This window comes from Nymphaea colorata, chromosome 14 (genome assembly GCF_008831285.2).
Source record: "Nymphaea colorata isolate Beijing-Zhang1983 chromosome 14, ASM883128v2, whole genome shotgun sequence".
NCBI lineage: Eukaryota > Viridiplantae > Streptophyta > Magnoliopsida > Nymphaeales > Nymphaeaceae > Nymphaea > Nymphaea colorata.
Window position 1 is genome coordinate 9,393,408 of NC_045151.1, and position 72,089 is coordinate 9,465,496.

Genomic DNA, 72,089 nt, shown 5'->3' on the forward strand with positions numbered 1-72,089 from the left:
CAGCCGTCAATAATAGTGCAGGAAAAAGGCAAGCGAGAAAATCAGATTTTGATAAAGTTGAAGGCTTTAAAGATGACGTTAGAATTTCCAATCAAAATGAGAAATCGACGCCAACTATTAAAGCACCAGATCACGCACAAGAAGAGAAACTGACGCCAGCTGGGAAGACGGTTTCTCCAGCCCATACAATCCCAAGCGTATTAGGAGCACGTGATAAAGAGCTGATAAAGGAAGAAAAATCCAGACGACGGTTTTTCATATTCAACAAAGGAGAAAGTTAAGGAATGAACCCATAGAATTTGCAAAACTGGCATGCGATTTGAATTCAAATTTGGTTCCAAAAACTTGTATAAATTCCATGTGAGAAAGGAAACCAGTCCATCAAGAATTTGATTACTGAGTCGTGGAGTAGGAAACTTTCCGAACCAAGTTAAAATTTTGTTCATCTTCTTCCTTAGCTTTTTTCATGATATCAGAGCTACCATTCCTTCACCGGCACGAGTGATGCCTTCAGGTTGAGCTACTGCATGCAAAGATTCGAGCTAGGATTCGAAATCTGGAGGCCTATGAAGACAGCCCTCTTTCTCGGTAGGCCTGACTGTATGCCTGTCACGACTGCGAGAGCAGTTCTCGTTTTGCGGCTGAAATCTTAGTACTCCGTCGTCGAAAGTCTGCAAGTTAGGTACCTTTAGATTTCTCTGTTCCTTACGGTTCTAACAAGGTACTACTTGCCTTGTTTGGAAATGTACCCAGAAAGCGCCTCGATGAAGACCTGCCTGTCTCTCGGCCGAGACAGGGTGTTGTACCTACGATACAGAGAAACCAGTCTCTGTTTAGTCGCTCCTACCAGACATACCAGCTGATCCTGGACATGGACATCTTGGTCATCATGGCAGCATCGACAACATCTTCAATAGCTAAGTACCCATACCCTTCTTTGGTTAACGTGATCAACTTTGTTTCCATCAAATTGTCGCACAAGAATTTCTTGCTATAGAAAACTCAAATTCTTGGACCCATAGAGAGTCAAGATTTGTTTGGGTTCATTGATAGGTTGATTCCCACTCCAGCTTCTACCATTGAATGTATTGAAAATGGTGAAGTCATGAGACGACCAAATCCTGATTTTTCAGCCTAGAAAAAATCAGATTGTCTTTTAAGAGGTTGGCTAACTGGGTTTCTCATAGAAGAAGTCCTAGGACTAGTCGTGGGACATGAGACCTTTGCACAAGTTTGGAAAACCTTGACAGGTGCTTTTGCTTGTGAATCTAAGGATAGAGAGATTATGTTGACAAGAAAGTTACAGCTTTATCGCAAAGAAGACAAATCTGTTATTGAATATGTCACCGGGTTCAAAACTATATGTGATGAACTTGCAGTGATAGGAAAGCCAATTGAAGATGACGACAAGGTTTTCTAGCCAGTTAATGGTCTTGGACCAGGCTATGAGTCATTCATGACCTCAATTCTCAAGCCGTCGGTACCATCTTATCTTGATGTTGTATCATTACTTCAAGGACATGAAACGATCAAGGACTTGCATGCTGAAGAGTCGCGGTTGAACAGCCAAATGGCTTTTCTCGCGCAACAATCCAGCAAAAGAAAGCGCTACAACAACAATTGGTGCAACACTAATAACAACAATCGATTCAATTCCAAAGTTCGTGGATTCAATCCAGCAACTCAGACACGAAATCAGCAATGACCGAATAATGGGGAGACAAACAAATCCAAGGTACCGTGTCAAATTTGTGGTCTAAATAATCACAGTGCTTTTAAGTGTTATCATAGGTTCGATCATGCTTATCAGCCTCGTGATATGCCACGAGCATTTGCTGCCATGAATGTTGTTGATCCTACTAATCAAGGCTGGTTTCCTAACATTGGCACAAGCTTTCATGTGACCGACGACCCAGGTAAACTCAAAAATTACATACCATATAAAGGTACAGAAAAAATTATGGTAGGAAATGGCCAATAACTTGATATTACTCACATTGGAGCTGTTGATATTCATGTGGGAAATCGTACTATTCCTCTTGACAATGTTCTTGTAGTTCCCGATATTAAAAAGAATCTTATTTCTGTCAGCCAACTTACCTCTACTATGCCTTATGTGTTCGAATTTTCTTTCAACTTCTTTGCTATTAAGGACGAGGAGACCAAGGAAGTGATAGCAACGGGATATAGAGAAGGCGACTTATATGCTGTCAAACCAAAATCAAGGAATGTGTTCTTCTCAACAAGATTTCAATCAGCTCCCTTTGAAGTTTGGCATGGACGACTTGGACATTCACCTCACAAAATATTAGAATTTATGACTGCAAATAAGTTGATTAATATGATAGTTAGTTTGCCAAAATCGTTCATATGTGGTAGTTGTCAGTTGGGAAAGGCGTGCAGACTTCCATTTATTTCTATTGATGATGATTGTGATTCTGCTTTTGCTAAAGTACATTGTGATTTATGGGGACTGGCCCCTGTTGCTTCATGTCAAAATATCAAATATTATGCTTTATTTGTGGATCAATATTCTAGATATTTGTAGATCTATCCTCTAAAACGGAAATCTATTTTCTTTGCCAAATTTCTTGAATCCATAAAATGATTCAAACTCAGTTTGATGCTAAGCTAAAAGTGTTTCAATGTGATGAAGGAGGAGAGTTTAATAATAGCTCAATTCTTGCGGATTATATAAAGAAGCATGACGTCAAACATAAAAAATCATGCACAAAATGGAGTAGTGGAACGCAAACATAGATCTGTCACAGAATTGGGCCTTACTATGTTGTTTCATAGCAATCTTCCAGCCCAATATTGTTGGATTGAGGCCTTCTCTATGACTCATCAATTGGCTTCATTCATAGGTTTTACACATGCAAAGTCCATGTGAGCTGCTATTCAAAAGATGCTCTGATTATTCATGCCTTTATGCATTCGGATCTAGATGTTATCCTTATATTAGAGGATACACCAATCATAAATTTCAACCTAAGTCACTACCATGTATGTTCCTTGGATATAACAGCCAGCATAAAGGATATAGATGTTTGTATCCATCCTCCTACTGGGCGAGTATACATCTCACATCATGTAGTCTTTGATGAAACCATCTTTCCCTACCAGACTTCCATGCCAAACCCTAGAACTATAACCTCTAATGTTGATTTTGTATCCTTTTCAGACTCATCCCATGACCATCATCTTGAATCTCAACATCTAGCCCAAATGCATACCTTCGACACTTCCATTCCCAAACCACCCACAAACTTCGACACTTCTCTTCCCGAACCACCCACAGAAATACCAAATCCTATCATACCTCTCCTATTTTCTCAACCTAATATGATTTTATCCCCAACGATTCGCCTCCACTCATCCTATGACCACCCGATCCAAATCTAGTATTGTCAAACCTAATCCCAAATATGTCTTTACCACTTCCTCTATTCCAATTGAACCATCGCATTACACTTTGACCCTTAAACATTCGGGTTGGTTTCAAGCTATGAAAGATGAAATGGCTGCTTAGCACAAGGTTATAGCCAAATACATGGTTTGGATTTCTTGGTGAGCTTCTCACCAATGATAAAATTTGCTACAATTAGAATCGTACTAAGTCTAGCCCTTGCATTTGATTGGCCTCTAAAGCAACTCGATGTCAAAAATGCATTCCTTAATGGTCATCTCCGTGAGCTAGTTTACATTTAGTAATCCCTAGGATTTAAAGATCTGTCCAAACAAGATCGATCATGTTTGCAAATTAAATTGGGCTCTCTATGGACTAAAACAATCACCTCGAGCGTGGTATGATAGATTTGCTCAATTCTTATTTTCTATGGACTTCATTGCTAGCATCACTGATCCATCTCTCTTTGTTTGACGGCAAGGAAAAACAGTTACTCTTTTATTACTCTGTTGACGATATAATCCTTACAGGGAACTCTTCTCAGTTCATCACGTCTTTTCTTGTCACCGTCAGACAACAATTTGCTATGAACGATTTGGGCGATCTAAACTATTTCTTGGGAATTCAAGTGGTCCAAACTTCACTGGGTTATTTATTCGTTAGTCCAAATACGCTCAAGACATTATTTCTAGAGCACAAATGCAACACTATAAATCTGTAACAACACCGATTACCGCCAATGTTAAATCTCCTGAAGGGATTGATGCTCCCTATTCTGATCCAACAGCATATCAGAGTCTTCAGGTGCACTTTAGTATCTGACTCTTACACGACCAGATCTGTCTTATGTTGTAAATTTTGCATGCCAATTCATGCATACCCCAATGATGACACATTTTCAACTCCTTAAACAGAGGAATATGTCAGTGGTACCTCTCACTATGGTCTTCAATTTTTTAAATCTCATGATTTCACTCTTTGGGCGTACTGATGCATATTGAGCTGGCTGTCCCGATGCATGCCACTCAACTTCCGGCTACTGCACCTTTCTTGGCCCTAATTGTATACTTGGAGCTCTAAAAAGCAACCGACTATCATTACATCGTCCTGTGAGACTGAATATCGGGCTCTTGCTGGAGCTGCAGCAAAAGTTAAATGCTTACATCATTCTTCAAGATGTCGGTATTTATCTCTCTAAGGCTCCTATTTTATTGAGTGATAATATTTCGGCCCTTGATTATCATTTTGTTCGAGAACAAGTCGCACTGGGCAATATGGTCACTCAATTTGTAACAACCGAAGGTTAGCTTGCTGATATGTTTACTAAACTGTTGTCTCAGCACCGGCTCACTTTTCTCCTTCGACTTCTTAGATTACGGCTGCTATTCTCCCTTCGGTTGACGGGGGATGATAACACATCAAATGATAATGCCTCCCTCCTAGCAATCAGCAATAAAGAAGTACAAATCAGGCAAAAGGAGCATGCACTGGAGGATAACGCACCAACAGCTAATGTCTCAGCTCATCCTTCCATACAATCAGCCGTCAACAATAGTGCAGGAAAACGGCAAGCGAGAAAATCGATTCTTGATAAAGTTGAAGGCTTTAAAGATGACGTTAGAATTTCTAATCAAAATGAGAAATCGACGCCAACTATTAAAGCACCAGATCACGCACTAGAAGAAAAACCGACGCCAGCTGCGAAGACGGTTTGTCCAGCCCACACAATCTCAAGCCTATTAGGAGCAAGTGATAAAGAAGCTAATAAAGGAAGAAAAATCCCAACGACGGTTTTTCCTATTCAACAAAGGAGAAAGCTAAGGAATCAACCGATAGAATTTGCAAAATTGGCGTGTGATTTGAATTCAAATTTGATTCCAAAAACTTGTGTAAATTCCATGTGAGAAAGGAAACTAGTTCATCAAGAATTTGATGACTGAGTCATGGAGAAGGAAACTTTATGAACCACGTTAAAATTCTGTTCATCTTCTTCCTTAGCTTTTTTCACCAATTACTCTATCGTAGATATTAAAACATGATTGGAAACATAAAGGACCTAATTTTGGTACGAAACGTGTGCATAAAGTTAAACCAGTACTAATACTTAATAGTCCATTCAAAGATACTTCAAATAGACTTGATAATGTTTAAAACCGCATCAAAAAAGTTAAAAACATAAAAAATATTTTAAAAATGCATTGAATCTGTTAGAAAACCCAATAAACTGGTCTGTCATATATCTCAATCGATCAGAAAATTGTAGGACTCGGTTCTGGATGCACTCTATCAATTCTAAAAGCATTAGAACATAACGGTTCCACTTTAGATGTTCAGAACACCCTAAACACACAGAACATGTGATTCGAAAGAGGAACCATTCTTCCTGGGTCAATACTGCAGATTCGGATCTGAAATTTAGTTCCAAAACTTTATGGATCACATTAATATCTCAAAACTAAAATCTAGCTCAACTAATTTCATGGTTTGGTTATTGGGTTTGGATTTGAACTCAGTAATCCAAACCCGGTCTTCTCTATACAATCCTTTTCTCGAATGATCTAAGAAAGCAAAACATGAGGAGGAAACCGATGTTTTCCCAGCAACCGAGCGACCCATCTGCTGTCGGAGGCAGACGTCAGACGTTGGCAGATTTGGCCAGAGCGCTCGCTACCTCCACTGTTGTGAGAGGGCCATCGCCGATGATGGCGATGAAGGCGTAGACGTAGACGGAGAGGGAAAAAGGAGCGGGCGGCAGGCCTGCCCTTTCTCCTTCCTTTCCCGTCGGCCCCGATTAGAGGGGCTTCCGCCCTTCTCACCGACGAGGGACCCAACAGGTCCCTCTTCCTGCAGTCTACCGGGAGGGAGCCCTCTCTTAGACGGAAACAGGAAGCCGAGGGACCGATAGGTCCTTCGTCCCTTCCACCGCCCACAGGGAGGGCTGGCTGTCCCTCTCGTTTTTGACCTGGCAAGCGACACAGGCACCAGATGGCGCCTTCCGCCCCTTCTGCAGGCAGGGAGGCGTCTCCTCCCTTCCTGCAGCTTCCGGGCCTCCCTGCCTGCAGCATGGAGGGTTCGTTGGCCCTCCCTTGTTCCCTTTGTGAAGCAGATAGGGGTGGGCAAAAACCCGCTGCCGGAAGAACTGACAGGGAGGGCTCGATGACACTCCCCTTTTGTCTCTAAGACACCTAGCGAAGGCGGAGGACGGGCATCTCTTGCCTCCTTGACAGTGTCAGAAGGGAGGGCGGTCCTACCCTCCCCTTTGCTTCTCTCCCTTGTGCAGCCGACGCAAGCGTCAAACGGTGCCCGCGTCGTCTCCGAGATTGGCGGGAAACCCATACCCCTATTGAGACGGACGACCCTCCCTCTCTTTTCGCTGTCACGTCTAAGGGTAGACAAAAAAGGGTGGAGCCATACGGCCCCTCTGTTTGTTTTGCCTCCGTCCATGGGTAGGGAGGGCCCTCCTCTCTTCCTCCGATTTTCTCCGATTGTCTGACGGCAAAATCTATGTGTTAGAGAGAAAAGAAACAGATGGAGGGAGAGAGAGAGAGAGAGTGAGAGTGAGAGTGCAGGATAAGGATGAGACTGCCGGTTTCCGGCGGCACTCCCTTGACTGTGTGGCTGGCAGTAACCTGCCGTCCTCTCCCTCTTGCAAGTTCTAACAATGAGAACCCTCTTGCAAATTCAAACATAGCGCTCCATACCAATTGTTTCAAAATACTGATGGATGATCATGTACAATGGAAAGAAGAAGCCGGATTATCTGCTCAGCCAATCGCTACCATCAAGCACTGAAAGCCGAAGTGAACATGGACAGAACCGCAGAAAATTTTTCCATCATGCAGGATAAGAAAGAAATGTAAGGTCACCTTGAATAGGTGTGAAGTGAAAAGTGGCATGGTAAAAGGGTGCTAGAACAAAGGGTCACAACGGTCAAACCATTCATAGCATGTGTTTCACAACAACTTGCTTCTTACAGTCAGAACATGTTTTTTTTACATGCATGGACAACAGAAATAATATTTTGGTAAGTGCACTTATGGACTAGTTGAGTCAATTTTAAGGGAAAACATCAAATTAATTTGTTTTACATAAAAAGTTTGGAAAATAATATTTTGACTCATGTCCAAATTTAAAAACCTTAATTCGACCCCCACGAAAAATTTCTTTGAACACCTTTGTGTGGCTAAGAGTGAACAATCATGCAACATATGAAAAACAAAAAGGCTCACCCGTCGTAATTCCGAGTTGTTTTAAACACCTTGAACGAGAATTCTTAGATCATCTAGCATCCTATTCCTGGCATCATGATCGCGGCCCAGGCCTCCTTGAGCATGTTCTCTACTGACATTCACTGCCGTCGACGGCAGCCATCACTGTCCACGGATGTTCTCGGCCATCCCATCAGCGAGACTCCTATCTGTTGTAGTGACACTAGAACAAGGAAGCACTTCCGCGCAGTTAGGAGCACGGATAATCTTATAACCAGACTCGGAATTTCAGTAACTGCAGGCACGTAAATTGTACCTGCTCTATAAGAAGCACCAATTTTTTTCCTTTCTAATTTTTCAGACCAAGAGAGGCTTAGTGGTGAATAGTCATCGCTAAAGAGTCAATGGTGTAAGCTTCGCGGTTGTACCTCTACGGTCGAAAATTTTCTCTGATACATGTTTCTTAGCACTGCCGGACCGATGATGATTGGTTACACGTACAGCCGTGGCCATGAATGCAAGCTCTTATCAATTGTCATGAAAAGAAAAAAAAAATGTATCACGAAAGTGGAAACCTGAGGTTTATGTCTGGTTTTATTTCCAAATTTGATCACTTAGGAATCTCTCGAATGCAGAACAATTCAGAGAAGAATTTGATAAGTACTTACGGGTTTCTTTTTTATGAATGAAAAGTTGATGGTGAAAGAAATTTCAATAATGAACACAATATTCGAGATAATAATATGACACGTCTTAAGGTTCATTCAGGAACTTCGACTTCTGAGTTCATGTGGTTGAGTTTATGGTAACAGTGGGGTAACAAAAGAGGTGGCCATTTTTAGTAGTATTAAAAGTGACACTAGAAGGCTTTAATGTTGTGCAGTGCGTTAACTTGAATACTTTACGCCCAACTCCTGCATGTGTTATTTATCATAGTCGGAGCCCTAGGTGTGGTGTTTTTGAGATGAATTTGGTTTTGTTATAAAGGATTGTTGTTGGGAAGGGAACAAAAATGTAGGATGCGTTAAACACTTTATATGAGCAGATTAGTGAGTTTATGTTCACTTCACAACTCTATGTGGCTTTTCGAGATGATGTCGTTATGGATCCGGAAAAGGACCAAGAAAACAGAATGCATTAAATGCTTTATATAAGAGCAGCCCAGTCAGATTTCGATTCTCTTACAACCTGTTGAAAAGGAAGAGCGCAAAATAATTTCCGTGCTGGGATTTGAACCCAAGTCGCCTGGGTGATAGCCAGATATCCTAACCGGACTAGACGACAACGGATAGGTTGACATTTCTAATCCTCGCTTGTATATATTGTAACAGGTCAACGCATTCGAAGGCCTCATTACCATCGGCTCTTGGAAAATGGACATCTAAGACTAACCTAACTTGAAATCTTCTGACAGAATACGTATGCAAGAGGGAAAGCGTTTGCAAATGTGCTGGATTCGCATTTTTGGCAATTCAAAGAGAGAGAGGGAGAAAGAAATTTGTGTCAAAGAGAGACGCTTGTTGCAGTCCTTCGTCAGCTGGCTGCGGTTCGTGATCCGATGCTCGTTTTTTATCAACTTGCCAAGAAAAAGGAGTGGAACATGTCATCGCACACATTCATAAGCAGAGCAAGTATGTAGACATATACTTGTTTGGCAATCAAAGAGATTTGTTGTTTGGAGGGATTAAAATTATTCTATTGTAGTTTGATGTTAGCATAAAATGTGAACTTAATTTTCCAAATAATTAGTTATAAATTACAATTAATGTGTAGAGTGAGTGGACTTACTGGATAAGGGTTATGAAAAAACAATATTATTATTATTAATGAATAACAATAGACATAATTGCTCAGCGTCATATCCACTATTCTCTTCATATATAATATATGTGAAATTTATGTTACATTGTCTGTTTAGATATATTTGAGAGAGAATTAAATAAGTACTTAATATTGTGTTAGACCTTTGAAAATTAGATGTCTTTTTACTTTTTATAGAAACTCTTATCTTATCTCTAATGCGGTCTTGGAGACTTAGCTTAGGCTCTTGCATGAGTCCAAGCTCCCTTCCGGCCTATATCAAAATTTGAAGTCGGTTAGTTTCAAATTATTCTTTGATTTTCATATTCATGAAAACGTATGTGTATATACATGTTATATACGTATGCATGCACATGAATATATTTCTTTGTTGTTTCTCTTTCTATGATTTAACATACTTTTATAAACTCTTGTATACGTACATATAAATATATATATGTACGTGTATTCTGTTTTAAAATCTCTCTTTCTCTTTCTAAAATGATCTTCTCTTCTCTACTTGATATAAACATCATTTTCATAAGCTTTCATATATGTATATAAATACATATCTTTCTTTTTCAAAACATGTGATTTTATGATTTTCAAGATCTTTTTCTTTCTCTATGTCCATCTTTGGATGTAGTCCTTCATCTTTTTCATTCTTTCAATATCTTACCATTTAAGATTTTAATTTTTCATTTACCGACTTCATTAAGACTACAACTCAAGTAATGACCAAATATTAGATTCATACTTGATGGTCTACAATCTCAATCCATTTTCAAAAATTTTTCTTTCTTATATATGATAACTATGAAAACAAAAATCTTAGATGTATGTTATGGTAGGAATGCTTTAGATGAATGTTGTGGTAGGAATGAGTCATTTTTCTTTCATTCATCTTAGGATTGATGCGTCCATGCATTCACTTCGACTCAATATCACCAATGAGCACAAACACATCTCTAAAAGAATTTAAGCAAGATGAGATGGAGCTCTAACTAGGTGGTAACCGAATTAGAGCAAAATCTCAAATCTACTTAAAGTCTTAAGAGAACACTAAAATGACTTCAAAGTAATTCTCCAAGCTTTTCAAATGATATTTAAAATATTTCCCAACTCTAGTTTTCATCAAAATATTTCACATTCTCAAGCAATTGTTCAAGAACCTTTTCAAAAGTTTGAAACATCAAACTTCAAATATTCTTCTACACCGTATATAGAAAAGATGTTTAAGCTAAAATGAAATGCATCAATAATAAACATAGCCCTTGGATTGATTACCCCCGGTAAAGGCGCCGGGAACGGTTGATCCTCGTACCGACGGGCGAGACCCTTTCTCTTTTATTTTCAAATAAAAATCTCATTTTTCTGAGGCACTCCAAAACCAACCAAAAATTTTGGAATGCAAACAGTGAAGCATCTTATATCCTATGAATAAAGATCACTTGAGATAGAAACTTAGGATTCTGAAGTTATGAATGCAAGATTGCAAACCTATTTAGACTCTCATAGCCAAAGTAGAAAATCTAAGCAGAAGCAACTTTCCCATTGAATGACAACATAAACTAAATGTTTCATATACACAAGCCGTTGGTAGTTTAATGTATCTAATGCTATGCACAAGAACTAACATAAGTTTTCGTATTGGTCTTGTGAGCTACCAAAGTAATCTTGGTTGGTCTCACTAGCAAACAGTGAAAAGAATTTTTCGCTATATTAAAGGAGTGAAAGGACTCAAGTTGTCCTACCAATCTGATGAGTTAACTTTTGGCTACTCCAATGCAGATTTTGCTGGTTATAAAGACGATAGTAAGTTCACATCTGGATATGTATTTTTCTTTGGATGTGGAGCGATGACTTGGTCCTACAAAAATTATGGATGTGTTGCTCAATATACACAAGAAGTAGTATATAATATTGCAACTACCTTTGCTGTTTGGATAAATCAGTTCTTAAAATATTTGAAGTTAGATCTTGATCATGAACCAGTTCAACTATATTGTGATAATCAAGCAATGATATCTCTTATGAAAAATGGAGTTGTTAGTTCAAAGAATAAGAATATAATGGTGAAATACCATTACGTTCATGAAATGATTGAGAAAAATGAAATCTTAGTTGATTACATACTTACCAATGATATGGTAGCCGACCTCTTAACTAAGGAAATCTCTAAAATTCTGTTTACTATGCATGCAACCCATATGGGGCTAAGGTATATTTGAAAGGTCGCAAAGAAAAATCATTGAAAGGAAAACCTTACTACAAACCTTGAACAAATTTAAGTTACGATGGATAAACCAACTTTGAAAAACCACGAAGCTAAATATTAAAGAAACCTACAAATAGTGGAAGCAAACTAACGGTCTAATGAACAAGTGGGAGATGTTGAATAAGCCATGAGCCCTATTCTTTTTCTCTCTTAACTGTGAGTGGGCCACTCACAGTTACGAGATTAACATTCAATCAGTTTACCAAATGAAAGATTTTCATCAATAAAATCTAAGATTTACATTACTTGCTCTTCTCCAATTATTCTCACTGGCTGTAACTGTGCGCTGGGAAAACAAAAAAACCTATGATGTTGGTATATAAGTCCAGCACTACTCAATCTAGTCTCTATCTGAACATATTACTTTGATCGAGCCTCATAATGGCAAACTCATTTATCTTTTTCTCCTTCTTCTCTTTCTCTTCTTTTCAATTGTTGCTACTGCTTCCTCCAGTTCTTTCACAGACTTGAAGCCTCCACAGATGCCTCCTTCCTATCAGCGGACACTCTGCATCTAGCCGGTAGGGTGGTGGGTCGCAGTCACCCCACTAGTTAATGGAGTGATGTGGCCGGCAATAGGGGAGGCGTCCACCTATTCCTCTCCAAAATGGAAGTCAGGGAAGGGGAGGCATTGTCCTTCTCCTCCGCCATCTTTTTCTGCCACTGCCTAACATTCCACCAGTGGCCTTCCGTGACTGTCCACCAGTGAGGCAAGGCAGGTCAGCCGTCCATTGAAAACTATGGGGCAGGCGATGACCTCCCCTTTTTTTCAGTTGTTTTAGATAAAAAAATGGAAGGGGAAGTCGTGCCTCTCATCTTCATCGGCACGCTGCCGACCACAAAGATGATTGGTTTTCTTAAACAAAAAAACGAAAGAGAGGTGATGGCCTCTCCCATCATCGTCGACAAACTGAACAAGGCCGTAAGATTGTCTGCGGGCAAGAAGGATGCTGGACAAGGGAGGCAGCAGTCCTCTGACCTCCATGAGGCAACTTGAATGCTCGACATTATGAGTGTTGAGTTTGTCATCTTTTTTTTTTCTTTTTTAAATCAAACGAGTTGTACCATCCACATGGGCATCCCAAACTAGCCAACAAAATGGTATATATATATATATATATAATCATAACTTAAATGTCAACTGAAAAAATAAATAGATTGGATGGAATGAGAAAATAAATGTTAGGCACAACAAATATCACAAAACACAAATATTGGATGGATAGCACAGATAGAAAAACATGCCATAAAACAAATGCTATATAGAATGGATAGGACAGGCAAAATAAGCACATACGAAACACACACTTTATAAAAGAGACGTGGTGTTGGGTTCTTATAACCATCAATAACAATTAAACTGGCAGGATGACAGCTGTGTGGCAGATAGGAGAACCTGTCCAATGGCATAGTCATGAAACAACCCTAAATGAACATCGATCACAATTACCATTTGCCTTCTTGGACAAGAACTTATTGTTCCAACACTTGTTCATCTTATGAAATACTACTATCTTAGCATCTATTTCTTTTAGGGTTATTTAGTTGTTATGCGCAAATCCAACACACTTTCAAAACATGATTTGTTTTTATAGTAATAAGACTATGGCTTTGGTTTCATTAAATTATCAGCGATCTTAACGAGTTTGCTTGTGTCTGTAGTTGCTTGCACTATGATCTAGCAATATCTTGGTCTGTGTAGATTGTACTTGTAGTGGATTGAAACCATTGCAGATAAAAACAGTTTGCATTTATAAATAATTTTTTTTCAGATGTTTTTGTTAGCAGTTTCAACAAACAACAGGATACTTTAATTAGAATTATAATTCTATGCCATCAAACATACCCCGTAGATTTAGATTTAGAAACTGGGATAAATTTTTTTGAAATATGTTTTCAGCAAAAGTTGTGCCAGCCCATCAAATGGCCGTTTTCTAATGGATGGATATATTATTCGTGGAGAAAATGAACGGGGTGCTTGAATGCCATCTCAAGGTTGGTCTACATCATCAATGACATCTTGTATGAAGGGATTACATATTTGTGAATTCAAGCACCCCTCAAGGAGGGTCAACACCAAGGATTTTTTTATATCACCAACCCAAATTAGAAGGCAACTTATTAACTCAAATGTAATATCACCTCATTTGATCTGATATTGGTGTGGACTAATCCAAAAAAATAATGTAGAATGATCTTAAATATTCTAGAATCATCAAATATCTCACTAGCGTGAAGTTGAAGTTGATCCTACAAAATTGATTATTTGTCATTCTCTGTTAACAAATTGTAATCATTATGTAATAGCACATATTTGTTGTATCATTCACACGTGTATTCCCTTGCTCAGTGCATAATAGACACATGAGCAAATTGCAATAAAATAAGAAAAGAGAAATTATCTCAGCCCATCTCTATTTTCCTTTATGGTATTAGAGCCCTCGTAAAGAAAGGTCTCATCCATGGCTTCCCCCAATGATCACATCGCATCAAATCAGAAATTTCCGTACCTATCCACATTGAATGTGGCCAATTTCATTTCCATAAAGCTTTCTCAAACAAATTTCCTCCTATGAAAAATGCAATGCCTTATTAAGAGCTAGGACTTGCAGGGGTTCATCAATGGAGAAAATGGAGAAGTTGCTGCACCATATCAACTTATCATCAATGGTAGCAAGCAATAAGTCAATCTAGACTACCTTCAATGGAAGAAGTTGGATTGACTCCTACATGGATGGATCACAAGTACACTCTCAGAGGATGTTCTAGGCTTGGTTGTTGGATTGAAGACAATACAAGTATGAAAACAATTGAAGAAGCTTGCACATTGGATTCCCAATAGAGGGAATGTTGCTTGCTGCAAAAGTTGCAGACACACAAGAAGAAAAACTTAAATATGGCATATTACATTCGCATCTTCAAAAGTACATGTGATGAACTTCAAGCGATTGAGAAAACAGTGAATGATCACACCAAGGTTTTCCTCCTCTTGAGTGGATTGAGACCAGAATATGAATCTTTCATCACGTCTATGCCAAAGCCCCTAATTCCATCTTGCAAGGAGGTTGTCATGTTGTTCCAAAGCCATGAAACAGTGAAGCTGATCAATGGATATGAAGAAAACATTAAGCACCAATCTGTTTTCTAAACTCAAAGACATGGATTCAATAGCAATCATGGAGGAGGAGGAAAACCAACATTCTCTTCTCATGGCAGAGGGTTTTACCCATACAACTGAGGTCAACAAGAGAAACTAGGAAACTTAAACAAGGGACCACTGAACCAAATGGATGCACAATAGAAATCATTAGACAACAAAGGCAAAGTTGAAGTTGAAGTCTAGCATGAAGTTGAAGTTGATCCTGCAATAGTGTAGATTGATCTAGAATATTTTAGATTCAGAAAATATATCAATAACGTGAAGTCTAGCATGAAGTTGAAGTTGATCCTGCAATATTTGCTATTTGTCATTCTCCTTTAACAAATTGTAATAATTATGTAACAACAAATATTTGCTGTACCATTCACACGTGTATTCCTTTGCTCAGTGTATACAGACACCTGAGCACATTGCAATAAAATAAGGAAAGATAAATTATCTCAGCTCATCTCTATTTTCCTTTACAACTAATATATTGTTTGCCAACCGAAATAAGATTCGGTTAATAATCCAATACTGGCTTCACATAAAATTCTGCTTCCCCATATGTCCTACTAAGGATGTCATACCGATTAAATTTGACTATGGTGCAGCTGTTAGCGTATCCAATTACGAAGACATTAACTAATTTGAGTTTGAATGGATTCAAATTAGAGTATAGAAAGTTCAACAACATATTCATATTTTATAAGCAGAAGATTTGAATAGATAGGTAAAAAAAAAGTCAGATTTAATAATAAAAATCCATAATCATAAAAATCCTATGTCGACATTTCTAGTCGGCTGTAAATTTCCTTATGGAACCGAACGACTACAATTTATATTTTGAACTTAAATCCTGTAAATGAATTCCTGAGCAACCGGCAGGCAAGGTGGCTCACAAGAGATTTGAGATTTGAGATTTGAGATCAAATGATCACTGTCACTTTTAGAGTGTGCTATTCTTTGAACTATGATGATGACAGGTACAACACTTAAGCCCCCAACAAGACAAACCTAAAAGTAAGTATGTGATGTTTAAGGGTTCTATACTGAAGACGGCTTTTCTTCTCAAGTAAACATTAAAGCAATGTAGCGTCACAGGTCGGATCCACCTGCTAATCGGGCTAGATTACACTGAAGACGGCTTTTCTTCTCAAGTAAACATTAAAGCAATGTAGCGTCACAGGCCGGATCCTGCTAATCGCGCTAGATTTGATTCAAATGGACTTCCAAAGCGAGGACGAATTTGATTCTATCAGGTCAGATTGATTCGAATTTGATAAAATGCCCGGATCTCATCTATTATATATATCTCCAGTCCAACCCGTTTCCTCTTTCCTGTCTGGACAGTCTTTAGGGGCGGGTTTGCGTTTAATGGTTGGCCGGCGAGTGGAAAGCTGCGGGACTCCCTATCAGGGTCGACCGGAGAGGTAAATGGTGGAGTAGAAGGGGGTAAGGAGGATAGTCGCCCATGGCGTTCGACGAGAGGGCGTCGCCCCATAACGGCGGCTATGACTCGGTCGTCCACTATGGCGAAGATTTGGGCGCGGACTTGGATGCCAAGGAGAGGGACGACAGGAGCGGCAGCAGGCACGGGGAGAAGCACAGGAGCGGCAAGGACAAGAAGCGGGAGACGAAAGACAAGAAGGAACACGGCCACAAGGAGCGGGACAAAACTAGGGCTCACGACTTGGCCAAGGAGGGTAGAGAGACCGACAGAAGTGGCGGTGGGACGAAGGATAAACTGAGGGAGAGAGACGATGATAGGAATCGCAGGGAGAAAGATCGACAGAGGGAGCGAGGCGACGAGGAGAGGGACAGGGACAAGAGCAAGCACAGGGAGAAGGAGAAGGAGAAAGAGAGGGAGCATCGGGCGAGAGAGAAGGAGGACGATCGCCGGAGGGATAGGGACGAGCGGGAGAGGGAGAGCAAAGACGATCGCAGAAGGGACCGCGAAGACCGGGAGAGGGACAGAGGAGAAGTACGCAGGAGAGATCGCGATGAACGGGAAAGGGAGAAGGAAGACGATCGCAGAAAGGACCGAGAAGAGAGGGAGAGGGAAAAGGAAGATGCCCCCCGCAGGAGGGATCGAGACGAGAGGGAGAAGGCGCAGGAGGATGGTCGCAGAAAGGACCGTGATGAGCGAGAGAGGGATTACGCAAAGGAGAAGAATAGAGAGAGGGATAGAGGTCGGGAGAAGGAAAGAGAGGGAGATAGGGCTAAGGAGAAGGAGAGGGACAGGGGGAAGGGTAAAAATAGGGATTCTGAGAGGGAGATTGATGGAGTGAAGGAAGGTGACAGGAAGGTGGAAAAGGGAAGAGCAGAGGCTACGGATTACGAGGAAGGTGAAGTTAATGGTGTTCGGCAGGAAGATGGTGCTAATGATAAGATGGAACGTGACAGTTTGACGTTGGAACGGTCTCAACCTTCTACTTCGGAGATTGCTCAGAGGATTGCTAAGTAAGTACTTCCAAAATCTTCTCCATTTTCATCCTATATTTCGATGCGTTGCTTTTAATGACCTTCCTTCTGCCTGCACTTCGTAGTTTATCTTGTCTAGGTTGACGCAAAATATTCAGCATATTAACGATAGATTGTAATGATTTTTTTTTTCAAAATTGCTGGCTTGTTGGAAGTATTATATATATAAATTGAGTATTTTATACATGAATCTGTACGTTAGTTAAGCAATTTATGTGTAGCTATGCACGTGGATTTAGGTCATTGTTAATAAATTGGTCTGGTATTTATCAGCTTGTCTAGTGATATAGCCCCTGAAAGTTAGTTAAGCTGTTTTCTTTTTTTGTTTTGCTGCCTTCCTTGCTTACATCTAGGAACAACTATGAAGTTAATTTATACCTGATGTCAGGAATACCGCAGCTCCTGCTTCCTGTCACACTGCACTTACATCGAGTTTGGCTCACATGTCATATTACATGTCAAAAATAAAAATTTTGGGATGACGTTCAACCAAGCTATTTAGAAATGATATCATTGTACGATCTACATACTCAGTCTGCCTTTACGATCAATCTTTTAGATATGAAATGAGTGTTGTCAGTTATGGAATCAAGGTGAATCATGCTTCAAAAAAGGATGCCTAAATCAGCGTGGTTTGGTATCTTCATAACAGTTTCACTTAAAAATGCACATGGTAAGTAACTATTTGTATTTTGTTATCTTACCAATAAGGCACTGATATGAGATGAACCATCAGGAATATGCTGACATAAACTGTGCCACCTTAAGTTTAGGGCGCTTATGTTAGCCTCTCTGTAATTTCAGTGAAGGGCCGGTAAAACATATCAGCTGATAATACCTAGTTGCACCAGTAATAGCCTTGTAGTAAAAAATGCTAGGAGGGCCTTGACTATGGCCCTCTGTAAAGGTCCAGGTGGGCCAAAAGCAGTATATGAATGGGAAAAAATGATGGAAGAAGAGGAGAGATGGAGAAGGAGACAATTGGAAGAAAAAGAAAAAATCATGAAGAAAAAGGGTAAAAGCAGAACCGAAAGTATGTGAAAGGTAAAACTTGTAGAAGAAGATGAAAATAGGAAAAGGAAATTAAACTTTTTTTTTTTTCCTCAGGAGCCTAGGTGGCGCAGCAAGGTAAAAAAGGTAGGTGCCTAGGGCCTAAGCGTGTTTCAGCAGGCGCCTAGGTGCGCTTTTGAGTTCTGGGCCTTCTGGCTACCAAGTTGACTACTAAGGTGCTAACAACATTGATCAAAATAGCATAAAAATAATCAAAATATCTTTAATTCATGACCCATTCATGGTTTTCATTTATAAATAGTTTTCAGATAATTGTCAAATGTCAAATTATATCAGAGCCACATCTAGGTCCTTCTTGGGCTTGGATTGAAGCTTTTGGTTTCCCTGGTCTCAGACCTGTTTCCAGCTCCAAGGATAATCTGGCCTGCTGGTCCTGTGCTAGGGTTCATCTGCTTCATGGTTCTACTAATATGAAAAATGTTGAATCGATATAGGAGTTCAAATTTAGCTCAAATATCCATGCCTTTGACATGCAAGATGAGCTAGGTGTGGCTGCATACGTTGTCCCTTAAATCTGATGGGCTCCTCTAGTTCATCTGCACCCAAGGGCGGCTCTTGCTGTTACATGCCCCTAAAGTTTAGTGCTAATGTCTTTTATTCCATTTTGTTTTTTTTTTTTTGGTTTCATAAGATTTCTCGGCTTCATTCCTTCTTCTGATGCTATCTTCACTAAAATATTGCCTTTATCTTGTAATTGCCTATAGAGCAAGGGAAGAAAGAATGAAGAAAACAGAGGAGAGTTCAGAAATACTTGCATGGGTGAATAGGAGCAGGAAAATTGAAGAAAAGATAAATGCTGAAAAGGAGAAAGCTTTACAACTAGCCAAGGTCTTTGAGGAGCAGGTCTGTCTTGGATATTTTCTTTTTAATTCTGATATATATATAATTTGAAACTTGCTTGATCAGTGACTTGCATTTTGGTTTTCTAGGATAACATAGACGAGGAAAGCAGTGAAGATGTGGTTGAGACTGAGCAAACTGCAAGTAATCATCCTTTACTCTTTTCAGTTTTGATGTTCATACTTCATGCTAGGTTAAGTTTTGGAGTACAAGTAATTTGATGGTAGACACTTGCTTCATTATCTCATGGTCATTACTCGTTAGTCATGCCCTTGAATCAACATTTTATTCACAGATGCCAATATTTGCAAACAGGTCTTGCTGGAGTTAAAATCCTTCATGGGTTTGAAAAAGTGGTGGAAGGTGGAGCTGTGGTGCTGACTCTCAAGGATCAAAACATACTTGCTGATGGGGACATTAACAATGGTATTGATGATAGTCAATGCCTTTTTCTTTTGATATTCTGTGTAATTATACACACATAACACACACACATGTACATACATTATTGGAAATGTTGTTCTTGGTTTTATAATGAAGTTTTTCTGGGTTGTTAAATGTGAACCTTTTTTCTTGGTAAAATTTGAGAATTCAAATATAAAAATATAATAGAAAGTTTATGAAAATCTGAGTTTTCTACTTTTTTTTTACAAAAAACTTTGATCGAAATCGAAAATGTTTATTAAAATATTAAAGCAAACATCAACACATTGAAAATATATTAGCAAACAATTTTGTTCTGGAAAGCCAAAAAAAGAAAAGAAAATAAAAAGAGCATGATATTTTCATTCTGGCATTTTCTCAAAATATCCTGGCAATTGCCCTTTTCTGTTGTCTTCATTTTCCTATTTTTGAAGAAAATTGATGATATTTGTGATGTTCATATCTCAACTAGTCCCATTTCAATGCTATTTTTTTCATCCCCTTTTTTTCTCTCGTCTATTTTTTCTCTCTTTTTTTCCCCTTTTCCTGTCCACAGCCATCCTCCCTAGCACTGGTTATATATATATATGTATGTATGTATGTATGTATGTATATATATGTGTGTGTGTGTGTACATATATGTATATATATATATTTATCTGCATGTGTATGACTGTATGTTCTACGTAGTAATGTATGTGTCTAATATCCATAAAAGATCAAGGACTGTACGACAATCAATCGAGCTCTTCTGAATGAAAGAACAAAGGAGGCCCCTTCTCACCCTCTCGTCCCCCCTCTCTGAAAAGATGAATGGAGGAGGCACCTCCTTTCTCTTTTGAGTAGGCAAAATCATGCTGTTTTGGTTGTTCTCTACACTAAAGTTGGCAAGAATTTCCTATTACTTTTAGAAACTAATAGTTTCATATGGAAAATATCTCCTAATATGGTTATATGTGTATGCTTGTTACTTTGTTTCACACACACACACATATATATTGGATGTGTGTGTGTGTGTGGGGGGGGGGGGGGCACTTGGAAAATGAGCATCGCTAAGATCAGTATGATCAGATAATTCCAGACCGGTTGAAATAACTTCTTCAAAACTTAACTGACAATCACACTATTTGAGTTGACAACTTCTTTTGATGTTGACAATCTTTATAACCACACAATATTGCATGACCCAACAGTTGAAATTAGTGCATATATATATATATATATATATATAGTAAGGCTCATTTTTTGTATATGTAGAGAGAGAGAGAGAGAGAGGTAGGTGCCAGACCCTTAGGTGATAGACCATCAAGAATCATCTTCACCATTGAGCTGTTTTTGTGCATGAATGGTTGAGAGAAAGAAAGGCGAAAGAGTTGTGAATTAATACTAGGTGACGAAAATGCTTTTTCTTTTTTCCCTCAACTGTCTGTGCAAAAACTCAATATCCAAAATGATTACTGATGTGATTACTGATGTGTCTAGCACTTGCCTCTCTCTCTCTCTTTCCCTTTCTTTTCCTATATATATATATATATATATATATATATATATATATATGGCTTATTTAAATAACGGGTACTCTTCAATCTCACCAAAGATTTCTTTATTTCAGAGATTGATATGCTTGAAAATGTTGAAATTGGTGAGCAAAAACAGAGGGACGAGGCTTACAAGGCTGCAAAGAAGAAAAGTGGGATTTATGAGGACAAGTATACATATCACGATCTCTAATATGGTGTCTTTCTTCAGTTTTTGTTGTTGCACGGTTATGTTCTCATTTCTCTTTTTCTCTGTTGTATACTAGGTTTAGTGTTGATGCTTCTTCTCAGAAAACAATCCTTCCTCAATATGATGATCCTACTAAAGATGAGGTGTGTTTATCGGTTTCAGTTTTTGATATATTACCTGCTTAAATCATAAGCTTTAGTCTTTGACACATTTGATTTTTCAGGGGGTTACTTTGGATGAAAGTGGCCGTCTCTCTAGTGAAGCAGAGAAAAAGCTTGAAGAGGTACTGTCTGATAGATCTCTTTTGCTATAGTTCCTTCCTCCTATTGGAGGTATCTGTATAGGGAAAAGTGCATATATCAGGCAGGCAAGCTGTGAGGACTTCACGCTAAACAGCACTCACGCACACCAACTCTCAGTGAAAGCCCAGCCTCCACTTCGTAACAGCGAAAATTTCATTATTATTAGGGTAGTAATCCCCTTCTCAGCTATATACAAGCATTAAGTGGGTTGGGTTGGGCCCTCTAATTCCTTCTCCGACCCAAGTACTAGGTCCATTAACCGACCCATTAACTATACACTAAAACAGACGAAAGCACAGACTAAAGCAAATTACTAAGCTTAATTACATCAACTGTGGGAGTTACGTAGCATTCTTTGAGCTTGGGCACATGAAAAACAGGGTGGATCTTGCTGCCTGCTGGTAGCGTAGTTCATACGCCAAAGTTCTCACTTTCTTTGTAATGAGGTAAGGGCCTACAAAACGAGATGCTAGCTTGACATTACCTCTCGTTGACTTGGATCCCAATCCATGGGGTGGCCTTGTAAGATACACCCATTGTCCTACCTTGAACTGCTGATCTCGGTGGCGTCAGTTATATTGCAGAGCCATACGATTGCAGGCAGCAGCCAAATGCTGCTTGAGGTCCTTCAAGATGGCATCCCTGCATCTTAGTTGTGCGTCAACATCTTCCCCCTTAGCTGTCCCAGGCTGATACCTTCTTAGATTGGGAGGGGTTCTGCTATAAACAGCTTTGAATGGGGTGGTCCCTGTAGAAGAATGCCACCTTGTGTTATAGGCATACTGTGCCCATGACAGGTAGTCAGCCCATAGTCTTGGTTGCTGCCCTGCAAAGCAACGCAGGGAAGTTTCTAGGCTTTTATTGACAATTTCTGTTTGGCCATCAGACTGGGTGGTAGGCTGTACTCATCTTGCAGCTTGCTGCCCTGTAGTTGGAAATATTCTTTCCAAAAATTGCTCAAAAAGAGAGAATCTCGGTCACTTACTATGGAATGGGGAATTCCATGTCGCTTCCCTACCTTCTCCTAAAATGCCTTTGCTATTGATTTAGCAGAAAATGGGTGGGACAATGCAATAAAGTGTGCATATTTCGTCAACCGATCCACGACCACGAAGACCATTGATTTTCCTCTAGATACTGGGAATCCTTCTATGAAGTCAATGGAAATATCTTCCCATATAAGCTTTGGTATAGGCAGAGGGTGTAACAGCCCGACTGGCTTCCCTGTCTCATATTTATTTTGTTGGCAAGTGTTGCAGTTTTTGATATGCTCGATGATGGCCTTTTTCATCCCTGGCCAATAGAATGTGCCCTTGATGCGTCTATACGTTTTCTCTATCCCTGCATGGGCTGCTGTCTTGCAATCATGATAATGCACCAATAAGTACTGTCGAATTTCTGTTTCTGGTGGAATGTAAATTTTGTCTTGATAATACAAATAAGGATCTCTCCATGTGTACCCATATGTTTGGATTGGGTTGTTGTCTAGTCGTTCTCTTATCTTGCACACAGATTCAGCCTGTTGATGGGCTTGTTTTATCCTTGTCCATAGATCAGCATGCACCTGCGAGAAGGCCAGCAATAAATCTTTTGGTTGAGTGCCTATGCGGGACAGACTATCCCGCTGCTACATTCTCCTTCCCTCTTCTGTATTGGACTTCAAAATCGAAGTCCATGAGCTTGAGTAGCTGTCGCTATAGGGTGGGGGTCAAAGTTGCTTGCTGCAAGCAGTATTTTAGACTATTATGATCCATCATCACCACAAATTTCCGTCCCATTAAATACTGTTTCCATTTCATAACAGCTAGCACCATAGCCATTAACTCCCGCTCATATGCTGATTTGGTTTTAAAGTTAGGATTTAGGACCCATCGCTTTGCTGAAGAAAGCAATCAGATGTTATTCTTAGCTTAATACTACTCCCACCCCATGATCTGAGGCATCCGTTTCGATGCAAAATGGAGTTCCAAAATCCGGCATCCTCAACACAGGTGCTGAAGTGATGGCCTGTTTAAGTTTCTCAAAAGCTGCTTGCTCCTTCACGTCTTAGTTATGGTCTATGTCACACGGGTACGGGTACGGGTATGCGGACACGACAATTTTCAAAATTTTAGGATACGTGAACACGACGAATTTTATATTCTAAAAAAGTAAAAAGATAATAAAAGAAAAAAAAAACATTAAATTAATAATTCACTCTTACAATCTCATAAGTCATAAGAAAGAAAGTCTCAGATTCTCAAATAAAACATTGTTCATCACCAATCTCATAAGTCATAAGAAAGAAAGTCTCGAACAAAACAAAGAATGTCGGGTTAGTAAAGTGGTTCGGATCGGGTCTGACCCAGACCCGATCCAAAACGTATGCTGCCGTGTCCAAGTGTCGGTATCCAAGTGTCGGAGTGTCGACACCGGTACGTGGCCCATTTTGCCGTGTTCGTGTGACATAGGTTATGGTCAGTTCAATTAGAGGGGCTGCTAACCAACCGTATCCTTTGATGAATCTTTTGTTGTATCCTGCTAGGCCCAAAACAGACCTTAATTCTTTTACTGAACCAGGCGCCTTCCACTCCCTCACAGCATTCACCTTGTCGTCTTACATTTGATCTCTCCCTTTACTGATCACATGACCCAGACATGCAATTTGATCTGTCCCGAATACACATTTTGATTGCCTGACATGTAGGTTATGCTGCTGCAGCACAGACAAAACTAGTCGCAGGTGGTGGAAATGTTCATCCTCCTTTGGACTGTACACTAAGATGTCATAAAAAAAGACAAGTACAATTCGACGACTGAAAAGATCATTCATTAAGGACTGGAATGTGGTAGGAGCATTAGTTAGCCCAAAGGGCATCACCTTGAATTCATAATGCCCATTGTGAGTCTGGAAGGCAGTTTTGGGCACATCTTGAGGCGCCATCCTGATTTGATGGTAGCCTGCCCTTAAATCCAACTTAGAAAAATACGCATCACCATGTAACTCAACCAGTAATTCTTCAATAAGGGGAATGGGGTAACAATGCTTTACCGTGATGGCATTTAATGCATGATAGTCTATGCAAAATCTCCACCCTCCATCCTTCTTCCTAACCAGCTATATCACCCAGTATGCCAATATGACCCGCGTACCGTACCGGTACGTCAGTACGCCACAACGGGTATGCGGGTACGTGGTGGTATGTTTGGATCTGGTTCTGGATCGGAACCAGATCCAAATCATAATGAAAAGTTAATGTAACCCGCAGCGCTCGTTCTCTCCCTCTTGATCTTCTGGTGTCTTCTGGCGGTTGCTTGGGCAACTGGCGACGCACGTCTGGCAAGAGTTTGGGCAGCCATTGGCGACGGACGGCGAGTCGGTAGGTTTCTTCATTTGACGGTATTTAGGGTTGCTGCAATTGTTTGGGTTTTTTTTCCCTTTTTTGTCATTATTGTGCTTCCTATTTACCTGCTTCTCTGCTAATTTCACCATGGATACACCATCGTGCCCCATCTTGTTTGTTATCATAGACATCGACCAACCTATGTATTTGTGTTGTTTGGCTTTATTCTTCTTTGTCTTTCAATTGGTTAATCTAGAAACTTATAGATAGGTGACTGTCGGGTGTCGGCATCGGGGCCTAATGTGCCGAGTTATTTTTCATGCTGTTATGTATTTGATATTTCTGTTGCTTGATATTCCTCTTGCATTTCTGCTAATCCGTGCTTCAGTTAGAACAGTGTTAGTTAACTTCCTCGTAGTCCTTCTCCCTTTGTGCTTGTTGATCTGATTCCTCAAGACATTTGCTTAATGAGCGCATATCTTCTTTTGAAACACTGTTTTAACAAGTTGGGATAAGGTTGTTGCCTGCTATGACTTTGAGCCCTCTTATTGTGTCCGAGTTCTTATTCAATAACATATCGACCAATTATAAGCTGTTTGAGAAATTAAAAGATGACATCATTTGCTTTTTCAAAATTTTCAAATTTTTAAATTAAAAATATATAATTATCGCTATACCGCTGTACCAAGATTGACGAAAACGCCGTACTTATACCCATACCAGCACTCGTACCCGTACCTATGTGACATAGCTAACCAACAATGTGGGCGATGCAAAGGGGCTGCAATTGGGTTGTTGATGCCCTCTGTAATCATCTCCTTTACTAATTCTTCCAGCACCTGTTGTTGGTGCGGATTGTATATGGTCGTCTATTGGCTGCTCCCGCCCCACCTTGGACTTCGATGTGATGATCATAGGTTCTCCGTGGGGGCAGACCCTTAGGGGGTTCAAAAACCACTTTGAACTCGGCAGACCCTTAGGGGGTTCAAAAACCACTGTGAACTCCTTCAATATGGCCTACAATTGTTCTTGACTGATGTATCCCTGCTCCTCCAACTTCTGATATGTCTCTTCCTCCTGTTTGATCGTAATCATTAACAACATAAGGAAGGTCGCCGGGCCCTTCATCATCTTTGACACTTTCTGTTCACTCATCGGTTTTCTTGGTACCGCTTCAAGAGTTTGCTGCCCTTCCTTTGTTTGGCCAAAATGCATCCTCATCCCAACGAAGTCCCACACGACTTCAACTAGGCTGCGTAGCCACTGCACCCCTAACACCAAATCTGCCGCTGCCATTGCCAATGTGAAGAGCTCCACCAGAAACTTGTGACCCTGGATTTCTAAGACCTCTTGGGCACACTTGCCCCTACACTTCAATGTGCCCCTATCTCCTACCACCATGTCAAATGCAGGTTGATTCTCTACTCGACAGCCCAAGGCTGTCACACCCCGACCTTTTTGACACTCAAACATTTTTTTTTTCTAACATCCAACATCGAGGTGTGACTACACAATAGTTCAAAAAGGAATGAGCCAAGCAATTCAAAACAATGGGGCAAGCTTTCCATTATATAGCATTTCAATTCAATTGTACATTTGACAAAAATGCCCCAAAATCACAACATCGATGCCTCATCAAAACAAGGCATCAGTAAAACCAAAAACCCGACGCGCCGGCACTACAAGAACAAAACAAAACCCAAAACCTCCCCAGTAGGACGTGAGTGTAGCCATCTGCTCAGCCTGCTGCCCCGGGTACACCAAAACCTGAAAAAAGGAAACAACTGAAGGCTTAGCCTTCGCAGTATGGCAACAAGCCAGGAAAAGTCCAAGCCCTCTTAGGTCGGGCTCAGTACACAAACAAACATCAGAACAATCTATCATTATGTCGTGTCAAGACACGACATGCAGACGCCACTCAATGGCTACAATAACATAATTTCAATCACATGCAAGGCATCATCAACATGTCACTTGCATTCATAAGCACAACAGTCACATGCACAACAATCCTATATATTTCAATCACATACATTGCAGTTTCATTACTATCAGTAAATTTACAGTTCCTGTGGGTGCAAACACAGACACGTGCACACCGCGGGCGGCCCACAGCCGAGAGACAACCCCCGTGGTGGCCCAGAACAGTATGGATCCATCTATCCGCTGCAGCGGTAGAGCACTCATCCATGGATGTGTGAATTCCAAGGAGAGATACTCAGCCTTCCCTAGGACACCCAGGTTGGGAAGGCGGGAGCCTACGCTCCAAGCACATCACACAACAGTACCCTGGGGCCTTGCACCGCCTGCGCTCCGAACAGGCGAGACCAGTGGCGAAAGTGGGACAACTCCCATATACATAGTCACATCCCACTGGCCTCTCATCTCTTATTGTTTCATTCTTATACTTATACTTGCACAAACACATTTAACTGGCTAGCTCCTGAGGTTGGTTCACTTCACGAGTGAACCCACACCTTCAATTGCCTCCACACGAGGGTTACACATAACCACAACAGTTTTGGCTAGCCGTCATAACAATATGGGTACAACTACCCACTGTGCAAACATTTGCATCATTGCCCGCGGCAATGAGTATTCAATAAACATAACATTCACATTCATCATCATAACAATCACATCTTTGAAAACTTAGCCAAACCACAGAGAGTAGTCTCAATCTGTGGTGGACTCGTAGCTGTCCTATGCAGTTATCATTCTAGAATGCTTTCTAATGCACAATTGGGGTCGAGGAGACACTCGACTCGATACCCCGCCTCATCTGTCCTAAACAGTTATCAATTCTAGCATGCACATACAATGCGTAACATTATCAAAACAATTACTATAAGCCTTTCAAAACAATTCATATCATATATCAATTTATGTACATGCATACACATATTCATTCACGGAACACTCAATCAATTCATATCACAAATCCTAGGATCCCATGATCCTAGGAACACACATTCATTCACTTGCCCAGGCAGGGATTTGCCTGGAATGTCGCCATACCTGTGGCGCGTTCACAAGAATCTTCAAAATGCCTCGAGCTTCGAATCCGGTAACTCAAGGTCGACGGGACGTACCCGGTGAACCTGCAGACACAAACACAAGATAAGATTCCTACTACAAACCTCAACAATTCAAACAAAAACAAAACAAGGTCATTGAGACACGCGTCATCGCCTCAAGAGGGTGTCGACGGGTAGTGTCGACCCACAAGTTCTCCAATAGGGTCACTTCCCACTCCTAGCCGTGCCAATAGATGCCAAAACTCAAAGCCATCAATCCGTCTATCACTAACGCCTTTCTCAAAATTCCCTTTTTCTTAAATCAAGGCGTCTACCCCAAAGATACTTCCAACTTATGTACGTTATCCCTATTTAACTCCAAGATGCACCCGTTCACAAAAACGCGTGCTACAGGCTCACTAAAACGGTCCTAAATCTTCCCCACAACCTCACAAACTCTACCATGTCTCCCCTAATGCTTCGAAAATTAATCTATCATGCTTAAATGATCATCCAAAATATGAATCTTCGCTTCCCAACATAATCGCAAGCTTTTCCCCAAAAACGAAATCACTAACATGTGTTCCAAATAATCAATTCAAAGCTCTAGCATGCTCAACCAATAATTATGCGCGTTCCAAAGAGAAATATATCAGGTTCAATTTCGCCTTGCTCACCCCGATTGAAGGTCTAAACTGCTGTAATCCTCCCGGCAGCCACCTCACGCGTCCAAGTGGTCCCCAAACGGCTAAAATCCTCCAATGCCGCCACTACCAAGGCCTTCTCTAATTGCTGTTACGAGGGGAAAGACAAATCCCCAAGCTGAAAACGGATCCAACAGTGATAGCATAGTGAAAATCAGTGAGAGAAAGTGCTTGATTGGAGAAAAATAGTAAACGAGCAGAAAATGGGGAGAGGGTTCGGTCAAAAGGGGAAAAGAAGGCAGTGAGGGGAGACGACGGGAGAGAAGAGAGAGACGGTGGAGAGTGAGACGAGTGACAGTGGGAGAGGGAGAGTCGTTCGGTGGAGAGGGGAGACGAGAGACAGTGGGAGAGGGAGGGTCGTTCGGTGGAGAGGGGAGACGAGAGACAGTGGGAGAGGGAGAAGGGAAAGAAAACGGGAAGGAGAAGAAAAGAGAAGAGAGGAAGAGGCAGGGGACGACAGGGTTCACCTCAACGCCGCCGTCGTCGCCGCCGCCGCCGCCGCCGTCGCCGCCGCCGCCGCCGTCGCCGCCGCCGCCGCCGCCGCCGTCGCCGCCGTCGTCGCCGCCGCCGCCGTCGCCGCCGTCGTCGCCGCCGCCGCCGCCGCCGTCGTCGCCGCCGCCGCCGCCGCCGCCGCCGTCGTCGCCGCCGCCGCCGCCGCCGTCGTCGCCGCCGCCGCAGCCGCCGTCGCCGCCGCCGCCGCAGCCGCCGCCGCCGTCGTCGCCGTCGTCGCCGTCGTCGCCGTCGTCGCCGTCGTCGCCGTCGTCGCCGTCGTCGCCGCCGTCGTCGCCGCCGTCGTCGCCGTCGTCGCCGCCGTCGTCGCCGCCGTCGTCGCCGTCGTCGCCGCCGTCGTCGCCGCCGTCGTCGCCGTCGTCGCCGCCGTCGTCGCCGCCGTCGTCGCCGCCGTCGTCGCCGTCGTCGCCGCCGTCGTCGCCGCCGTCGCCGCCGTCGTCGCCGCCGTCGTCGCCGTCGTCGCCGCCGTCGTCGCCGCCGTCGCCGCCGCCGTCGCCGCCGCCGTCGCCGCCGTCGTCGCCGCCGTCGTCGCCGCCGTCGTCGCCGCCGTCGCCGCCGTCGTCGCCGCCGTCGTCGCCGCCGTCGTCGCCGCCGTCGTCGCCGCCGTCGTCGCCGCCGTCGTCGCCGCCGTCGTCGCCGCCGTCGTCGCCGCCGTCGCGTCGTCGCCGCCGTCGTCGCCGCCGTCGTCGCCGCCGTCGTCGCCGCCGCCGTCGCCGCCGCCGTCGCCGCCGTCGTCGCCGCCGCCGTCGCCGCCGTCGTCGCCGCCGTCGCCGCCGTCGTCGCCGCCGTCGTCGCCGCCGTCGTCGCCGCCGCCGTCGTCGTCGCCGCCGCCGTCGCCGCCGCCGTCGTCGCCGCCGTCGTCGCCGCCGTCGTCGCCGCCGCCGTCGTCGCCGCCGTCGTCGCCGCCGTCGTCGCCGCCGCCGTCGTCGCCGCCGTCGTCGCCGCCGTCGTCGCCGCCGCCGTCGCCGCCGCCGTCGCCGCCGCCGTCTTCTTCCCTGAGCTCTGGTCGTGGGTAAGGAAGAGACGGTAAGAGGAAAGCGAAGGAGAAGAGAATGCGAGGGAGGAGGGACAGCGTCGGGCTCCTCTCGCGTGGGGCTAGGGTCCGGGTCTGGACCCTGACCCGACCCGCTCCGCCCAAACGCCGCGCGTTACAAAGGCCGTTGCTGATTTCTCACATATAAAATTATGGGTGGAGCCTGCATATACCCATATGCTTACCTTCCTGCCTTGCAGCTGACCCTCTACGGCTCTACCCTCATTAACTTGGGACTGAAAGATTTCTGATATGTAACACCAAACCATCAGAAGGAGTCTTTAGTAGATACAAAAGGAGGAGAAGAGGAATAGACTGCTCCTGCAAGAGAGAGAGAGAGAAGAAAGAGGGCAGCAGTCTTGATGCCTATCTCTTGTTATCATTATATACTGATCACAATTTAGTGTACAAACAAAACACACAAAACAATATTGAAAATTACAAGTATGCCATCGCCCATGCGTGTGGTTAAGATGAGTCGGGTTGGGTCTGATCTGATTAGGCCTGACCCATATCTTAACAGCCCCTTTCAAGTTGTGTATGAGGTTTGTTCATTGACAACTTGTTATTCAATTCCCTGAAATGATGCCCTATGGGACCCTTGGTAAATAGATCAACCATTTTTTGAGACGTGGGTATATAAGTAGGAACAATTTCGTTTTCCTCAACCTTTTGGCGAATGAAATGTTGATCAATCTCTATATGCTTAGTACAATTATGTAAGATAGGATTGAAAGCAATCTTGAGGCACTTTGGTTTGGTTATCACAAAATAGAGATGATTGGGCAATAGGAAGAGAGAGTTTCCTAAGCAGATGACACAACCATGAAGCTTGAGCGGCGCTGGTAACCATTGCCCTATATTCTGCCTTAGTGCTCGATTTGGCAACTGCACATTGTTTCCTGCTACTCCAACAAACAAGATTGGAGTTAAGAAAGATACAATAACCTAAAACTGATCATCTGTTATCTGGATCACCGGTCCAATCTGCATCAATATTGGTGAAAATGGTATGTCCATTCAAATAAGTTGCTGTTCTTGTATAGAGTCCATCCCCAAGAATAGCCTTAAGATAATGCAAAATACGTTTAGTAGCATCCATATGTCCTTCTGTGGGTGCGTGCATAAACTGAGAAACTTGATTCACTGGATATTCTATGTCTGGCCGTGTAAAGGTGAGATATTGCAACATGCCAATTCTACTTCGATAAAAACTAGGATTTGGATATGCATCACTCCAAACAGAAGCATTTAATTTTGCGTTGAGAACACTAGGAGTATTGATGAGTTTGCAACTTGTCATACATGCTTTGTCCAATGTATCAAGAGTATATTTGTGTTGCATAAGAGTAAACATGTGACCCTTTCTATCAAGCTCGACACCCAAAAAATACGGTAGTTCACCGAGATCCTTTATTTTGAATTGTTGCTTCAAATACTTCCTTAACATGAGATATATGACATGAAGAATTTCTAGTGAGAACTATGTCATCTACATATATGAGTAGCCAAGTTGTAATTTCACCTGAATGATATATGAATAAGGAATGATCAATGGAACTTCTGAGAAAATCAGCTTGCAATACATGAATAGAAAATCTATCGAACCATGAGTGAGATTCTTGCTTAAGCCCATATAGTGATCTTTGTAATTTACACACCCATTTGGTTGGATCATTAGTGGCATTACTTGGAGATTGTTTCATGTATTTTCTTCTTTCATAAAACCGCGGAGAAAAACATCTTTAACATCCAATTGATATAAAGTCCATCCATGTGAGACTGCTAGAAAAATGACAACCCGTATTGTTCCCATCTTGACAACTGGACAGAAAGTCCCATCATAATCTTTCCCGTACTGTTGAGTGAAGCTTCTAGCCACAAGACGAGCCTTATGTCTATCAATACTTCCATTGGGTTTATATTTGAATTTGTAAACCCATTTTGAACCCACTACATTTTTATTATCTGGACGAGGAACAATCGCCCAAGTTTGACATTCGTTTAGAGCGACCATTTCTTCATTCATCCAATACTTGTTCTTGCATGCGTGTTCATAACATTTTGGCTCTACCCCTTTGCTCAATTTTCTATCAATAGGGTGTCGCACACGTTCTGATCTACGTGGGCAAGTGATGATAGTTTCTAAAGCGGTTGCTTGAAGCCTGGAACTGATTGTCGAGTATGTACTATTTTTTCCTGAACACTGATTAGGCGAAGACGGTGCTGGTTGTTTGAGGAGGTGGAGACGTGCTGTCCATCTGAACATTTGAGGCTGCCTCAGAATCATTTATTTATAATTTTGTAACTATGTGTGTGTGGTATGCATCATCTCCTTGGCCTAATATTTTAGCACTCAACCATGAATCATATCTATTATTGCTTGTATTGAATATCGCATATGGCTTGTGCTCATCAAAAACATGTCGTGAAATATGCACACGTCCACAAATCTGCACATAACAACTAGATCTTGAAATTTATTTTTCAAGGAAACATCAACATAAACATAACAGATGCATCCAAAAGCATGTAGTTCATCATAATTTGACTGTTTTTGATGTAAAATAAAGAATGGAGATTTTCCTTCAAGTATGGATAGTGGCAGTCGATTAATAACATGAACAATAGTATGGAAGACTTCAGTCCATAAATTCATGGGCAGATCTGTGTTATACATCATACTTAGAACACTTTCAACCATGTGCCTATGCTTTCTTTCAGCAATACCATTCTGTTGTTGTGTTGTGTGTGGACAGGAAATCTGTCTACTGATCCCATGATTTATAGTAAATACTCAGTAAATTCGTTTGAAATGAACTCACCACCACCCTTCACATTGGAAATCCATAATATTACTAGAATATTTATTTTGGACTAAGGCATGAAATTGAGTGAACAAGCGAAAAACCTCTAATTTTCTTTTTATGAAGTGAATCCATGTGTAACGTGAATAAGAATCAATGAAAACAACATAATATTTGCTCCCGGAAGAAGAAGAAATAAAAACAGGCCCCCAAACATCAGAATATATGGTATCAAATAACTTCGAAGCTCGCTTATTTATTGATTGGAAAGGAAGAACATGACTCTTACAAATATGACAACTTGAGCACATGCTAGACTCGTTGATTGGACTTAGACTGGACTTATGTAATAGTTCGTCTGCAACAAGACTTTGAATGAAAGACAAGACTACAATGGGCTAAACGACCATGCCAATGAATGACTTGTCATACTCTGTAATATTGACTTTACTATGACTAGGAAAAGATGAATCTGAAACACATGACTTGGACACCTTTGGAGCTTCTTCAATGACGTACATGTCTCCTTTGCGAATACCCTCAACGAACGTCTTCTTGGTTCGAGCATCCTTGACATAAACAGAAGGAGGAGTAAACTCAACAGAAGAATGAGTATCATCAATAAGCTTTGACACGGAAATGATATTTTTCTTGACGTCTAGAACAAGAAGAACATTCTTTAAAGGTATGGAGGAATGAACCATGGATATGTGTGCATTTTCAATATGAGATATTTTGTGATGGGAACCATCTTCTGTGAAAATTGAGCCTATAGTTAAACAACAGAGAGCACTAGAGAGCTTACCTGCATCATCAGTCACGTGAGCTGTGGTACTAGAATCCACATACCATTGTCCTTCTTCGTTTTGTTTAAGATTGACTTTGGACAGAGCTATCATTAACATCTGCTGCACATTAGGAGGAATATTTGCTGCTGCTATCGTGTTCAACACAGTTGACCCTACTGCCTTATTGTCACGCCTGACCTGTTTTCCTTTATTTTGAGGGTTATGCCAACATTCTGACTTCACATGACCTATCTTATTGCAATAAAAACAAGTATTCTTCATGGTGCATTTGTGTTTGGTGTAGGAAGAATACTTCTCCCCATCCCTGCCTGTGTGTTCCAAACTTTAGGGCGACTTCCTTGCAAAACATAGGTGTCAGTGACCAACACATTATGACTACCAAAATAAGGTAATTCTTGTCACTGTATACGACTTGCTTCATGCTGAATCAATTTTGCTTTCAAGTCTTAAAAGGGGGAAAAACAAGTAATACCTTTGAAGCAGTGCAGAAAATGTCAAAATCTGACACCAATCCACTCAGAGCTTGATGTACCTTGTCCTTGTCATTGACTAGGTGCCCTATGATTGCAAGCTAGTTGCTAACATTTTTGATTTCATGTATGTACTCCAAAACTGAGCGTGTTCGTCGCTTTATATTTTGAAATTGCCTCTTGAGTTATAGGAATCTCGCTTCTGATACTTGAAAATACAAGGTAGTGAATACATTCTACAACTCAAGTGTTGAAAGATCATCATCAACACCTGCCAGAACTTCTTCAGATAATGTGGAGGTGATATATGCAACAAGAGATTGATCATGAGTCATCCACGTCTCATATTCATGATTGATTTCTGCAATGGTTTCTTGAACTTGCCCTGCAACATTCTTCACCTCTCGCATGATCCATTCCGGTAGCGCAGGTGTGGTGTCATTGGTATGTCCATAGAGATGGTGACTTTTGATGAAATGGACTATTTAACGTTTTCATGTCAAATAGTTTGTATCGTTTAGCTTTTGTGAGATGAATTGAGAGAGGAAACTGGACGACAAGATGGTGGAATTGCGATGGTGATCCATAGTTGCAGCAATCAAAAAACAAAGGGAAACCAAAATTTTGAGATTAAGTGTAGACGTCAAGGATTAGGGCAGATGATAGCTATCAGAAAATAGAGATAAAAATAGAAATTTGGGGATTAGGGCCGACGGTAGGAATTAGGGCAAATAGAGATAAAACAGAAAGTCTTGGGATTAGGGTAGACGATAGGGATTAGGGCAAACAGAGATAAAAACAGAAATTTTGGGATTAGGGCAGATGGCAGGGATTAGGGTAGAAAATAGAGATTTTAGGATTAGGGCAGAAATTAGAGATTCTTACCGGACATTCTCAGTGGCAAAACCTGCTCTGTTCCCTACCAGAGCATGGAAAGAGATTTCATGGGGACCCCCTTCGATAACTTTTGCATCATCCTGCATGATTGTCGTTGATTCGGTTCCTCCTTCGAATTCATCTGGTAGTTCATCTTCTTCTTCAACCAGATACATATGAAGTTTTCGACAAGTGTCGTCAGGTGTCCACAGTTGGTCACAGTGGAAGCAAATTCTCCGACGCGCTTCTCCTTGATCTGTTTTGGCGTGAGGCGACTAACCACTTGACGTCCCATTTGGTTCGGCTTCTGAGTAGCTACAGGTGCTGCGGCTGCCCGTGCACGTAGGGTGGTCTGACACTGGTTTCTCTTTGAGTATGTGATCTGACTGCCATAGATCAGTCTGCATTGCTTTTCCTCCACCAGCCTCGCCAATTCCAAACATTCGCGTAGGTTTTTGGGCTTGGCCTCCTGGACCTCAATGTGCAGATCGTCTCGATGTCCCCCACATTCACAAGATGACTGGCTAGCTCATGAGGTTGGTACACTTCACGAGTGCACCCACACCTCCAATTGCCTCCACACGAGGTCTACACATAACATTAACAGTCATAGCTAGCCGTCATACAATACGGGTACAACTACCCTCCAATTCATCCATTTGCATCATTGCCCACGGCAATGTGTATGCAACAAAATACAACATTCACATCAATTATCACATCAATCACATCTTTGGAAAACTTAGCCAAACCATAGAGAGTAGTCTCGATCTGCGATTGGCTCGTAGCTGTCCTATGCAGTTATCATTCTAGGATGCTTTCTAATGCACAATTGGGGTCGAGGAGACACTCGACTCGATACTCCACCTCATCTGTCCTAAACAGTTATCAATTCTAGCATGAACATGCAAATGCGTCACATTTTCAAAACAAACTACTAATAGTCTTTCAAAACAATTCATATCATATATCAAATCATGCGCATGCATACACATACATTCATTCACAAAACAGTCAATCAATTCACATCACAATCCTAGGATCCCACAATCCTAGGAATACACATTCACACATTCGCCCCAGGCAGGGATTTGCCTGGAATGCCGCCATACCTATGGCGCGCTCACAAAACTCTTCAAAATGCCTCGAGCTTCGAATATGGTAGCTCAAGGTCGACGGGACGAGCCCGATGTACCTGCAGACATAAACAAGAGATAAGATTTCTACTAATTAGCTTATCGATCCAAACAAATATAAAACAAAATCATTGAGGCACATGTCATCACCTCAAGAAGGTGTCGACGGGTAGTGTCGACCTACAAGCCCTCTAATAGGCCACTTCCCAACTTCTTGCCGTTGCCACCAAACATCAAAACCCAATGCTTCGATCAATCCATCCTTAACACACTCTCACATGCTTTCTATAGTTAAAGCGTCTTCCCCACAAATATTCCCAATTTACATGATCTTCTCCAACTAACACCGCAATACACCCGTTGACAAAAGCTTGTGCCACATGCTCATCAAAACGATTCTAAATCTTCTCACCCACATCAAATCTCTACCATGCTTCCCTATTGCTTTGAAAATCAACACCTCAAGCTTAAAAGATCAATATATACATGAATCATCGCTCTCCAACATAATCCTAAACCTTCCCCAAAAAGCCAAGTCGCTAACATGCCTCCCTAAACATCAAATTCTAACTTCTATCATGCTCAAATAATAATTAATCATGCTCAAACAATAATTATACATGCTCTAACAGAAAATATTCTACAATTTAGGTTTCATTTAGCCTTGCTCACCTCAAATTTAGTGTCCAAACTGCTGCAATGTTCTTGGCAGCCGCCTCAAGCGTTCGATCAAGTGCCAAAGCCCAAAATTGATCGCTGCCACCACTAGTAACACCTTCTAATCGCTGTTATGAGGAAAAGAACACGTCCCCCAAGCTAGAATCCTATCAAACAATGATAAAATCAGTGAGGAAGATTGCTCGGTTGGGGAAAATGAGAAAAACAATCAGAAAATGGGGAGAGACAGCTCAAGTAGGGAGCGTGTGGGCAGGGAGAGACGCTGACAGAGGGAGGCGGGCAGAGGAGAGAGAGTGGGAGAGACGAGAGGGACGAGAATGTGTTGAAAAGGGAGAGGCAGACAGAGAGGACGGAAGAGCGTGCGTGAGTGAGGGAGTGAGAGCTCGAGCAGAGTGGGAGAGGAAAAGAAGAATCGTGCGAGCAGAGGGAGGGCACTGGCGAAGAGGAGAGGAGGCGGTGCAAGAAGGAGGAGGTGAAGAAAGAAGAGGAAGGAGGAGGCGGAGTGAAGTTAGAAGTCTCACCTGAGCACCGCCGCCGCCGTTCTCGTTGCCGCCCAGCACCTCCGTCGTGTTCTTCTTCCTTGCGCTGGCACGAGAGGCAATAGAGGGGGGTCTGTGAGGAAGACGAGGGAGAAGAGGGAAAGACGAGGGAGGAGAGGGCGTCGGGCTCACACGCGGGTGGAGCTTGGGTCCGGGTCTGGACCCTGGCTCGACCCAACCTGCATATGCCGAGCGTTACATCCTACCCTCCTTAAAGAAAATTTCGTCCTCGAAATTTAGATCATACCTCACTGGAAGAACAGATGTGGGTACTTCTTTCGCATATCCTCATCAAGTTCCCATGTGCTCTCCTTCAACCCATGGTGTTGCCATTCCAACCTTACTAAAGGAATTCTCTTCGTACGAAACACTTGCTCTCTTTGATCCACAATTCTAATAGGCTTTTCTTCCATTGTCAAATCATCTTGCACCTGAATACCTTGAAAATCAATCACATGCGTAGGATCTGGTACGTACTTTCGAAGCAGAGAAACATGAAAAACATCATGAACATGACTCAAATTAGGTGGTAGTGCCAATCGGTATGCCACCTCTCCTATCTTCTCTAAGATTTCAAAAGGTCCAATGAACTTCGGGCTCAACTTTCCCTTAACACCAAATCCACCAAATCGAAAAACACCTTTAGTAGGTGAAATATTCAAGAACACATGATCACCAACCTCAAAAGCCAACTCTCTACGTCAAATGTCGACATAGCTTTTCTGTTTACTCTGAGCAGTCAACAACTTTTTCCTTATCAATTGCACTTGGTCGGTGTAGTGTTGTAATACTAAAGGGTTTTCAATCTTGCCATCACCCAAGTCGGTCCAACAAGTTGGCGATTTGTACGGCCTTCCATACAAAGCCTCAAAAGGTGACATCCCAATACTAGAATGGTAACTGTTATTATACGCAAATTTTGCCAATTTCACATGTTTATCCCATTCTCCTTTCCACTCTAAGACACATGCACGCAACATATCCTTTAAGGTTTGAATGGTCCTCTCAGATTGCCCATCAGTTTGGGGGTGGAACGCTGTGCTCAGCTTAAGCTTAGTACCGAAAGCCTTCTGCAATTGTCCCCAAAACCTAGAGGTAAAACGTGGATCCCGATCCGCAATGATAAACTTTCGCACTCCATGCAATCTTACTATCTCGTCAATATATAACTCTGCGAGACTTTCTAAGGACTGACTGATTCTTATTGGCAGAAAATAAGCGGACTTCGTAAGTCGATCAACAATCACCCATATGGCATCATGTTGTCTTCTAGTGTGAGGCTAACCTACCACAAAATCCATCGGAATGTCTTCCCATTTCCACACTGGTATATCAATTATTTGCAACAAGCTTCCTGGCCGTTGATGCTTTGCTTTGACCCGCTGACAAACTAAGCACTTTGCTACATATTCTGCAATTTCACGCTTCATTCCAGGCCACCAGAAATTTCTTTTCATATCCTGAAACATCTTTGTGCTGCCAGAGTGTATAGAAAACTTAGATTTGTGAGCTTCATCAAGCAACTGACGCTTAACCCCTTCATCTCTAGGGACCCACAACCTTCGTCGAAACCACAGTGAACCATCTTTATCGTGATGCCAAAGAGAATCTACCTTCTTACATTCTTCCATGTTCTTAGCAAATTCCGGATCTTCCTTTTGCTTCAATACAAGCTCTTCCAGCAAAGGATGTCATATCAAAGCCGTCATTGTTGCTTTGTCCTCACTACAAAGGTAAGGCTGCCATGCTATCACATCTTGCAACAATGTCCATGAACGAGTCAACATACTGCACACAGATTTAGATACTTTTGAGAGAATATATACTTCAATGACTTGTGATCTGTAAACACCTCAAATATTGCACCATAGAGATACTGCCTTCATATTTTCAATGCAAACACAACCGCTTCCAACTTCAAATCATGAGTGGGATAGTGTTGCTCATGTACCTTCAACTGTCTTGATGCATAAGCCACAACACGGTCATGTTGCATCAACACACAACCATAACCAATTCCTGATGCATCGGTGTACACCACAAAACCAGAATGACCTCATGGAAGCGTCAGAGTAGGGGCAGTAGTAAGCTTGTCCTTCAGAGTTTGAAAACTCTTCTCAGATTTTTCATTCCAAACAAACTTCACTCATTTTCTCAATAGCTTAGTCATGGGCGTAGCTATTTTCGAAAAGTCTGGTATGAACCTGCAATAGTATCCTGCCAATCCCAAAAAGCTTCTAACCTCAGTTACACCGCACGGCGTCCTCCAGTCCTATACAGCCGACACCTTAGCCGGGTCGACAGATACTCCATCCTTTGAGATTACATGACCCAGAAAGTTTACCTTCTCTAGCCAAAATTCACATTTTGAGTATTTGGCGTAAAGCTTATGCTTGCGCAAAAGACCTAACACACTTCTCAAGTGATCTTTATGCTCTGTTTCACTCTCTGAGTATACCAAAATATCATCAACAAAAACAATAACAAATCGATTCAGGTAGTCTTGGAACACCTGATTCATGAGGTCCATAAACGCTGCGAGAGCATTGGTCAACCCACAAGGCATGACCCTGAATTCATAACGCTCATATCTAGTTCGAAAAGCAGTCTTAACAACATCTTCCTCCCGTATCAAGAGTTGATGATAACCTGTCCTCAGATCGATCTTGGAGAATACCTTTGCATTCTTGAGTTGATCAAACAAGTCTTCAATTCTTGGAAGCAGATACTTATTCTTGATGGTGACTTGATTCAACATGCGGTAATCGATACACAAACGCATTGTTCCATCCTTCTTCTTAACAAACAACACAGGTGCTCCTCAAGGTGACACACTAGGTCGGATGAAACCCTTGTTTAAGAGCTCTTGCAATTGCTTCTTCAATTCTCCTAACTCTGCTGGTGCCATTCGGTATGGTTCCTTAGAAATAGGAGTTGTCCCTGGTGACAACTCTATCTTGAATTCCACTTCTCGTGTTGGGGGCAAACTTGACAGTTCCTCAGGAAACACATCAGGGTACTCACTCACAACGACAACATCTTGCAACCTCACTGGTTCGGTCTCATTGGTCAACACATTGACCAAGAAAGCAACACTTCCATTTTCTATCAAATGTTTAGCTTTCAAAGTAGACACCATTATCTTATCAGTCCGACTAGCTTTACGAGCATGGAATTCCACAGGTTGCATCTCATCAGTTAACAATCGTATCTGTTTCTTCCTACAATCTATATTAGCATAATGCACATATAACCAATCCATGCCCAAAATTACATCGAACTCACTGAGACTCATGATCACCAACTGTGTAGGTAAGTGATGTTGATGAATCTCCACATCCACATCAGGTAGATACTCGCTACATGACTCTTGAGCATGCATAGGGCTAACAACTTTTAAACATATGGCATCTTCCTAGCCGACACTTCTAGTGAAGTAGCAAATCGACTAGATATAAAAGAATGAGTGACCCCTGCATCAAACAACACTCTAGCAATATGAGAACCATTCAACGAGGTCGTGTGCCTGAAGCTCTTCCACAGTAGTCGCATAGACACGTCCAGTTGTCTGTCGCACGTTAGAAGGACCAGCCTTAGGCTTCTTCAACTCTCTTTCTTTTTTTAAGGGGCAATCTTTGATGAAGTGCCCCATCCCTCCACAGTGTAAGCAAGCTCCGATCTCTCGATAGCACGGCTTCCCGGGGTGCACACGTGAGCAAGTGGGGCACTTCGGTGAGGTCGGAGAGGCCACTGACCCCTGAGTGGTCTCACTGCAGTTTGGCCTGTTCCGCTTGAATGTTCTGTCATCACGCCTCTCATAAGGCCTTGTCATGCCTGCAAAGTGTTGGTGCTTGACCTGCGTTCGCCCACCGTGTGATTGTTGGCCTGCCTTCTTGTGGTGATCCTTCTGTGGCCTTGCCCAGTCCTCTTCTATGCATCTTGCCATGGTGACCGCCTCGTCCAAGTCACGAGGTCTGCTCGTCAAGACTTTGCTTCGCAGTCCATCTCGCAACCCCCGCACAAACTTGCCTGCTCTGGCCTCATCAGTAGTGTAGAGGTGCGGGCAATACACCTTCAAGTGTCGATATTTCGTAATGTATTCTTCCAGGCTCAGCTGATTTTGCTGCAAATCAAGAAACTCTTGCATTTTCTTGTCTCTAGCATGCACTGAAAAGTAAGTGCTGAAGAAAGAATCTCTAAACTGTTTCCAAGAGATTGACAGTTGACCCGCAAACCGGATCTCACTAGTCGATTGCCACCAATTCTTGGCATCACCCTTCAACAGATAAGAGCCATAGTTCACTTTGTCTTCTTCTGGCATCTTCAGAAGTCCAAAGATGCGTTCAACTTCCTCAATCCATTCTTTTGCCTTATTTGGATTGACTTTTCCTGTAAAGACAGGCGGCTGTATTGCCATAAACTGTTGGTACGACACCGATGGTGCCTTCTCTTGAAGTGGCGCAGTGGTGTCTCCTGAAGGAGATGCATTGCTCCTTTGGTTACTGACCATCGACTGTACAAGAGAGGTTAGTGTTTGCAACGTTGTCAGCATTATGGTCTGTTGATCCACTAGTGGAGTCTACCTTGGTGGGGTTTGAGCACCCACACTAGTCTGGGCATTCTGTTGCCCTGATGTACTGTCATCCACTGGGGTACGTGCATCAGAACGGGCCGGACTTGGCTCCCTTGGTGCCTCTGTAGACGGCCCAACTCGCTTTTTACCACTACGTTGGTATTCCATCTGTACAAATAAGAACCATTGTTCTCAAATTAAGTCTATGACTAATCTTGCAAATCCAATCACAAACGTGCACGAACACAGTTCAAAACATCGATCACATTATGTACTTATACATGAAAAATCCAAAACTACGATAGCAATTTCACCAAATCAATGCGTACCTGAGCAACACGGCTTCACAGATAGGCTTTAACTCACATCCCTAGTGGGGTTTGCCATGGCTCTGATATCAAAGCTGTCACACCCCAACCTTTTGACCCTCTAACAAATTTTTTTTTTTGGGTTAACATAAAGCGTTGAACATGCAAGGCATGCTTAAACATTTCATTTGCACTCATAAGCCCAACATTCACATGCACATCAATCCCATACATTCAATCATGTACATTACATTTTCATTAACTTTAGTGAATTAACAGTTCCTGTGGGTGCAACACAGGCACGTGCAAACCGCGGGCGGCCTATAGTCGAGAGAATCCTTGTGGTGGCCCAGAACAGTATGGATCCATTTCACCAGCTGCAGCGGTAGAGCACTTATCCATGGATGTGTGAATTCCAAAGAGAGATACTCCGCCTTCCCTAGGACACCCAGGTTGGGAAGGCGGGAGCCCAACGCTCCAAGCACAACACACAACAGAACCTTGGGTCTTGCACCGCCTGCGCTCCGAACAGGCGAGACCAGTGGCAAAAGCGGGACGTCTCCCAAACACATAGCCACATCCCACTGGCCTCTCATCTCTTATTATTCATTCATTATTATCATTATAATTACACATTCACAAGATGACTGGCTAGCTCATGAGGTTGGTACACTTCACGAGTGCAGCCACACCTCCAATTGCCTCCACACGAGGTCTACACATAACATTAACAGTCATAGCTAGCCGTCATACAATACGGGTACAACTACCCTCTAATTCATCCATTTGCATCATTGCCCACGGCAATGTGTATGCAACAAAATACAACATTCACATCAATTATCACATCAATCACATCTTTGAAAAACTTAGCCAAACCATAGAGAGTAGTCTCGATCTGCGATTGGCTCATAGTTGTCCTATGCAGTTATCATTCTAGGATGCTTTCGAATGCACAATTGGGGTCGAGGAGACACTCGACTCGATACTCCACCTCATATGTCCTAAACAGTTATCAATTCTAGCATGCACATGCAAATGCGTCACATTTTCAAAACAAACTACTAATAGTCTTTCAAAACAATTCATATCATATATCAAATCATGCGCATGCATACATACATTCATTCACAAAACAATCAATCAATTCAGATCACAATCCTAGGATCCCACCATCCTAGGAATACACATTCACACATTCGCCCCAGGCAGGGATTTGCCTGGAATGCCGCCATACCTGTGGCGCGCTCACAAAACTCTTCAAAATGCCTCGAGCTTCGAATCTGGTAGCTCAAAGTCGACGGGACGTGCCCGATGTACCTACAGACATAAACAAGAGATAAGATTTCTACTAATTAGCTTATCGATCCAAACAAATATAAAACAAAATCATTGAGGCACATGTCATCACCTCAAGAAGGTGTCGAAGCCCTCTAATAGGCCACTTCCCAACTTCTTGCCGTTGCCACCAAACGTCAAAACTTAATGCTTCGATCAATCCATCCTTAACACACTCTCACATGCTTTCTATAGTTAAAGCGTCTTCCCCACAAATATTCCCAATTTATATGATCTTCTTCAACTAACACCGCAATACGCCCGTTGACAAAAGCTTGTGTCACATGCTCATCAAAACTATTCTAAATTTTCTCACCCACATCAAATCTCTACCATGCTTCCGTATTGCTTTTGAAAATCAATACCTCAAGCTTAAAAGATCAATATATACATGAATCATCGCTCTCCAACATAATCCTAAACCTTCCCCGAAAAGCCAAGTCACTAACATGCCTCCCTAAACATCAAATTCTAACTTCTATCATGCTCAAACAATAATTATACATGCTCTAACAGAAAATATTCTACAATTTAGGTTTCATTTAGCCTTGCTCACCCCAAATTTAGTGTCCAAACTGCTGCAATGTTCTTGGCAGCCGCCTCAAGCGTTCGATCAAGTGCCAAAGCCCAAAATTGATTGTTGCCACCACTAGTAACACCTTCTAATCGCTGTTATGAGGAAAAGAACACGTCCCCCAAGCTAGAATCCTATCAAACAATGATAAAATCAGTGAGGAAGATTGCTCGGTTGGGGAAAATGGGAAAAACAATCAGAAAATGGGGAGAGACAGCTCAAGTAAGGAGCGTGTGGGCAGGGAGAGGCGCTGACAGAGGGAGGCGGGTAGAGGAGAGAGAGTGGGAGAGACGAGAGGGACGAGAATGTGCAGAAAAGGGAGAGGTAGACAGAGAGGACGGAAGAGCGTGCGTGAGTGAGGGAGTGAGAGCTCGAGCAGAGTGGGAGAGGAAAAGAAGAATCGTGCGAGCAGAGGGAGGGCACTGGCGAAGAGGAGAGGAGGCTGCACAGGAAGGAGAAGGGGAAGAAAGAAGAGGAAGGAGGAGGCAGCGTGAAGTCAGAAGTGTCACCTGAGCACCACCGCGCCGTTCTCGTTGCCGCCCAGCACCTCCGTCGTCTTCTTCTTCCTTGCGTTGGCACGAGAGGCAACAGAGGGGGGGGGGGTCTGTGAGGAAGACGAGGGAGAAGAGGGAAAGACGAGGGAGGAGAGGGCGTCAGGCTCACACGCGGGTGGAGCTCGGGTCCAGATCTGGACCCTGACTCGACCCGACCTGCATATGCCGAGCGTTACAATAATGTTCTAACTGCATAGTCACAAATAACGTTTCAGAGTTTTAAACCATTATCTTATTTCTTAGTCTTGACAATGAGGTTTTTCTCTGGTATAATACGGCGAGCTTGAAAAAAAAGGGAAACATACGATAAATTTTAAAAAATAGAGGAAAAATAAAATAAGTGAGAAAATGATAACACAAACATCAAAAAATAAGTAGATTTGCAACAAATAAAAAACAGAAAATGAAAAAAAAAACTATTTAGCATTAAAAAAATGAAAAAAGTGAAAAGAAAAATCCGATTTTTCTTTTTATCGTTTATTTCAAAAAACACGTTTTTTTAAAATTTAAAACCGCATTTAATTTTCTTGCATTTTTTTTCAAAAATAATGTGTTTTGTGTGACTATGGACTACTTCTAAGTTTTTTCCTTGCTGAGGATCATTGTCTGTGACTATGATTGTAGTTCTACTCTTTGAGGTTGTAGTTGAGGAATACTTAAATACTTGGCAACCTGGACAAACCACCAGAATCTGTGAGAACTGTATAGCTATCATATATATGGTTGGTTGAGGGGGGGGGGGGGGGGGGAGATGATAGGGTTAGAAGAGAAAAGTTGGTTTTCCCACCCTTGTTTTTAATGTCTTTGTAAATCAGTCATGTGACATCAGTCAAGAGGCATGTTGTTCTGAGCTGTATTGTAAGTGCAGTATTATTGGCTGCTGTGCCTTTGTGTCGAACGCTTAAATTGTGTTGGTTCGTGTTGATTTTGATGCATACACTTTACATACGTAAGCATGGTATCTGACAATGACGTTTGTGTCTAATTTTTTTTCTTATATTTTCAAATATTGTAGCAAATAATTGGTTATTAGAGGAAAAAAGTAATGTTTAGTGCTCACAGATATCATGATATTTTCGAAAATATTGCGATATTAACCTTGAAATAAGAAAACGAAAAAGCGGGGAAAAATTACGATATTTTCAGAAAAAAAGGAAAAAAAATATTTATTGCTTTTTTTCCGCATTTTTTTGTAATTTTTCATTTTTCTATTTTCAGCATTTATATTATCTTGAATCTAAATATAAACTTAAACTAAATTATTTTCATCACTTTTATTATCATTAAAACATTCCTTTTATCACTTTTATGTAGTTTTATTTATGTTTTATATTAGTTTCTCATTTATTTCATTTATACCTAATTTTTTTATTTTTTAAAATTTTCTGAGTTTGTCCTGAGATTGTCCTGAAAAAAATAAACTTTGCCGTTAAAACCCGAGAAAAATCTCGCCGTTAAAAACCCGAGAACGATACTTGTGCCAATGTTTCAGTGATACTCTTAAACCCAATGAATTATTACTTAATCCTACTGGTCAAGCAAACTGTCTTTTTCTTTTGTTGGTTGTGAGTCTCTTTGAAGCATAGGCACATCATCTGCCAATCTGCAGATTTCAGGCTGGTCCGAGTTGGTTGACTACAAATAAACAAATAAATGCATAATACATATACTTTATCAACAATGTACATATAAATTTATCAGTTATAAATTAGTTGGCTGACCAATGACGAGTCTGACTAATTGACTTGTCCGGCCAATTAGTCGCTGGTTCGAAACACAGGTCTGTTGGTAATTCACTTGACCGACTATTTAGGATTTTGATATATGCTGACAAAGGTGAGAATTACTTTTAAATTATGTTTTCCATGCTTTTACAAATTTAGGGTCCCATTTTTTATAAAAAGAAATAGCAAGCAAAGATGTCTAGCACTGACTTGAAACTTTAGAACATTCCAGTGTTTACGGAGTTCTGGAGAAATGAATAATAACTAGATAAACAAATGGTCCTGCCTGTATATCTGTGCATGTATTCCCATTGTCAGCCAGTGTCATCATTTGACACTTGACAGCCGGTTTCATCATTTGACAAAGTACACTACAGCAGTTTCATTGTTTGGCAACTTTTTGTCTCCTACTAATGAATCCCTTTGGCTACTTTCTGCAGCTCCGAAAGAGGCTAGAGAGTGTTTCTGCAGGTAGTCATTTTGAAGATCTCACAACTACAACAAAGGTGTCATCAGACTACTATACTCATGAAGAAATGCTGCAATTCAGAAAGCCAAAAAAGAAGAAATCCTTGAGAAAGAAGGAGAAACTGGATTTGGATGCCATGGAATCAGAAGCTAAATCAGCTGGTCTGGGAATTGGAGATCTTGGTTCTAGGAAGGATATGCAGAGACAGTTAGCTAAGGAAGCAAGAGAGAAGTCGGAGGCTGAGGAGAGGATTAATTCATATAAATCTGCTTATAGTAAAGCGGAAGAAGCCTCAAGAGTGCTCCGTGAGGAGCAAACTCTCACAGTTGCAGTTGATGAAGATGAAAACCCTGTTTTTGGTGATGAGGATGAAGATCTCTATAAGTCCTTAGATAAGGCGAGAAAATTTGCCCTTAAAAATCAAGAGGAAGAAGCTACATCTGGTCCACAGGCAGTTGCGCTTCGTGCAATTTCTTCAATTCATCAGTCAGGGGAAGCTGAAAGTCCAGCTGCAGGTGAAACTCAAGATAATAAAAAAATTGTTTTCACAGAAATGGAAGAGTTTGTGTGGGGTTTGCAGCTTGATGAAGGTAATTTTCTTATCTTTCACATTACTGAAGTTCATAATTTTCTATATGCATTGCTAAGTTTGTAGATTTGGCATGGCAGATAGAAGATGGAGCAGTCTTCTTTTTCTTGGGTTGCTCTGCATTTGTCCTTTTGAATTTATGCACTACTTACCTGTTCTCTTTGGGATCCTGGTACCACAGATTCTCACAAGCCTGATAAGGAAGATGTCTTCAAAGATGATGAGGAGGCTAATGAATCCTATGAGCCAGAGAAAAACGACACAGAGGGTGGTTGGATGGAAGTTAAGGCCATGGCGGTAGATGAACCATCTGAGGAGGAAAAGAAAGAGGAAATTGTCCCAGATGAAACAATACATGAAGTTCCTGTTGGGAAAGGTTTGGCGGGAGCCCTTCAGCTTCTTAAGGAGCGTGGTACATTGAAAGAAACTGTTGATTGGGGCGGACGAACCATGGATAAGAAGAAAAGCAAACTTATGGGTATTCGTGATAATGATGGCCCTAAAGAAATATCTCTTGATCGTCTGGATGAGTTTGGGAGAATTGTGAGTTCTTTTTACCTGTTACTGCATTAGCTATTTTTGTACTATGGGATGACGTATGTGGACTTCCTATTGTTGATACAAATTTGTAGCTAGTAAAGTGCAAAAGATAGTTTCAAACTTTAGTTTGATGAAGAGTCCAGTGATCATTGTAGGCAGTGGAAATTTCATCATTTTCTATGTTTTCTTTCATGGTGAAGGTTTTTGCTCAGTATGCTGGAAATTGCCTTTTGCAATTTTTTCAGTTTCACCTTCCAACAGGATGATTATGGAGTCCATCTTTCTTTGTGGAGTTAGGACAGATTCTAACCTTTCAAAATTTTATGTGTACTAGGTTTGTTGCATGCTTATTTGATTCAGAAACATTTGGGGTTCAAGTTGGAACTCGTTATTGTGTTTCCATCTAAGTCGCAGTTTGCAATTTCTGCTTGTTAGTTTTCTAGCTTTCTGTAGGTTTCCTGAATCTCAACTTGTACATGTTTCCACTTTCAGTTATGCTTTATGTGCCACTAAGCTTCTTGTTATTGTTAAACAGATGACTCCTAAAGAAGCCTTTAGGAAACTTTCTCATAAGTTTCATGGCAAGGGTCCTGGGAAGATGAAGCAAGAGAAACGCATGAAACAGTATGAAGAAGAATTGAAGTTGAAGCAAATGAAAGCTTCTGACACCCCCTTGCTGTCAATGGAGAAAATGAGGGAGACTCAGGCGAAGCTGAATGCTCCATATATTGTGCTTAGTGGTCAGATCAAACCTGGGTATGTGCAAAAATACAAAGAAAAAAGTGAATTTACTTCCCAAATATGCAAGCGAAACAAAATGGAAAGACCACATGCTTAAAAAGTATGAATGAAGACTTAAAATTGACCCGGGAAAATGTTGGGAATATTTCATTATAGTTTTGTGATACATCACGGGTTTCCAATTTTGGTGATATTTGAAATATTTGGATATTTTGCCAATACTTCTGAATGGTGATACTAGTGAGATATTTTTTACATATTGGAGATGTTGGGACTGTGATCTTCAGATATGGATGGACTTCTTTTTCTTGCGTTCCTGTTGGTTTATTTTACTTTTTTAAAAGCCATCTCTATCTTTTTTGCCGAAAATTTCTAAAAAGTATTCTTAGGTTAATTTTATTGCCTTTCGTTAATAGCTCATTTCTTACAACCCTGAATTCTTAGACGCAAAAAAACACAAGGATCAATTGCCCAATATACTTGGCTTAAAATATCAGGTCTTTGAGGCTTTTTTGCTCCATAAGCTTCTTTTTCAGATCCTGAAAGGTGTCTTAACTTTTGTTGCTTGTTTTCTTGAATTATAGGCAAACCAGCGATCCAAGAAGTGGTTTTGCTACTGTTGAGAAGGACCATCCAGGACACTTGACTCCCATGCTTGGTGATAGGAAGGTTTGTCGACGTCTCTCTCTCTCCCTCTCTCTCTCTCTCTCTCTCTATATATATATATATATATATATATATATATATATATAGATATAATGCTTAATTTTCTCATATTGTTGCACCACATGCATATACAAACAATGCATACGACTAAATCTCTGAAAGTGTTGTTGCTTCTAGAGTAAGAATTTCATTTTTCTTTTCCTGCTAGCGTCTTTGGTCATTTTTCCCTTTTTTGTCTTCTCAGGTGGAGCACTTTCTGGGGATCAAGCGCAAGGCTGAGCCCAGCAATCTGGCCCCCACAAAGAAACCAAAGGCTTAAATTTTGTTGATTCATTTATTTCTGGAGTTGAAAATTTCTAGTCCCCTTTCACAGAGAGGGACTTTGGTGGTCGTGTGGTAAGATTGAGTCGGCATTTAAATGAGTTTCAAGATATTATCTGCTTGGTGTTCATCCTTTATGATGCAGCACAAGGAGGACAGCAAATGAAATAGAAGTTGGGAAACAGCAGATTGGTAACTGGATTCATCACTGATTTCAATTCTGTTTAAGCAGCAAAATACAACCTTCATGTATAAAGAGAAGCTTTGTGGGATGAAGCTTGCATGCCAAGTATGCTGTTGTTGTAAATCTTTTGTACCTTACTGTGAAATTTTGATGTGCCTTGATAATTGGAAAGCAACTCCCTATGTTGCAGCGTCAGTTGCTGCCTTCTTCCTTGAACTAGTGCGTGATTTTAGCGACATTGGGCACTTGGCTAGAAGTGTGTTTCTGGTTCAAATCCTGAAGTTTTTGTCCAGTGTTGTTCCTGTATTCGTGTCATATAACATACCAATACATGCTTCAAGTCGTGAAGGAACTACGCTTGGGTTCGCAGTGAGGCTGCTTGGGAGGGCTGTAATGGTATTTCTTGAAGCTGCTTTACCTATATTTATAGGGATAAGTATGTTAATACGTGAATATTGCACGTATCTGAAACTGGAAGAAGCCAACTTTGTTTTTTGTTCATTTTTCCAAGGCGATTTATGATGCTACTTTTGTGGAAAATTAGGTTAGGCAAGGTCTCTCCTCTTCGGTCCCTGGGGCCAGGTAACGTGCACTTTGTGGCCTTTTTCTAAGTAGTTTAAGAACTTTTTGGCAGAAAGACTTTATGTATGTAATAATGTATGCAGTAGCCACCAAACGCAGAAATATATTTCTCAATCATCACACATCAAAATGAGAATTAGAAATATTTCTTATTCCTTTATTCCACGAAATATATTTCTAATTCTAGATTTTCAGACCATCAAACGGCCCAAATGAAAAGAAACAAGAGAACACTCAAACTGATTCATCATTGATTTTGCCATGCAAGGTGAATCACGTTCATACGAATGTGGATGTTTCTAATAGACATTTATAATATATATATTGCAGCGATCCTCTCTTTCACCATGAGATTAACTCATGTTAGGGAGTTCAAAAATGGGTTTAAGCTGGTTGATTTTGAAAGGTCGTGGCCTTGGGGTTCTTTTGAAAAATTGATTCATAGGTCTATTTTTGGAAAAATTGGCTCATGCATGCATTATCATGGTACATTGATCGTGGCTTTCCCCTTAGTTGGACATTATTTCCGGTCATGAAATAATTGAAAATAAACTCTTCCTATGAGTGCTTAAATTAAAATAAGAGCACAAAATTGAAATAGATGAAAAATGATTAGAGTCACCTATCTTGTGGTTGGTCTTGATGTTTGATCTTTCTCCTTGCTTGTTTTTTAAATCAAGCAATCCTAAGGAAGAGTTCAAGGCAAAGCAACAAGAAGCATGACTTATTGAAATTTATAGTATGAAAGAGAGAACTTCTCACCACGAAAATCTTAAGGGTTCACTTAAGCACCTTAACTTAGCAAAAACGATAGAGAGAATAAGGGAAAGTGAAAAAGGAAATGAGAGAGAGGAAAGAGGGCTTAGATGAATTTTTCTCCTCCTCCTTAGCTTCTCCCTCCTAGCTCCTAGGCTGCAGCAACTCGATGAAGGCCTCAAAAATCTAACCCTCTCCTTGGTTGCAAGGGGGAGGGGGTGGGGGTTTGTATAGAGAAGGAGATGAGTGCAACCACCTTCTTTAATTTGTCTTGGAAGTTTACTCAAGGTTTAAGAAGTTGTAAAGTAGATTAAATGACTTTTTAATGGCTCTAATTGACCACACCTAGCTCATTTACATGAGCTAGGTTGGCTGGGCTACGCGTGGTCAACCTTGGTTCAGACCGAGCTGCCCAATTTTGACCAAAATTTTGAACAAAAATACCCTTGCATAGGGCTTTGCCTTATTCTACTTTATGTATTTTTTTTCTTTGTATGAAATTGAGCTATCCAGTCATTAAGCTCTAATGTTATTGAATTAGAAAATTCAATTATAATTTGAATAAATTTTGAAAGTTCTATCAAATTTGGCTTGAAAAGGGTATTTTCATCCATAACTTGATTGAAGATGGATTTCAATTGAATCAAACTTTGGTTTGAAATATTAAATTTCAATTTCATATTTGATTTATGCATTTAACAAATCCAACCGTATTTTGCTTTTCATAGAATCCGAATTTGGGTTTTGTAATCTCAATTTGATCATAGAAGGGCAAAATAATTCAGATTGGTCCAAATTTGACCAATTGACCAAAGTCAAAGCTCATTTGCGAGTAGTTTGACTTTACTTGAGGTAATTCAATGAATTTGAGATAAGGAAGTTATTAATCGAGCTAAATTGCACTTTGGCTGAGTTTGTCAAAGTGGATTCGATCCGGTCAAGGTCTATTTCTATCCACTAGTTGGGTCGTGAGATAGACCTACCATTTTGGCCATGCTGAGCTCGTATTGACTGAGTTCAGCTGAATGTGGCATCATATTTGGGTGCACTAGGGTCTAACCTACTTAAATTAAGTTGGTTTGGTAAGCCTAGTTATTGCTTCTTGGAGGTTGACCCATCTTTAAAGAAGATCTAGTTAAAGAAGAGAGAGAGACATAAATGTCTCTCTTTACTTAGGTTTCTAGTTATGACCTCATTCATTTTTATTGAAAAATGACTTTTTGAAGTAATTGTGAGGAGATATATTTGAAAAGGAGAAGTGTGTGACCTTTTGGGGGCCTTTTGACCACACAAGCTAGGTGGGGCCTGCATGTGGGTCCTACATTGCATTCTAGACTGAGCTAGATACAATTCTCAGATTTAAATCAAAATTTGAATTTTGCAATCAAATATGGATTTCAAATTACATTTGTAATTGAATTTGGATTTCAAATTTGGATCCAGTTTAGATTCATAATCCTGCTTTGAGATTCATGTCATGAGTCAAATTCATGTTTTGAATCTAAATTGTTCGCTATATTCGAAATTAGCTTTGAAATTGTAATTTTCACAATTCTTTTGTAAAATTTTGACATTTTTAAGGTTTCCACTTAGATTATCTTGTTTTCCTTGTTTGCCAACGTCTGGATTAAATAGTTTGGATGCTGCCTGTTAGGGTTACAGCCTATTTTTCAATAGCTAAGCACAAGTTTCAGGTATTTGTAAGCTTTAGTAGATTAGGGTTCAATGTAGGGACAAGTTTGACAAATTAAGGTTTTTTATTGTTGTTGACTAGGGTCATTCTCACTTGTTTTGTAATTTATTTTTGGCTTCTTTAGTGCTTTAATCTTGTTGTTAATGTGATGTATGTTCTCTTGGGAGCCATGTGATGCATTTCCACTACGCAATGCACGGTGGACCTGACTTTTACCTTGGCCTACTTCAAAAGACCTTATTCACATTGCTCTTTGGTTTAGGGTTTGATTTGCTTTATTGTGTGAAAATTGTGTGAAGTGAGCCAATTAGATTACTTTTTGTATGTTCTACTTTGATCAACATCATTTAATTTTTAACTTGAATCTCCCTTCATCTTGAGTATGTTGCCTATGAATCGACCCAACTGGAGATCAAAATTATATTTGCTGTTTAATTTTTACTAAGGTTTTACTAAAAATATAACTCTAAAGATTTATCTTGCCAAAATAACCTCATTGTGATACCAGTGCACAAAATTTTGTCTCAAATACATACAAAAACGTTCTGATTTATGTAATGAACTCATAATTGTTTTCACATATATTATGCCTTTAGGTATTGTTTATAGTTTGTAACTTTACTGTTTTACTATCTTTCAAAATCATTTTATGCTTGTATCTAGTAACTAGTGTTGTAGACTTATCTGTGCATGATTTTAGGGTAAGACTTGGACCTCCTTCAATGTGAAGTGCCATTGAATAGACATTGATAATGATGGTAAGACTTATTAAATACATAGTTCTATTTTTCATGGATGATATGATAGTTGCATATAGATGACGTATATGCGGGCACATTTTGTTTTTCAATTATTAGTTATTATCATTATTTTTTAAGAGAAAATAAACAATATGTTATTTGAACTCTTAGAGGGATATCTAGATAGAGTATTGTGCAATGATGCCCTTTCTCAAGCTTTCGGTCTTGACAAAAATGACTATGTTTTTACTTGCGACATTAGTGACAAACTTCTACCATATTGTGGAAAGGACATAGTGACGATAAGCTTATAGGTCATGGTGTTGCATTGAGTGATGAGGTAGGTACCATGGAAAAGTAATTAGCTTAGAAGCATGAGTGATCTTAATGATCACTCAAAAGGTACAAATTATCACTAATTTAGAAAATCATATTATAGCTTTTTTCATAAGTGTCCATTAACAATTATAGTTATAGGTATTGGTTGTGTTTATTCGTTTTATCATATGTTCCACAAGGCAATTTTGATGCACAAAAGCGATCTTAATACTTTTTCATGTTACATGCAGTTTTGAATATATATTTCATCCAAAAAGTTGATACCGACAACAAAAGCATAGAGAATTAAGCAAAACATGTTTTTTTTTTCAAACAACTACATAACTTGTTATTCTCTTTAATACATTTATTTCATTCATTTCTTGACACAATGTGACAGCTGATTGGCTTATTAGAGGACATTTGCAATTTGAGTTAGATTGATTTCTTATATTCAAGTTGGTGCAGAGAAGCAATACTAGAATGCAATGGTCACCATATTTGATGAATCATTTGCATGTTACATTGTCCCATTTTGCTACAATAAAATGACTAGTATGCGTCACTTATTTAATATTGTGGTCTTTGATCATTATATATATTTTTGACAAATACATGCGATGGATATAAAAAGGAATTGTATGTCGTAGGTTTTCTCTTAGAACTAAAATACTTGAAAACATGCACATCAAAGTAGTGGTTTCAAATGTCACAAAGAAAATGTAAGTAGGGCCATAGTGTTTATTTTGTATAAAAGTGTTTGTATATATTTTACATATAGCAAAACTGAATGGCCCAATGTGTGGTTCATGCTTTATGTGGTTTTTATAGTGTTTCACATCACCAATAGCTTGTGTTTGTTAAGAACTTTTTAGAAGCATGGTTGAAAATTTGGGGTGTGATAGTGTAATCTAGTGCAATGTACGTAATGATATTGCTAGTGTTTGCAATATGTTGACCATGTCAAATTTATAGAAAACATGCATGACATTTTTTAGTTGTTCATTACATAGTTTGATCGCTTTCCAACAAGTTCAAAAATGCATTCAAAATTGCTCTAATTTGTTAGCTTGGTTGTTTGAGATTGGATCCATTCAAATAAGTCATTGAAGTAAGACTTGATAGAAAATGCCCATGAACAATATTGGTAGGAGGAAATTGTTGAATCTAGTGGTATGTGCTTTTGACAATTTATAAAGAATCATCTGAACATTTGAAGTTATGTTGTGATTATTGCTAAATTTGTGAGGAAGTCATGATTGCAATCATCACTATTTAGCTAAGTATTAGTCTCTTTTAAGTAAATGTTTCTTGATGAACATATTACTTTACCTTTAATGCTCTTTTATTATATCATTGGCATTCAATTGGTTTGGTATTCAGTGGCTGCAAAATCAATTTCCAGTTAAGCATCATTAGTGTTTGCAGGATGCCATACAAAATGAACACGATTTATTATGGTCAAATTTAATTTTTTGAAATGTTTAGCAACAAGATTTTAAATTTTCAAAAACTAGTTCAGGTGGTGGGGGAAAAAAAGGGTGGTGGATGGCATCTACAGCCCCTTAGCTCTACCCTTGTATTGGTTAGTTTCTTCTACTAGAAAAATCATATTGATCCTTTAAAACAATGCAAGGACATAGTGGCTTTTAAATTTAGAAAGCATGGTAACCTATAACTTTAGAAACTGAATGACATTCTTATCCTAAGCCAAAGAAATACTGAAATTTTTCGGTTTTATTTACCCTTCCTCAAAGTAGAAAACAACTAGTCCTGGACATAAAAATAAATAGATTGTAAGTTAGGAATGTAGAAAATATTTCCCAACAAATACCAAAGCCAAACCCTCATTCTAATATCAAGAATCAAACTGAAATGAAGTGAACTTTCATACGACATAGCTGTATAGTTCAGGATATCAAATTAAATTGGAAGAGTTTGGGATCTTTTTCTCCTTGAAATCCTAAAGTAATAGATGTCTTGTTGTTCCTTGATAAGTTGTCCAAATTAGCTAAATAAGTACATGATGTTTGTGAGTTCATTAGAGTGTCAATCTGTATATAAGAACGTGATTATGCTAGAAATATGATAGATGAGATACCATTTGACATTGAAAATTTGGTTAGGTTTGAACCATGCGGCATTCAAGGATTGATGGGATCAATAGTTTTTGTCATTTATTGCCACTAATGGATGTGTTGAGCAACAATAAAAGACACATATATGCACATGTGTGTGTGTGTGTACACACACACACATAGACAGAGAGAGATCTAACTCCCTATTGGTTTATGACACATACTATTATGATTGTTATTGTTTTTCTACAATAGTTATTTGAAATTAAATTTTTGTCTTGATGGACAAAGTAATTATATGTACATGTAGATTTACTTCCATAACCATAGACAAAACATAACACACTTGGGTTTTGAACATGGAAGGTTAAGGTTCTTATTTATTGGATGTTCTAGTGTTTCACTTATACTTCTCTCTATGCTCATGATTGACTTTTTGTGCTTATATAATCTTAAAATTTTTCAAAGTATTACCCGATATCATATTTCTACACTTTACCAACTAAAATGACTAATGCCATTTCCAATTATATTCATCTGTTGATTTTGGCATCTAAAAAAGCTGGAAATATTTGAAGTGATTGAGAGACATAACCTAGACAATGTTGTTGAGAGGCTGACATGCATGAGAAGAGAGCAAATTTTGCATAGTCGTGGTTTGTGTTGTTGGGATGGTGAATCATAGTATTATTATCCTCTTTGTGACATTCAAATGTTTGCAATATCTCATTGTAATTCTTAATTACTCTTTGTTTGCAATTGTTATTTGTGTAATGATATCAGTTGTAAATTGTCAGTACTTGTAATTTATTTATAATTGTCTGTATTTGACAGTGCAATTACCTTTCATTCATAATTTGATGTGGATATTTAGTGAGATTTCACTTCAAATTTCTACAATAGCTAGATTAACTTGTCCTTTGAGTTATGACAAACTTTCACATCATTTAGAGTTTAGTCAGGTTTTTAAGGATTCTATGGAATCTAGTTTTCAACATAATTTTTTTTTCAAGGCCATTTATGTCCAGAATTTTTGTAGTATTTCAGCACTTATATCTTTCAATCTAGAATGAATTTTTGACGAATTTTCGAATTATGTAAAGCATAATGTTTTCTCTATCATATCTTGGAATAGAAAAACATCAACTTTATAAAATTTGGGAATAATTTTCCAATTCAAATTTACAAATTTTGAAAACAAAATTGAAGACTATTTTAGGGTTTTCACTTAGATTATCTTATTTTTCCTTGTCTTCCAACATTTGGATTTGATAGTCTAGATGCTGCCTATTAGGGTTAGGGTCTATTTTTCAGTAGCTAAGAAAAAGTTTTAGGTATTTATGAGTTTTTATTTGATTAGGGTTCAATGTAGGGACAAGGTTGACAACCTAGATGCTGCCTATTAGGGTTAGGGTCATTCTTATCTTGTTTTGTAATTTATTTTTGGATTCTTTAGTGATTTAATATTGTTATTCTGATGACGCATGTTCTCTTCAGAGCCATGTGATGCATTTCCACTACACACTGCACAGTGGACCTAGCTTTTACCTTGGCCTACTTCAAAAGACCTTATGCACATTGCACTTAGTTTTAAGGTTTGATTTGATTTATTTTGTGAAAATTGTGTAAAGTGAGCCAATTGGATGACTCATTGTATGCTTTACTTTGATCAACAACATTTAATTTTTTAACTTGCATTGCTCTTAGTTTTAGGGTCTGATTTGCTTTATTTTGTGAAAATTGTGTAAAGTGAGCCAATTGGATGACTCATTGTGTGATTTACTTTGATCAACAACATTTAATTTTTTAACTTGAGTCTCCCCCCATCTTGAGCATGTTTCCTGCGGATCAACCCAATGCACCATCATAACTGGAGATTAAAATTATATTTGCTGTCTAATTTTCACTAAGGTTTTACTAAAATATCACTCTAAAGATCTATCTTGCCAAAATAACCTCTTTGTGAGATCAGTGCACAAAATTTTGTCTCAACTACATACACAAAAACCATTCCGACTTATATAATGAACTGATAATTGTTCTCACATATATTATGCCTTTAGGTATATAATGAACTACATACACAAAAACCATTTCCACATCAGAATTGAAGCAATATCAAAATTTTACAAAAGAAGTATGTAAAACGCAATTGCAAAGCCAATTTTGAATCTAAAGAACAATTTAGATTCAAATCATGAATTTAACCAGTGACACGAATCCAAACGCAGGATTACGAGTCCAAACTATGTCTAAATTAAAATTTGAAATCCAAATCCAATTACAAATGTCATTTGAAATAGGGCTGGGCGTCGGGCCAAGCCAGTCCTGCCCGACCCAAAAAATGTGACAAAAAGTAAGCCCGTTAAGGCTATCGAGTCAGCCCGAAACCCGTCTCGTTTCTAACCGGGTCGGGCCGATGAAGTATCGGGCCTCGGGCTTAAGATTATGCCCGAGGCCCGGCTCGGCCTGATTATTGATTCAGGCTACTGCTGTGACGCTCAGCCACATTTGCTGCTTTGAAGGGTCTCAACTCTCGCTCAGCCACCTTTATAGTTTTTCCCACCTTTTTTTCCATCATTCTTTCCTCCCTCGTTTTTCATCGTCTTTGGAAGTGATGGTTCTGAAAGATAGACAATGAAAGAAGGATTTTGTCTAGCTTGGCGGTTGAGAGTGAGATTCACTGCCATTATGTTGTAGTTTGATAGAAATAGAAGAGAAAGAAGAGAGACATACCTCTCTCTCTCTCTCTCTCTCTCTTCCCCCCCCCCCCCCCCCCCCTCCCCTCTACGTTCACTGCCATTATGTTGTCGCCTTCCACAGCAAAGGAAGACCGACAATGGTGTTGAGAGGCTGCCATGCATGAGAATGGGGCAAATTTGGCAAAGTTGTGGTTTGTGTTATTGGGACATGGTTTGTGCTGTTGGGATATTGCAAACATTAGTATTGTTATCCTCTTTGAAGAAGCTACAAAGACATAACAAATGTTTGCAATATCTCATTGTACTTGTTAATTACTCTTTGTTTGCAATTGTTAATTTTGTGTAATGATATCAGTTGTAACTTGTCAGTACTTTTAATCTATTTATAATTGTCTGTAATTATGTTAACTATTCGATTAATATATTTAATTTTCAATGGTAGTGCAAAGGAAACATTTTTTTTTAGTTTCTCCATCATATACTTCTTCTAATGTTATTTAGTACAACAAACAATTGATATATCAAAGTTGTCCACTTAGAAAAGATGAAGTAGCACTGATGTCTTTGTGTTTGTGCTGCTGAAAGACCCACTTTCATTAACATGATATAGCTCATTTTTGTGAACCCATTGATGTGTGGGCTATTGACCTGAGGAAGCCCTATTATGTTACACCTTAGGAACTTGACTCCACAAGGGATTCCTCATGCCCCATGCACATACTGGTTCAGAAACCTGAACTTTTAAGTGAGTGGTGGAGATCCACTGCGCTGCTGAAGGTTAAAGTCCCCCCCGCCCCCCAGGGTACAAGGCAGAGTTTCAGTGCTTCGGAGCACTACTTCCACCGCACTTCAACTTGCATGTTAGTGACCCTTTTGGCAACACAAAAGGTTAATGCCCTGGGATTCAAAACGTAGGCTGACCGTCTACTAGTCCCCATGTTATCCATTATGCTAACCCCTTTGAGACCGAATCTTAGGAGTGTGAACTGTGAAGGAGAAGATACATCTCTTCGAAATGAAGATCATGATGTTGTTTTCATAAAGAAAAAGGTTGATTTGAAAAGACAGTTTAGACAAACCTACATAATGTTGTATTTCGAGGGAGGGATTCCATGCAATAGTTTGTTTTCTTGATTTGAATGAGGAATATTTCACAAACGGATAAAGTATTGAAACAAACATTCGCTGAAAAGTCATTGTAAACATCCCAAAAGTTTCACCATGATCAAATGACCATTTCACTCATCTACAAGAAGGTTTTGAACTGACCTTTCAATAAATGTAAGAGTTGACCATAGAAAAATAGAGTTAAACCTATTTTATTTAGACACCTGATACTTAAACCACAATCGCCTAGGTTGTTGCCATCATGTCAAATGACTATCTTGTCCCAGATTGTTTAAAAATCCCAGGAACCTCGATAATGAACTAGATCAAACTCAAATTTAGTAATTCTTAGTTCTACAAGTCTCTGAAGGTAGTCATTTGACCAGCTCAAGTCTCTCACCCTATCTCAATTCAGCTTACCAAGATTAAAACTGTAATTTTTAGTTTAATCGTATATCTTGAAGTCCAACCAATTCCAGGATATGTTAATTTCATTGAAAATAGTATTATATAAATTATTTTGAGCTACCAAGCCAAATTTCAGGTCTAGAATAACTCAGAGGTTTCCATTGGGTCATACACTCTCTCACATTTAGTAGGGTCCATGCTGAATTTCTGTTTAGTTGGATTGAGTGAGCATGAATGAAGATACGCTCATGTTTATCATATATAAATATAGCTTCCCTTAGTTCAGTTTGAGTTCATTCATCTTGTTTTGAGTTTAATTTAGTTCCAAAGGTCCTGGAGCTCATTGTCTCTCCTGTTTTAAGGGTTTTGAACTCAACTTGATAGAGTGAGTTGAAATTAAGCTAAGAGCATGTTTATAATATACAAATTCATCTTAGTTTAGCTTGATTTGAGTTTATTCATCCCAGTTTGAGTTCACTTCAGTTTTAGAGGTTCTAGAGCTCACTCTTTCTCTTATTTTCTAAGGTTTGAGTTGAATTTGATATCAACCTAATGGAGTAAGCTGAAAGTGAGCTATGATCATATTTATCATATATAAATCTATTTTCCCTTTGTTTGTTTTGAGTTCATTCATCCTAGCCTGAGTTTAATTCAGTTCTGAATATCTCAAACCACAATCTTTCTCATATTTTTAGGGGTTCGAGCTGAATTTGAGCTCAACCAGATGAAGTGAGCTAAAACAAAGTTATGATCATTTTTATCATGTACAAATCTCTTAGTTCGGTTTTGAGTTCAATCATCGTAGTTTGTGTTCAATTTATTTCCGAAGGTCTCAGAACTCACTTCTAATACTTGCTACACTTTGTAAATAGATGTCAAGCTCAATTCAGCTAAATCAGATCAAAAGTCTTTGATTTTCAATATATCCTTACCAGTAAGTGGTTGATCTAAGCACTCTAAGCTTTACCAATAAAAATTTGAATGATAACCTGATTTTTCAAGCCCTCCTAGATTTTCCTTTATAAATATGACACTTACAACTTGGAAATTTTAGAAAAATAACTTTTAGAAGAGTTTGGGAGGAAATTTTCAATAAAATTTTAACGAAAGCCAATCTAGAAGTAGGCCACAAGGCTGGTACAAACGGATCAAGAAAACTCATTTGAAGCTTCGGAATCGTTATTTGGGTACCGTATTCACTTCTTTGGGCTTCTATTGTGTTGAATCGAGAGAACGGAGGACTGCATAGATTGTAAGAGATGTGAATTTGTGCCCTGTGATCTTCAACCAATTCTGTTGAACAAGAAGGCTTTGCTTTGACGTGACATGACCTTCAGCAATTCAAAGTTGTTAGTAGGACTATACACAAGCTAAATGTAAGAACGACCCCTCAAAGCTCTCAAGTCTTTTTTGGTGTTAAGTATTATACTTTACTTTGATGTGGAAACGTATCAAGTTGTTCGCGATCGTGCACTATTAGCGAGCTCACTGAGTGATGATTGACACAGTCAGTCAGTGCCCTCGATTGATTGTTCTAGAGAGAAGGACCATGGCGCCCTAAAGGCACAAGCTACAGAGCAAACCAAAAAAGCACTCGCTTCTTAGCCAATCGACCACTTGATCTACACAAAGGGGTAAAACGATTATTTTCTTTTGAGTCATATTCTTGTACATAAACATCAGACATATGCCAAGTATACCTTAGTTTATGACTTTTTTTGGTTCCTAGAGCCTTGGCCTAAGTCAAACTCTTGATTTGAGTCTATTTCTATCCAGGATCACACTTAGGGTTAAAATAGTTATTTTCTTTTGATCCATACTTTCACCCTGAACTTAGGATTATATGTTCCATGTATTAAGTTCAGGAAGCCAATCATCTTCAGATTTTCAGAGCTCCAGTTCGAAATCATTTTCTCATTTCAAATACAAAATAAATTATCCAGATCTTCACTCAAGGGTAAAATAGTAATTTCACTTATGACCTCTTAACCATTCTCAAGGGTAAAATAGTTATTTCATCTTCAATAGTCGCATTTTGCACATAGATTATATGTCACATGTACCTATGTTTATAATATTTGGAGCATCAACTATAAACTTTTCACAAACATTTTTAAAGTCTTGAACTATTGTCATTCAGGTCTCACCCACAATTTTGATTCAAATCTATTATCACATCCAAGATCTAGTTTCTAGAACTTTCTCAAGATTTAGACCTTGATATGAAACTTAATAACCTATCCAACATCCATTTTCTAAATTTTTCTCTACATTTAAACATTGATTTGAATCTTAGAACTATATCCATGGTCCATTTTCTGGAATTCTCTCTACATTCATATCCTAATCAGGTCTCAAATCATATCTCAATTCAAAGTTCATGTGCAGATATGATAAAAATGTCATGTTTGATTTCGTTCACTACGCCAGAAGTCAATCTGAACAGTTGCTCATGAAACATGCAAAATTTAGAGCTGAGCACTTTGGTTTAGACAGAATTGAATTTGGTGCTCGTATGATTCCCGAAAGAATATTTTTTTGTTTGACATCTAATGTAATACATGGTTCGGTGTTTTCTTTCTCTCCATTTTATTTGCATCAAATTCTCACTCGATGAAATATATCAACATGAACAATTGCTCACGAATAATTTATAACTTTGAAAAGATTAGTTTGCTTTAGATAGAATCGATTTTCATGAAGGTTTGGCTTTGGAATGAGCAAAATACGACAGACCTACAACTTTCAACATATAGTTTTTTATGCCACATGAGGGGAGCACAAATTTCAATTCCAAAACAAGTTCAGACTTGTATTTAGATGTACTCTTCTCCCTCCTCATGCTATAAAAGGGGTACCATGCCCTCTCTTTTACACACCTTTTGTTCTCTTGCTTGTTGATTATGGCAAATTTGGGGAAAACCTAAACAAATACCATGCTTGAAAGGGAGCAAAAATACTTTAAAGAGTCTTACTAGGTTCTTGAATTTGAGCTGCCGTAGTACTCATCCAAGAATCGAATTAGACTCAAGTAGAGGTCATAGGAGCAGGCTTGGTCTAGGTCTTTATCGGTTCACGTAATTTCCTTTCCATCTCCTTGTTTTCTTTATCTTCTGTTTAGATCTTATATTTTCTAGTTTCTTTTAGTAGCATGTCGTACATTTTTCTTTTCTATTTAGCATGCTTGCTTTAGATTATTTTTGCTTTAGTACTTAGCTAGTTTAATTTCCTTTAAACATGCTTAGGTTTTAGATGTCCAATTTTCTTTCAATTAGAGTTTTAATTTTTCAGTCTGTAGATTAGGGATATGTGTCAGGTATGCCTCTCCCTCTCTCTCTCTTTCTCTCTCTCTTATTTTAGTAATTAAATTTTGATTTATAGTATGCTTTAAGGCATATGCAAACATGTAGTTCCCTTTTTTTGCGTAACAATAACATGTGTAGTAACGTCTAAATTAAATTTTAAATATGCACCTAGATATATGATTCATGTAGAAACTAAGTCTGCCTACTATCATGCCATGTGATTGTAATCCTTAGCATGAGAACATCCAACTCAGGTTGGTCTCTATGTGAATTCACCTTTAAAAACACAGATTTTCAAATGCACATTTTCAAAACCACACCTCTTTTAAAAACTATGATTTCTAAAAACCCTAAGCTGATGCATGGTCAACATCTAAACCTAGAGATAACTTAAGTCCAAGTCTTCTAGGGACTAACTTAAACTGGCCATAGAATTCACTACGAGTAAGTCATAAACCATAGATCTATCTCTCCTTGGCCGGCTCCTATAAAATCTTTCAATGATCATTACAATCTAGCATTGGGTCCACTACAACAAACCAATATTAGATCAAGCCCCAGCTGGGCTGGCACCTATTATGAAATCCTAATTACATCAAGCCTAGTTAAACTTAGATCTAAATCAATTGAACCGCGAACAAGCATTATTGAATCTTATGTTTTGAATCTCAAGGTAAATTGGATTTAAGATCTGAACAAGATGATATTGGACCTCGGATTTTTTAACAATGCTAAAATTGAATGTGGATCCTAGCTTACAAGCATTAGATCTTGAAGCCAACTTTGGATCTCAATTTAGATGATTTGGATCAAACTCAAGGATTTGGATTTTACATTCTGAAATTTGGATCTCAAATATCCTATTACAAACCTAAAACTATAAATCTGAATCTAAAACCTAGTCGATCCTTTAAATTCCTATAACAAGTTTGGATTAAGAAATCTAGATTCTAAATCAAAAAGATCATGAGATGAGTTTGGGTTCTCCTTTAGATATCTTTAGAGTCATGTCTAGTAAAACCTTAAAAGTCAGATCTTGACTGTGCATAATCTAGTTGCAGGCATACGTGTTAGGCCTAGGCTCGTTTTCATGAATCAATGATGAGTAGGACATGAACAAGTCTCATTTTTTGTTTTCTCGGTCTACAAGTCCTATTTCTGATAATCCAATTAGATTTTAAAATTTGCATTATTTCAAATTCAGGACACATTTGCTTTTCTTAGGATTTGAACGACATTTAATTTATAAATATTAGAGCATAAAGTTTAATCCTTGGTAGATTAGCCCTGGTAAAGGTGCCATGATGAAAGGTCGGACTTCGTTGGGGCCCGCCCATCAGATCCCCCCACATAAAAAATAGCGGCAAGTACAGATAATAAATCTCCTTTATATGGTCTATATGCGAAGTGGAAAAACTTGGAATGTAGACAGTTATGCAAGAAAAGTTAAAGTGTATTGTGAAAGTTCAGTTTCTTTTTTTCACATGTTCGTTATAGAAGGTAAAAATAGTAACTTTTTAACTAACTTAATAGTTGACTGAACAAAAACAAACCTACTAATACTTAGACAAAGTGTTCAAACAAACCTTTGCTGAAAAGTTATGCAAGAAAAGTTCTTGTGTATTTTTATAACTGGGTTTTCTTTTTTCGCATGTTCGTTTGTAGAAGGTAAAAATAGTCTAAACGTAGCAACTTTTTAACAAACCTAATGGTTGACTCAACAACAAACTTACTAATAGGTAGGCGTGTATTTAACAGTATTATGGAAAACTTAAAATGTGCTTTTGTGTTATTGTATCTAACTTGTGTTATTAAAAATTTTCCTTAAAAATATTTAAGTGGTAATAGCATAAGTCTACCATGGTTCTTCTTTTATTTCAATGAAGCTGGCTATCATGACTCTTGATCCATTTTGACAACGCTAAATTTAGAAGGTTTTTGAACTTTATACAAGACGGACAAACATCCTTGCAAGATGACAAAACAAGTGCACGCCAAAGAAGCGGCCTCTGCACTTTTTCTGTTTGCCGTGAACACGGATAATCATGTGACCATTGCGTGTTGGATTTTAAGCTCGCTCTCTCTCTCTCTCTCTCTCCCCCTTTCTTTTCTTCCGCTTTTTATTTCAGGTTGTTTATATCTTTGTTGCCGCTCAACGTGAAAGAACAGCCCAAGACAAAACATAACCGCCATGGACGAACATGTATTTTTCATCTTCATCATCAGTTGGAAAAGTTTGGGCTCTCCTTTGGGAGGCGCATGCATCAGGTGGGTAGCGTTTACTCCCAATGATGCAAACAGAAAGACAAAGTATGATAAACTTCTCAACACAATCACGCCTTCAGTGCAAGTACTGCCTGATCCTCAAGGCGACAAGTGCGTGCATATTGAAGTCTATCTCTGCTCCTCAACAACACATGGCACCAAGTAGAACGCCCTCGTGGAAAAGCAGACGATCTTTTCCATAATTTCTGGCTACACTTCTGTGCATGTGCTGCTGGGGAACGATTGTCAAACATGTCACAATTGCATTCTATGCCCTTCTATTGGTGTGCGATCCATTTTCATCACTGACCACCTCAAGATTAGGTTGCATAATGTATATGAACCCTTTTTTTTCACTCTTGAAAATCAGACATATATAATAAGCTAGAAATTTTTTATGAGAAGGCAGAATTACAGATTCAAAATTCTAATAAGGGCTGAAATATAATTTTCAAAAATTTTCTGCAGGCTAAATGATTTTTTTTAAAAAAATTACATGTAAATTAAAAAAATTGTGGGTGAGTGGGTGGGTGGTGGGGGGCCGCCGGAGGCCCCTGTGGCCCCCCTTTGCTCTGTCCCTGTATATAATCGAATGGGTCAAGCTGTTGATCGAGTGAAGCGGCCGATTGAGCAGAGTCTTAGTACTTGATTTGAAAAAATAGAACTAACAATATGTAACATTAATAAATAATTGTAATGAGGGAGAAATTAAGACTATTTTAGTCATATATGATAGGAAAATTCATCTGCGATGCCCTGATATTGGCCATATATGAATAAAAATGCTTTGCCGCCGGTGTGATTAAAATCTGGCTATCTAGGATTGATCTTTTCACAAAACTGGCGGAGTTTAAGTGATGAACAAGATCGGAAATTGGTGTTTAAACTAGTGCTTCATGCTAAAAGAGTGCATTTTTTAAATTAGTTAAGAGCATAGTGCTGCTGGTTGCATGGCAATTGGAAGATTAGAATACTCTTGTGCCAGTAGCGGATCCAAAATTTGAGCGAGGGGCATTAACATGTAAACATTTTTTAATTGGAAAAAGGCACCGATATGTTAATTAATGTTTAATTACGTAGAGTTCTTGAAAAGTTGGGGGGCATATGCCCTCCTTCTCTTATACGCGGTCCTCGTTATCTTGCATCACTTGTGTCACTACCTAGGTTAAATCGTGATTCAAAAAATTGGGATAGATTCTTAAAGATCTCCGGCCTCCAACCAACCCAATCACCGCGAGAAGAAGTCCAGTCCATCTATCGTCCCACTGCCACCGTTAGCTTTTTGTTGTTTTAGGTTTTCATGGGAGAGGAGAGATCTAGGTTTACGTTTTCTTCAAATTGAACAATTAATGGAGGAGAGAATAATGAAGCAAGAGAGTTTGAATTACTGAAGGCCACAAGAGATTGGAGCAATGAAAAAAATTAAATAACGTGAGAAACCAGCGTAGAGAAAGCAAAAAATTTATTCGCGAATCTGGCTCGTTAGCGTTTTTTCCTAAATATAACCGCCGTTTCCGTTTTATTTATGGAAATCAGCATTTGTCGAATGGTGTAGAAACTAATCCCTGTATTTAAAAATATTGAAACTTAGCGAGGTCTCTCTTTGCAATTAGTAGCCGACTTTTACCAGATTACAAATTTCTAATGCAGATCCATTCGATCGGCTTTGCCAAAGAAAATGAGATGTTGATTAATCAAATTTGGATGCCAACATGCCAAGCATGAATTTCAATCTAGAGTGAGACAAAGCTGATCCAACCTAACACATGTAATGTTAGTATTAGGTCTATGCTGGTCAGATTTGGAAGTGGCTTCAAACGTTCGGGTTTAAGTCCCAACAAAAGAGTGACGCCCTCTTAGATGAGATGTGATCTGCCCAAACTTAGTAAAGCCTTGATGTAACCGGAGTCTCAACTGTTTACTTTTCCAATAGACGTCGAAGGGGATGAAGTTTAATTCAAGAAGGTGTCACGTGTTCGCTATCTTTGATTAATCTGGCCTCAACCCCAGGCTGGTTTCTCAAAAAGCAAGGACCATGTTTCAAAAGTAAGTTTGAAGCCTAATTTAATGGGCAAAAAATCCAGCTAATCAGTTTTCTAACGATTGTTTACAATAACCAACGAGGAAGACATTGTGGCTGGTCGGGAAAACAAAGCAAATGAAGTTAATCCAGTTTAAAATTTTCTAACATAAGAGTAGTTAGGGAAAACAGAAAAGTTGTGAACCAATCAAGGCTCATATTTAATTGATCTGTTAAGGAACACGAGAAAGTAATGATGGTGTTCTTCAGCAAAGCAGGTTATATTCATGCACAGGCCCCCCATGGTACACGAAAATTTCATGCACAGGCCTGTGATGCTGCCACATGGTCACCGAAGGTTTAGAAGATTCAACAATAGAATCGAGATCAGCAGCCAATGTTATGTAGTCAAGAATACCTTGATGATGAAGGCGGAAATGATTGTGTCAGTATGTGTATGTAGGCCGGTCTGACCAATATACTCTGCTAAGTGTTTTTTTGGTCACGCCCCTTTCGTTATCTTGTGCCCCTGTTGTTATCTCATCTCATACCTTCGTTGTTATCTCATACCATTTTTCGTTATATCAGCCACTATATGACATGTTTTATCATCTCATCATACCTTCCTTGTTATCTCATACCATTTTTCGTTATATCAGCCAATATATGACATGTTCTATCATCTCATCATACCTTCGTTGTTATCTCAAACCACTTTTCGTTATATCAGCCACTATATGACATGTTTTATCATCTCATACCCCAGTCGTTATCTCAGACCCTATAAGACCTATTTTGTTATCTCATACTCTAGTAGTTATCTCATATGCTACAAGACCTGTTTCCTTATTTCACATGTCATTAACTTAGATGCCATAAGACCGATGTTATAAGACTCTGTTCATTATCTCATATTCTATCGTTATCTTAGATGCTATGAGGCGCGTTATTTGATCTCACCCTTTTCGTTATCTCACACCCCTTTTGCTACCTATCTTAGATGCTATGAAACGCGTTATTTGATCTCACCCTTTTCGTTATCTCACACCCCTTTTGCTACCTCAGATGTTGTCTGCTGGTTCTTTGTCTTATATGCTATAGGATGCATTATTTGGTCCCACCCCTTTTGTTATTTCAAATGCTATAAGAAACACTATTTGGTTCCACTCATTTCGTTATCTCAAACACTGTTAAGAATGTTTGTTGTGTCCAGGTTATGTTAGGGCATTAAAGTAAATATGCATATTGTACATTTTCAATCTCAAAGGTCAATATTGAAAGTTCATATATTGGTAGTAGGGTCTAGCTTTTGGTGTACGCTCGTTGTGTACATCGGTGCACAAAACTCGCTCTCATTCCTCTAAATAGTTATTTGGTGCATCAGATGAAAGACCATAATATTGAAAGCCAAGTACAGGTTTTGCTTCAAGCACACATTGAAATTTATGGAGCTCTACTTTGCCCTATGAGGGTATAGAATTAAGTTGCTTAAGAATGCATCAAGTGAACATCCAAAATTTTCACTGCGATATTATAAATTTTTGCCACCCCATAAAAAAATCATTTTCTTAATCTCAAGCATATATTGTCGTTCACCCAAGCTACAAATCCAATTCAAACCTGGACTCAACCTTCACAGCCCATGATGTAGAATCCTATATCAAAAATTTAGTTTTTAGATCCAAGCTAGATATTAGTGTGAGACCCAAACATATTTTGAGTCCAAATCTAAGTCTTAGATTTACTTTATATCCAAAACTAGGCCAAAATCTGACTTTCACGCTTATTTCAGATCCAAACTATCAATTTCAGATCCCAATATAACCTTTTAGATGCAAATCTAGCTTTTAGATCCATTTCAAATCCAAATAATCAATTTTACATCCAAATATAGTATCTATATCTCATTCACATCCAAATCAAACTTATAGATCCATTTCATACCTAAACTACCAACTTTAGATCTACATATAGTTTATGGACCCCATTCAGATATAAATCTCAATTGTAGATACATTTCAGATCCAAACAATCAACTTCATATGCAAATATAGTTTCTGGAACACTTTAACATCCAAATCTAACTTTTGGATCTAGTTTGGATCCAAACTATCAGTTTCAAATCCAAAACTTGCTTATATTTCAATCCAGATCCGCATCTTACTTCTGGATCCACACTACCAATTTTTATTCAAATCTAGCTTTTGGATCACAACCTCATTGTCGGATTCACTTTAAATCCACACAACCAATTTCATAACCAAATTTACCTTTTGGATCCAATTCGGACAAAATCTCACTTTTGGATTTGTTTTAGGTCCACATAGCTTCTAGATACAATTGAGATCCGAATCCTTCCTCTATATCATTTCCAAATCCAAAATATCAATTCTAGATCCAAATATAGCTTTTGGATCCAAATATCACTTTTGGATTCATTTCAGATCTACACTATCAATTTGAGGCCTAAATCTAACTTCTAGATCCACACGAACAAAATTATCACTTTTCAGATCCATTTGAATCTAAAGTCTCACTTTCAGATCCATCTGAATCTAAAGTCTCACTTTCAGACCCATTTGCATGCAAATTATCACATTAAGATTTTGGATCCAAATCTCCATTTGGATACAAATAATTATATCCGCACCTAAAATCCAAAATTCCATTTCAATCTCTTGGGCCACAAGCCTCAATTGATCCTGAAAATTACCTAGCCTTGTTTGGATAAAGGGAATAAATGGAAAAGAAGGGAAAGTGAATAAGCAAAGGTGTTTGGTTGGAATGGAAGGGAGGAAGGGAATGGATGGATGCCAAAAACGCTGTTTGGATTGGGATAAAGGATGAGAAGGGAAGAGGATGAAAAAGAAAGGTAAGTGTATTTGCAATCACTCTAAAATTAAATAGATTTGAAAGGAAAGTGGATGGCATTGTTGAAAAGGTCGCATTGGAGGTCAACATATGTATCCCACCCCTATCTACACAATAAGTGTATGCCAAATATGGGCCCTACTACGCTCACATATATTACTTCAATGACCTAACAATGCACGTCCATAATGAACATTTGTAGCTCTGTCATCATTTCTTACTCTTTTTGTTATCAGATACCCATTATCTCATACTCATGTCATTATTTCATACCCATAGCATATGAGATAATGATAGATAATATAAGATAATGAATAAGAGATAACGACAAGGGTATGTGATAAAGATAAAGGTATGAGATAACGACATGAGCGAAACAAAAAAAATAAAGACGCTACTTTGCCACTCATAGAAGTATATTGGTCAAAATAATATGCATATTATATGAACGGACACAATCATCCGGTCTGAGTTTCTTGAATCCCAAAAGTTTATTTTTTTTTGTTTCTTTTGTTGTCCTTACAAAAAAATCTTATTTTTCTATTGACTCGTGACTATATTGGTGCATAAAAATTCGTGCACATCCGTTGCATATATAACCGTTTCGATCTCATCTACGCTCATCACGTCCTTGCACATGCATAAAGAGATCGCATTTGTAGAAAAGTCTCCCTATGCAAAGCCGGTTCTCTTAACAAATTGTGGGACTTCTCAGCACAGCGGTGCTTTTCCTCTAACATATCATGGAACTTATGCAACTCCTTCATCACAAGCAGGTATGGTCCCCTGGGCTCGCTCGATCTGGATCCATTGAGTCTCCATTGAGTCTGACATTTCTGTCGATGACGAAGTCTCTACTTACTGTCGGGTCAACGCTGGGTGTACTTGGCCGGCAAAATTTTAATCCGTTGGTTTATGATCACCAAGAAAGAAAGATGAAGGTCGCTGGTGTCTTTTGATAAGTACTTTGGGCCAGGAGTGGAAATCTCATTCAATCGTCGTCAACTTCTTATTTGTTTATTTATAGATTTATGAATTGTGGTTCGTCAATGGGTGGGCATGGGCTTCTGCTTCCGCAT

At 39.7% G+C, this 72,089-nt stretch overlaps 1 protein-coding gene across 1 annotated transcript; it reads left to right on the forward strand.

The window, feature by feature from the left end:
• Positions 1–16,167: 16,167 nt before the first annotated feature.
• On the forward strand, positions 16,168–50,381 carry LOC116267805 (SART-1 family protein DOT2). The gene is made up of 12 exons (XM_031649718.2): positions 16,168–17,297; positions 19,094–19,232; positions 19,319–19,373; positions 19,545–19,655; positions 21,265–21,361; positions 21,457–21,523; positions 21,604–21,663; positions 47,096–47,714; positions 47,895–48,256; positions 48,789–49,009; positions 49,579–49,663; positions 49,905–50,381. The coding sequence occupies exons 1-12, from the start codon at positions 16,309–16,311 to the stop codon at positions 49,977–49,979; spliced, it is 2,880 nt and encodes a 959-aa protein (XP_031505578.1). The 5' UTR covers positions 16,168–16,308; the 3' UTR covers positions 49,980–50,381.
• Positions 50,382–72,089: the final 21,708 nt, after the last annotated feature.

Excerpts from the sequence above, each read along its gene's own strand:
- LOC116267805 (XM_031649718.2), top strand. The coding sequence starts at position 16,309 with ATGGCGTTCGACGAGAGGGCGTCGCCCCATAACGGCGGCTATGACTCG. Across the intron at positions 19,233-19,318 it reads CCAAGGTCTTTGAGGAGCAG|GATAACATAGACGAGGAAAG; the intron begins GTCTGTCTTGGA and ends TTGGTTTTCTAG. Across the intron at positions 21,664-47,095 it reads CAGAGAAAAAGCTTGAAGAG|CTCCGAAAGAGGCTAGAGAG; the intron begins GTACTGTCTGAT and ends TACTTTCTGCAG.